This window comes from Sus scrofa, chromosome 1, assembly GCF_000003025.6.
Source record: "Sus scrofa isolate TJ Tabasco breed Duroc chromosome 1, Sscrofa11.1, whole genome shotgun sequence".
Taxonomy (NCBI): domain Eukaryota; kingdom Metazoa; phylum Chordata; class Mammalia; order Artiodactyla; family Suidae; genus Sus; species Sus scrofa.
Genome location: NC_010443.5, coordinates 103,361,375 through 103,433,463, shown reverse-complemented (window position 1 = coordinate 103,433,463; position 72,089 = coordinate 103,361,375). Strand labels below are relative to the sequence as shown.

The 72,089-nt window shown below is 38.6% G+C and overlaps 1 pseudogene; it reads right to left on the bottom strand.

Annotated features, from left to right (window-relative positions):
- Positions 38,316 to 38,797, bottom strand: LOC106508958 (annotated as a pseudogene).

The window sequence follows — 72,089 nt, the reverse complement described above, 5'->3', positions numbered from 1 at the left end:
TCAAATAATTTTACTTAGTATGCTGAGTAGATCTAGACACTCAAGATATTTGCATCATGGTCATTCTAGAAGATCGCCTGTCTCTCTAGCAGAGGTGGTTGTACCATGAAGCTCACGAAGCTTAAGCTTTAGAGACCCTGACTTTTTTCAGACAATTTGAAAGCCCAAAGGAGAGACCTAGTGCATACATGATTATATGCTTTGCAAAAGTAAGATACTTTATTTATTTTTTTGCTTTTTAGGGCCACACCTGTGGCATATGGAAGTTCCCAGGCTTGGGGTCAAATTGGAGCTACAGTGCTTGGCCTACATCACAGCCATGGTAATGCAGGATCTGAGCTGTGTCTGCAACCTACACCACAGCTCATGGCAACACCGGATCTTTAACCCACTGAGTGAGGCCAGGATTGAACCCACATCCTCATGGATCCTAGTCAGATTCGTTAACTGCTGAGTCATGAAAGGAACTCCAAGATATTTTAATTTCAGTGCGATAAGACCAAATTTATCTCCAGTCCAAATTCCCCTTTATTATACTTACCATTATATCAGATGGCTTTGGATGGCCATGGCTGCAAGTATTTTGAGATGAGGCTAAGTGGAGGTTGTGCTGGTAATACAGTCAGTCTGGATTTACTGGGATGTATCCCTGCAGTTTTCCAAGAATTCCATGCAACCAGTGAAATTATTTCTGTCCCAGTGAAAAAATGGCTTCTAGTAATACTCTACCAACTCTTGTTCACTCTACCAGTTCAGCCACTGCCATGGCAAAAATTGGAGGACCAGAGGTCATATCATGATATGCATAGGAATGTATGCACAGTAGAAGACAAAGCTTGGCATGTAGGAAGCTGGGTCATCAGGCATGTAGAATGATATTGTAGGTGGAGGATTAGGTTCTTATCAACACCTTGCCCATTCAGAAGTTCTCTTTGCTAGAAATATTTGATAGCAAGGTGTATTTAGTTACATGTGCCTTGGCTTCTGGGATCCTTCATACTGAAGAACTTTTCCTGAAATTTGCTAGGTCTTTCCTCAGTGAATTGGATGGGCTTTAGCCAGAATAGCAATTCATGCATGAAGATCCAAGTCCAGACCTGGTTGTGTTTTGGTTCCAGTTACTAGAAGCCTTTACTTTAAGAATTTGTGAGGGAGTTCCTGTTTTGGCTCAGGAGAAAAGAGCTTGACTAGTATCCATGAGGTTGTGGGTTCGATTCCTGGCATTGCTCAGTGGGCCAGCAATCTGGCGTTGCTGTGAGCTGTGGTTCAGGTTGCAGATGTGGCTTGGATCCTGTGTGGTTGTGGCTGTGGCTGTGGCTAGGTTGGCAGCTGCAGCACTGATTCGACCCCTAGCTGGGAACTTCAATATGCTGTGGGTGTAGCCCTAAAAAGTGCCCCCCCCAAAGAATTTGTGAATCTCCTTCTGGTGGGCAGGTCTGACCATGGCTGGCAATGCCATCTGTGTAGGTTACCCTGAGCCTGGCCCTAGACTCTTGTGCCTCTTGGTCTCTGTTTTCCCCATCCTCTACCCTATGGCTTGATGGGATCTTTGCAGCACTCTGTGGATGAGCCCCAGTTCAGGAGGAGAGTTTGGCAAGATGACTGCTCCTGGCCAGTGCAGAATTTCTTTCATGGAATCACATGAGACTGGACTCCCCAGGATGTTGCTGATATGCTGATTTTGGGAGATTCTCATTCACCCTTGGTTTGAGCCTTGGGTGTGTATGTATGTGTGTATATGTGTGTGCATGGGTGCGTTTGACTCCTAAGGCCATGGCATCTGAGGATGCCAGGAGGGGCAACAGCCATCCTTTATCCTGTAGAGTAGTGCCTCACTCCTATCAATTCTGTGCCAAGTCCTTCAGGGGACTGTCTTCTCCAAAGGCTTTCCAGACACTTGCTCCCCAAACAACAGGCCCTTTGGATAAATGTCCTCTCAGAGTTATCTCTGACTGATATTGTGACATCAAGCGTTCCTGACTCGATCTTAAACTGTGCTAGACAAGGAATAGACATTCCTATGTGAATGAGACCACTCTTCTCCTTCCATTCATGGGTCCCGTGGCAATATTTGGAGGATCAGAGGTGCAGTGAACTTGAAAGAGATTTGCATTCTAAGAATGCAATGAATATGGTTTGAAGAGTTCAAGAGAAGACAGAGTGGAAAATGGGTTGTTCTACATTCATACTCTAAAATTTCAAACTCTAAGTTCAATGTAACCAGACAGTGAATTATTCACACTTCTAATCTATTTGGATAAGAGTTGAATTTGCATCTATCATCAAATAGCACAGTAATAACCTGAGATTTAGATGAAGCCACTATTCATAGATAATGCAGCACCTTGAGTAATGATACAACCAGTGTTATGAAAAAATGAATATGGAACTGCCCAGGCAAGATCAATATTGTTCCCATACAGATGGTTCCAAAGAGCTATAGGATTTTGAGGAATAGCAACATTTGAATCTCTTCATTAAGGTGAGAGATAGAAATTAGCCAAGAATGACACACCTGACAGAACCTAAAAAGGAATAGGATCAGAAGAAGAAAAGGTGGTGTCTGGACACTGTAAAGGACCTTTCCATTAACTACTAGGCACTAAACCTCTTCTCTACCCACTATTCTACATCTTTATCATTAATATATCACTATCATACACAATATGTATGGACAATATCTCATGTATCAGAAAGGTTCACAACTTTTTAACACATTATTAAGTCAAATTGTTTATTTAGATAGGAACTCTGCAAAAATCGTTGTCCATGGCCCCACAGACTCTAGGGGTGGCCCTGGTGGAGGAAGGGTGCAAGATTATTACGACCTGTTTTCTGCTTATAGTTAGCTTCGAATCAGGTGACACATATGTAATCCAGACTTTTGCATTTCTTTCATCTTTCTGAGGAAATCTTCTCTTCTTAAATGAAATCTTAGCCTGCTTGATCATCCTCTTCTTAATGTCATTGTCATACACAATTAGAAGCTTATGAAATGTGATGACTAACTGCTTATAACTGCATTTTTACTATTTGTGAATATAACACTGTTTCATATATAATAGTGATTGCTTATTTATGAATTATTTCCTACATATTTACGTGCTTCCTCTGAATAAATAATCATATTCTTAAGATCAGATATTAGGTTTTAAGTCATTGTTTCTCAGTGTGAGGCAGATTCTTAATACTGTGAGACACTGATATTGTCAGAATCAAAATGTAAATAATAAGTTGACGTAAATGATAATGCCTGCTGTTAGAATAATTGTCAAGAGACATGACGTCTAACTCCAAAGAGAGTTTGAATGTGCTATTAGAAAACGGTATAAAGTGAGTCATTAAATGTTGATTCTAGTGAAAAAGCCTGCTGAAACTTTTTGCATTAAAAGATGGTAATTTCATCCTCTGCTCCTACTGACTTTGAAAGTCGTGATAGAAGGTAGAAAGCTCCCTGCCCCCTCCAGCTCAGGGAACCCATCGTCACTTATCATGCAGCTGGTTTCTATTCTGGTGCAATCAATCTAGTTAATGTCAAGTGCCACTGACAAGAGTGTTCGTGACTCAGTCACCTGGAGGCATTTGAAGGAATGGTGCACTGACTGGCATGAGACAGTAAACAGAAATAAAAATCCTTGGGTCTGAACTTTTCCAGCAACTAGAATGGCTTCCCTGGAGCCATGACTCAGAGACACAGTCAGTGAGGCCCTTTTCATTTGAAGATGACATCACAGGGACCAACTCATGGGGAGTGGGTAGGGGTGATCCAGGCCTGGTTGGAAATGGGTGCTTGACTTTCAGCTTTAGCCCCATGGGGTTAGTTGTTTGTTCAGTGTCTACCTCCCGTCTCTTGTCACCCCTCTCCCCTTGTCCCTCACCATTGACCTGCTGTTCTGAATTTCCCATGAGTGGCACTGGGTCTGTTCTCTTCATTGACAGTTGATGTTCCCCTCACATCTAGCTCAGGGGCATCTGCTTGCAGAGGACTTCACTACATATTTAATGATATTCTACTAACACGTGTCTAAATCCTTTAAGGGACATATTTGAATGTTATTGTTATCAGCTTTCATGGCCTCAAAAGTCCTCTCACGAAAATATGGTCCCTGGGGTGAAAATTGCTGTATTCCTTTTGTGTCCATGAGTCACTGGGAAAGTGAGATAGGCTCATTTAGAATGGTTTCCTGGCTTCAGATAGATAACTGAAGACTGCATAAAAGAACATAGTGTATAAAAAGACACAAGTTTCCTTTTATGTCATGGTCTCTTCTTGTGTTTCGGCTCCCTGAGCACCACTCCTGGACCTTCCATCCCTCCCACCTTAGCTCTTCCTGCTGGCTATGAAGTTCTTTCACCTGGGTCCCGCCATCTTCCAGATCGTGCCGTGTCTAAGTTTGTGCATTAATGCTTAGGTACACAAAGCAAAACCCAGAGTGAGGGGGGAAATCACAGGAGCTAATGCTGATGGCTCAGGGTTTATTTTAGTGCTTTCTCTGTCCCCATCACTAAAGTTTTCTTTCTCTGTCTTCATATATTCGTGCCTTTGGCAGGAGTACTCAAATCTCATTTTGGCATCAGTAAGCTCATTCCAAATCCCATAAATGCTCGCTGATTGAATGAGAGGATACATGAATTGAACAGAGTATATTATTTCCTCCGCTATCTCTTGGCTTCACATTCCCTTGGTATTCTATGAAGAACTTTTAGTAACACATTCATTGTTGTGTGAAATGGCATTTTCAGAGCCTTCTCTACTTGAAAGCCCGTGTACCTGCCACATTTTGACCAATTACTGATGCTTCTCTTCACTGGGCTGTGCTGAAGAATCTTTTAGACAGAGACCATCCTGTAATTAGGTAAATTTGAGTGGATTTGTCTGAAAGCAGCCTAATAAATGACACTCTGCTTGCTGTGGTAAACTCCCCTTCAAGCAAGGGGAGGCAAGGGTGTGTATTTACTTGTCCCGTTAATCAGAAGCATCATGGATATGCCTTATTTGACCTTTAAGCGGACATAGTGCAGGCTCAAATGTCTTCTTCTTCTTTCTTTTTTATTTATTTTTATTTATTTTTTTAAATTAAAAAAATTTTTTTTGCTATTTCTTGGGCTGCTCCCGCGGCATATGGAGGTTCCCAGGCTAGGGGTCGAATCGGAGTTGTAGCCACCGGCCTATGCCCGAGCTACAGCAACGCACGATCTGAGCTGCGTCTGCGACCCACACCACAGCTCACAGCAACGCCGGATCGTTAACCCACTGAGCAAGGGCAGGGACCGAACCTTTAACCATCATTTAACGGGAACTCCTTCTTTCTTTTTTAAATCTAACTATTGGGCAAACTTTTTCTTTTACACTAGCACAGATTTCTGATTTCCTTAGAGCTTCAGTCTTTAAATAATGGTGAAATTTCAGGATGTACAAGCTATGAAACACTTAATGAGGACAAATCAAATGGCAGGAACAGGGTTAATCAGAGTTACGATTTTCCTAACTCCAGGCCAGTCATTTCACAAGCAGGTTAAGCCACTGTGTGCATGGTGTGATTTCCTTCCCTTTCTGCAAGGCCCCTCACCTGCTGGCTGCTGGATGAAATTTCATTTTAGCTGTTGACCCAAGTATCCCAGAGAAGGATCATGCAAAGATATCCTCAAATTTTCTCTCTCAGAGAGCAAAGGGCAAAGAGGTAGAGAGCAGATATTAGGAGGTGTGGGAGGAAGAGTATAAGAGGTGATATGAGAGACATAAGCATGGTTTTCAACATGGTTAAAATGAGGTTGAAATGGAATCAGGGGGGCATTGTCTACTAGAACCAGTCCTAGGAAACACAAATTGGAATCTTGATGTTCTGTATGTCTCCATGGGAGAGTGATGACTGCTGCTATTAGCCGCAGAAAGTGACACCAGGCCTAGAGTATCCTCTGCATTCTGATCATTGGCCCACATTATGCAGATAGAATGAATATGCATGAGACCTAAACAGAAATGATCTCAGGTAACAGGATGTTCTGAGCAGTGCTGATAGCATGCTTTTGCCTCTCTTGGTCTCCAGAGTATTGAGTGTACTGAAATATTGAGGTAGTGCAATTTTTCTAAATATGCGCTAATAGCCATATCTGGGGAGTTGACCTACGCTATGATGTGGGATGCATTCTTCCCCTTTAGGTATAGCTTTCTGGGCAATGTTTGTGTTGGAGCAGTGTTTTACCCTTCCCACTCCTTGGAGAAAAGAGTGCCTTTTTAATAGCAATAATCAGATTGACACTACACTGAACAGAATGAATGAGGCAGTGACACTTTATGTGATATTAAACATCTCTTTCTAAGAGTAGTTTAGGGTGTTACTCATTAATCATTTACTGTTCAGAATCAGGCAGAGCTTTATAAATTTGGAATATCTCTATGATTTGAGCAATAAAGAATAGGAAAGTTATGAATTTCTCTCTAATATTGATGGAATGTTTGTGGATGTCAGAAGCAGGGCTCTTTTGATCCCAAATGGATCATGACAATTTGCAACAGTCTTTCCTTCTTCATACCTGGAATGATGGTTGAAATCTGTTTGCACAATTTTTTTTGAGTCTTGAGCAAATAACCAAATTATTCCCATAGTTTTTAATCTTTTTATTAATCACAAATAAAAAGTACTTGTGTGATACCAGCAGCTCTATTTGTCTGAACCTTGCAATATTTTATAACACATGTCTTGGATGATGGAGGGGTGTTTTCCTTAAATCTTTATGGAATTAGCCCTTAAGGAAGTAGCTGGAATTGATCACTTTTCCTAGAACCATCATTTAACTGCCTCATTGACATCACTGGGGCTGGAAATTACTCTTGGGATGATGTGAAGGAGGTGGGAGGAGAATGGAGGATATTTCTTTTTTTGAGCTTCTTCAGGGAAAAACCAAGATCTTTGTGAAGACAGTTTTGCAGAGACGTGAGATTGCTCAGCACAACAAGGCAAAAGGAGATCTCTAGGATCTTAAGAAGGAGACTTCCAAGTTATTGCTTTGAATTCTTTAGGGAAGTTGTTGATAAAAGACTGACAGTTTTAGGAAGAATTATCTGAGTCTTTTGCTACTTGACAAATCTAGTTATTATTTTATCCTGTTGACATGATTATCCTTTTTTTACTGTAACATTTGCATCCTATGGAGACAAAGCAGTATGCACATCAGAGCTCCTTTAACTGCACTTGTTGAAGACAAGTTTTTTTTCCTTTACTTTTGTAATTTTACCATATATAATTCAGCGTGGAGCACACAGTTAATACTTAGTAAATGGTAGTCAAAAGGATTAAGGTTAGGAAGAAGTTTTGATTTCATTGTGGAGCAAGTCAATGTGCATAAAATATTAAATTAACTCTTCAAAGAATATAGGCAAAGGCCTGATGAGATTGACTGAATGAAGTTAGAGGTTCAGAAGAGGGAAAGGTCTGGGTGACTTAAAGAGGAATCCCTGGAGGAAACATAACTTGAGCTGAGCCTTGAATCTAATTGGAATTTAAAGTAAGAGTGGGACTTATGATGGAACATGATGGACGATAATGTGAGAAAAAGAATATATATATATGATGGGGTCACTTGCTGTACACTAGAAAATTCACAGAACAGTGTAAACCAACTATAATGGAAAAATAGAAATCATTAAAAAAAGTAGTAGTGGGTGGAACAGTCTCTTTCTGTGTTTCTTTTTCTATGTTTGTAGTGTTCCCTTTTCTCAGGGGGCAGTAATGATCAGATTGAGAATCCAAGAGGAAAAATTATGGTTTTGGAGGAAGTAATGATGTTAAGAATGGTCAGAGAGTACAATGAGGTCAGTAAATTCATGGGAACATATACAAATCACCGATACATTTTTGGAGAGACTGAGGAGATGGAGAAGTTAGCGGTTTTTTTTGGTTTCCTTTTTCAGGGTCATACCTGCAGCATATGGAAGTTCCCAGGCTAGGGGTCAAATTGGAGCTACAGCTGCCAGCCTACGCCTCAGCACAGCAATGCCAGATCCGAGCCGTGTCTGTGACTTACAGCACAACTCACAGCAATGCCGGATCCTTAACACACTGAGTGAGGCCAGGGATCGAACCTGAGTCCTTATAGGTACTAGTCAAGTTCGTTATTGCTGAGCCATGACGGGAACTCCCAGAAGTTAGCATTATTTTGATGTTTGAGTCAGGGAACCAAGAACAGTTTCTTTTTTTTTCAAGAACAGTTTCATCTGAGCTGAGTGAGGGTTTCAATAAAGGTTGAATTGTATTTTCCCATTCAGGTTATCCTGGCAATAGGGTTCCTAAGCTTATGCATGCCAATTTAATGGGGAAACAATTCTACATGTTAATTAAAAATTTTCTAATTAGAGACCAGGCAGATGTGGCTTAAATAGCCCCACTTCTGGATATGGTCTAGGGAGGCTTTTGGGGGTGGTTCATGAGCTAGATGATTTGTGTAGGTACAATAAGGGTTAAATGAAACCTGCTTACCTGAGGTCACTTTTGAGGTATGGCAGTCCTGGTTTCACTTCACTGGTTTAATCACAAACAGTTAACTCATAAGTCGTATAGTTTTGCTTGCCCACCAGCATTGCTATCTGGAAGGAACTTCAGACTGGTGAAAGCTAATTTTCTGATGTCTAGAATAAATTGGTTTGGAATCAGTGCCCAGGGATGAGGATAAAAGGAGTCTCTGCACATCTTGGCTGTGGACAAATAAACAGAATGCCGGGAAGCCCACTAAACGTCAGTGTGAAGCATCTTGTGTGTCTCCTCTGAGAGTAGAAGCAAAATAGTGACAGCTGTCTCCTTTAAAATGTGAGCTAGATAGTTCCACGAAGAATATAAAGAAAAGAAATGGGTTCTGCTTCTTTCTCTATTCCCCAGAGGGAAAAGGATCATGAGGGTATGAAGACTACAAGACCCGGGAACTTGACCTCTCTGTCAATAAGTAATGGTCAGCCTTTACCTGCTTAGTCATCCACTTCAGTATGATTAACTGGGTACTTTGGGAACAGTAATAACCAGCTGCTCTGGAAGATATTTTCCTACCTGAAGATCAGAATCTGACACATTTTGTTTTGTCTCTTTTTTTTTTAAAAAAAAAGAATTTTTATGCACACATCCCAGACATATAGAATTTCCTGGGCTAGGGTTTGAACTGGAGCCTCATCTGCTACCTATGTCGCAGCTTGTGGCAATGCCAGATCCTTAACCTACTGAGTGAGGCCAGGGATGGAACCTGAATCCTCATGGACACTATGTCAAGTTCTGCTGAGCCACAGTGGGAACTCCTGACACATCATTTTGGTCAGCCAGGTTCCTGTGCCACCACCTCCTTCATTAGAGTGGTGAGGGAAGTAGAAGGGGTTTAACAGGACAGAGTGAAGGGAAAAGAGCTTGGTATTTTGCAAGGTCCTTTGCCCTCATGAGAAAATGAGAGGAATCTCTGACATGTCAGAGACACTGAGATAAAAAAAAAATAATCCTACAATTGCATAACTATCAAGGATTTATATAAATAAGCATGATACTTGGCTTGGCTTTGAAGTCAGCTATTATATAAGAAAATGCTATAAGGCGATGCCTTGGGCTTGTGACAAGTCTAGAGTTTTAATAATGAACTCATAGATTTCAAAGTAAACATTAAATCTCTTTTCTTACCTGTTCTCTCCCTGCTTCCAGGTGCCTGGAAGGCTGGGCATGCCCAAAGGGAGGTAGGGAAAGTAAAGTAGGGGTCAGAATCCATCCTCTCCTTTTATCCACAAAAATATACTCCAGGAAAAGGACCTGACATCATGCCTTATACTGCTCTATGTGATTTGAAGTCACTGCTATGATAGGCCCCATTAATTGCCAAGCACTCTACTAAAATCACTCATTTTGTAGTTCCTATTGTGGCTCATCAGGTTAAGAACCCAGCAGAGTATCAGTGAGGATGTGGGTTTGATTCCTGGCCTCATTTAGTGGGCTAAGCATCCAGTGCTGCCCCAAGCAGTGGCATGCATAGGTCAGAGATGTGGCTCAGATCTTGCATGGCTGTGGCTGTGACACAGACCTCAGCTGCAGCTCCAATCCAACCCCTGGCCTGGGAACTTCCATATGTCACAGGTGAGGCTGTAAAATAAAAAGATGGATAGATAGATGGATAAGTAAAATCACCTTACTTAATCTTTCCCAGTCCTTGAAAGAGTATTCTGTACTTACTCTTTCACTGACTCCTCACCTGTTTACGACAACCTGTTGTCGACCTCAAGCAGTGTGTTTAAGTTGTTCCCTCTGTGTCACCCACATCTGTCTCATTTCCAAATTCCAAGGATACCTTTTACTCTTTCTCTCATTTGACAACTGTTTCCTCCTTATCAATCTTTATTCTCCCATGACTTTGTACTAAGTGATTCTTCTTGTTCATTTTTTCCCCTCTTATTTCTCTCTTTTTTTAATGTTGTTTTCTATTCTACTACTCCTTCCTGAAACATTAGTATTATTTAGGATTCTGTCATCAACCAAGTTCAGTCTATTGCCACCAACTTCTCCTGGAGTACTTTCAACATTCTTGGGGTTTTGTCTTACACTACACCTTGAAATCATCATCTTCAGCACAGGTATCTCTTACCCACTTGAGAATTATACATCCAGAAGCTCTCTAGATATCTCCACCTGCATGATATATGAGCCCCTCAGCTTAATATGACCCCATTTATGATATTTCTTGAAGTAACCATATTTCTTCCCAAACTTTGCCATTTTAAAAGATTTTCACAGGTAGCATCAGCACCCAATTAGTTATCCTAGCCATAAACCTGAGTCATTTATAAACAGTGTGTTCCCGTGACTCTTGCTAGTTAGATCAAATACTTAGTAATAGTGGCGTGTAGTAATTCTCCAAGTAGGGAGATGTCTCCCATTTGCTCTAAGCAAGAAAGCCATTAATCCTAGTCCTTCACCTTTGCAGTTATTGCCTTGTGGATGCTGTGGGGTGCGTGTTGTGTTGTGATGTGTCCTCACTTACTAACTCTACAGACCCCATGGGTTTTTGTCCATCACTGTAGTCCTCTTTTGTTCCCTGGATTTTTCTTGCTCTGATGCTCATCCCTAAACCTTCTCTACTTATCTTCTGTCATCACTGGCCTCCTTCAGATCTCCAGTCTCCATGGACCACTCCCTGAATCTCTTCTATCCACCCTGACCCCATCCTGACAACTCACATTCTGTGTTCTTCTTCTTCTCTGGCCAGGATGACCATCTCACTGAGAGAGGTGTTCTTAATTGTTGTTGGAGTTGTCTGCTGGTAGTGGAGTCTGGCTGGAGAGATGGTCAGGCAGAGTCTCCCTCTTTACCTGGAGTTCATCTCTGAGGCAAGGTAGCCAGTGTAGAGTATGCTACTCGGTAAGGCTTATTCGGATAAATCTCTTACTGTCTCTTGGTGGTATTCTCTCAGAGACTCCATCCTCTCTTGCTCTCAGATGGACTCCTAGGTGACACACCTAGATCTTAGAAAATCTAAGCATGATTTCTTATTGAGCTCTTAAGCCCATGGCAGGCATTCACACTCCCACTTTGGTTCATGCAAGAAAAGAAGGTTCTCACATTTGGAGACAGAAATAGAGTGTAAACCTGCCTAAATCACCCAGAACCCAACCCTCTCATCTCTCTCCCAGCAAAATCGGAGCTTTGCATTTCTGAACTGGAAGAGCTCTGAAAACTGAGAGGTTTTTCATCATCTATTTGGCAATGAAACCTGACCTTGTCTCTATTCATTTGAATTGAAGCCTGACTGAACAGAAAGGAAGTTCTTTCACTTTTTAATTTATCCCACTTGTTATGAATATTCATATACTTCATATGAAAAAAGATATTAGCACATTGGAGGGTGGCACTGACCTGGCCTTCCTGCTTGTGTTCTGGAAACTGGTATAGACACTATATTACTTTTATTAAATCTAGGGCTTTCCACATTCTTAACCACTTCTATGGCAATGTGCTTAAATAACACTTTCTGATTTCTGACTTTGGGCACCTTCCAGCTCTCAGGTACTGAAAATTTTATCATTATTTCTAAAATCTATCTCTTGGCCTCTATTCCTGTTCTCACTAATCTAGCCAGAGATCAGGACTCCTGGTGACTGTCAGATCAGCCTCTTCTCTGTCTAGAGTAATTCATCCCTGCCCCAAACTTTGTGTCCCTACCTAGCAAAATAAAAGCCTCACATTTGACTGAACCTAATTCTTTATATAAAGTATGACCTTTTGGGAGTTGAACAGTTTTCCTTCCCACTGCAGTTCTCTTATCAAAGAGTTCCTTCTAAATGCATACACCTCTATTCCAAAAAGTAGATTGGAAAATACAAGATGGCCCAGTGTGTTCCATGTCCAGTGTTGTTTTATTGCTTGTAATAGTGTGTCTGATTGACTCACCTTTTTTCTTGAGTTGATCCTAAGTTAGCTTTTCACTGTCTCATTCCAGAGCTATTGAAAGTTTCCTAACTGGCCTCTCTGTTCATATTTTATCCCCCTTAAATCCACCCTCTTGTAGCCACTGAACATGACACGAATCTGACTGGACCGCATCTGGACCTAAGGCTCTTAAGTATCTCTCCTCTTCTAGGAGGTTGATGTCTGAACTTTTTAACAGGTTATACAATGGCTTTGCTAATCTGACCTCTCTCTCTCTCTTTTCTCATTTTCTTCCTTGAGTTTTATTCTCCAGAAATTTAAGACTACCTGTACTATTCTCTATCTCCAATACTGTTTTTGTGTGTTCTCTTGGACTTGCTTTTATTTTTTCCTGAATCAATGACTTCTCCTCATCCCCAGTCTTCTGCTACCAATTGCCTGGCTAAATCTACCCATGGCCTAAGATGCAGGTGGGTATCATCTCCTTTAGAAACCCTTTCCAGTCCTCCCAGAATGAATTACATATCTTCTCCTTCTTCTATGTCATATTATATGACCCTGTGCATAGAATTGACCCTAAAATGTTATTACCGTTAGCTGTTTAAATGTATGTTCATGCAGACTTTTGAAAGCTGAGACTGTACTTAAAACAAATCTTTATATCCACAGTTCTTAGATTAATACCCAGCATTCACTAGCATAACATTGAGTGGGCACTTGGAAAAATGAATATAGCATCACATCATTGTTTTCTTTATGGCAGAGAAAGCTGTGGCTCAGACAGTTTATGGAACCTGTTATAATGCATATTTCATGCCACTCTCTTCCCTTGTGTCAGAAGCTGGAAGCCTAGGAACTACATTTCCTAGACTCACTTGCCAGAAGTTTGGTTTAAGTTCTTTCAGCAGAAGGCCCTCACTTAGGATTGGAAACCGAAGGAGGGTAGACGGTATTCTTCTGGCTTTGGCATCAGCAGTGGCAGGACACTTGGGTGATGGTATGGGAAAGGTGGTACCTTAAGCAGGGGTGGGGTGGGGAGAGGGAGCACTCAATGAAAGCTTGGCTTGGAAAGCAGCAGTGACAGTGCAGAGGAGTGGGGGTGGAGCAATGGGGTTGGGCCTCCTACTGCTCCTGAGTGCTGCATAACACCATCTTCCCTCTTCCCTTCTTTTCTGAAAGCCTCATCCTTTCAATAATTTTTTAAAATTTAATTTTATTGGAGTAGAGTTGGTTTACAATGTTGTATTAGTTTCAGGTGTAAAGCAAAGTGAGTCAATCATTTTGTATATAAATATTCACTCTTTTCGTTTCCTATATAGGTTATTACGAACTATCGAGTAGACTTTCCTGTGCCCTATAGCAGTTTCTCGTTAATCATCTATTTTTTACAGTAGTGCGTATATGTTATTCCCACCCTCCCATTTCTTCTCTCCCCTAATGGTTTTTCCCTTTGTAAACATAAGATTGGTTTTGAAATCTGTGAGTTTGTTTCTGTTTTTCAAATAAGTTCATTTGTATGATTTAATTAGATTCTATGCATAAGTGATATCATACGATATTTATCTTTGACTTACTTCACTTAGTATGATATCTCTAGCTCCATCCGAGTTGCTGCAAATGGCATTAGTTCATTCTTTTTAATGGCTGAATAATATTCCATTGTATATATGTACCACATCTTCTTTATCCATTCCTCTGTCAGTGGGGCCTTTTGTTTGCTTCCATGTCTTGGCTATTTTAAACAGTACTCCTGGGCATATACCCAGAGAAACCTAATTTGATAAGATATATGTACCCCAATGTTCATTGTAGTCCTTTCAATAATTTTTAAAGTTAATTCCTTCTTGCTTGAAATGCTTAGAGTGTTTTGTTTTTTTGATTAAACTCTGATGATAGTTTTGCTTAAAGTCACGCACTAATTAAACAGCAAAGCTACGAGGGAACTTAAGTCAGCCTGAGTGTAAAGTCCATGCTCACAGCCTTTGAGTAGACCATCTTCCTCTAATTGCAAAAGAAAAGCTTTCTTGGGGAAAAACTCTTCCTTTGTGTTCTTTGTGAGGGACTTACATTTCAGCAAAGAGGTAGAGACATTTTGTTGAAGGCAGGACACATTGTTCTTGTGGATAGCAGCTTGATCTGTATGCACATAGGGGCAGGTTCTATGTAGAGAGTTCTCTCGAGTTTTTGGGATAGGAAAAGTTCACATGTTCTTTCAGGAAATCGGTACTGAGCTGCTCTCTCTGGCAAATGACCAGGTTCAGGTCTTCTCTGTTCAGCACGTGAATAATGGGAAAATGAATCAGGAAAATGAACAACTTGGACAATGGATGACAAAAAAGAATCGTATATGCCTGTGGAATGAGTTTTTCACACGTCTACTTGTGGCAAGACATTCATAGACACCAAGCCAAAGTCAGGGTCAAGGAAAAACTATGCTGTGCAACTTAAGAGACCTGCATTAATTTTTTTTTTCATTTTTTAAAGTCTTATTGATGTATAGTTGATAAACAAGGTTGTGATCATTTCTGCTGTAAAACAAAGTGATTCAGTTATACAAGTACAAAAATGCGTTCTCTTTCAGATTCTTTTCCCATGTAGATGATCACAGGTTATTGGGGAGAGTTCTCTGTGCTATACAGCAGGTCCTTGTTGGACAATCATTCCATATACCTCAGTGGATATATGCCAAACTCAAACCTCCAATCCATACCTCCCTGCCCCCAACCTGTCCCCTTTGGTAACAGTAAATTTGTTTTCAAAGTCTTTGAATCTGTTTCTGTTATGCAAATAAGTTCAGAGTGGAATGCTCCCCACTCACAGAGCAAGAAGGGAACTTGTGAAGGAATACTTAATAGAGTTAGTAGATGATACTAATTAGTGAGTGTCATCTGGGCTATTTCCAGTGAGGGAGAGTGTATAAATGTGGAGGGGAGGGTGGTGACCTGAATTTGTAATCTCACTTCCAGTTTCAACCTTCTTATCATATAACACCCACCTTCCAGGATTATGTTGGAGGACAGAATGCTTAATCTGTGTTGGCGTCTAGTAGATGCCTCACTAGTGTTTTTCTGCCTGGAGTTGTTCCCAGTATTTGTTGAATGTTTTCTAATGGCCAAGGATAGTTGTCAGTGCTGTGAGCAAGAGAGGGTGCCTGCCCTTTAGGAGCTGACATCTGGAGTACACTGCCCTCTGTTTTATTATTTATTTTTTAAAAGATTTTTATTTTTTCTATTATAGTTGATTTGCAGTGTTCTGTCAATTTCTTCTGTACAGCAAAGTGACCCAGTCATACGTATATATACACATACATTCTTTTTCTCACATTATCCTCCATTATGTTCCGTCACAAGTGACCAGATATAGTTCCCTGTGCTATACAGCAGGATCTCATTGCTTATCCACTCCAAATGCAATAGTTTGCATCTACTAACCCCAAAATCCCAGTCCATCCCATTCCCTCCCCCTCCCCCTTGGCAACCACAGGTGTGTTCTCTGAGGCCATGAGTTTGTTTCTTTTCTGTAGATGGGTTCATTTGTGCCATATATTAGATTCCAGATATAAGTGATATCATAGGGTATTTGTCTTTCTTTTTCCAACTTATTTCACTTATGAGAGTCTCTAGCTCCATCTATATTGCTGCAAATGGCATTATTTTGTTCTTTTTATGGCTTAGTAGTACTCCATTGTGTATATATACCACATCATCTTAATCTACTCATCTGTCGATGGGCATTTGGGTTGTTTCCGTGTTTTGGCTATTGTGAATAGTGTTGTAATGAACATAGGGGTGCATGTATTTTTTTCAATGAAAGTTTGTCTGGATATATGCTCAAAAGTGGGATTTCTGGGTCATGTAGTAGTTCTATTTTTAGTTTTCTAAGGTACTTCCACATTGTTCTCCATAGTGGTTGTACCAGTTTACATTCCCACCAACAGTGCAGGAGGGTTCCCTTTTCTCCATACCCTCTCCAGCATTTGTTATTTGTTGACTTGTTAATGATGGCCATTCTGACTGGTGTGAGGTGGTACCTCATAGAAGTTTTGATTTGCATTTCTCTAATAATTAGTGATGTTGAAGATTTTTTCATGAGCTTGTTGGCCACCTGTATATCTCTTTGGGGAAATGTCTTTTCAAGTCTTCTGCTCATTTCAGTTGGTTTTTTTTTTTTTTTTTTTTTTTTTTTTTTTTTTTTTTTTTTGCTGTTCAGTTGTATTTTAAAAAAATATTTCTCTATTTTCCCCAACCCTCTCAAGACCCTGAGTTGTCTTACAAATCCCATCAAATTAAAAGTCAGTAGAATGCAGGAAAATCAGATAAAGGGTTATAATACCTAATAAAAAGGTCCTTTAAAATACCTGAGCAAGAAGATCATATCAAGAGACCACTCGTGGCCTCTTCTCTAGAATTTGCAGGAAGCTGGCTGAATGAATTGCTAAATCTGGGGATATGAAGAAGAAGAAAAAAAAAATAAAAATTTTTGATTGTCTTGTGTGCGTTTGGACCTTGTACCTGGGATCATCTTAGGAAATCAAAGATTGATGTGCTCTTGTGATAGGTGAGAAGTCTCAGGGCGCCGCTGCCTGATCAGTGCAGTGAGAATTGTCCCACCTTCTGGTGCCTTTAGGCAGGAACCACAGGTGCTGTGTCTGTATTGAACATGTTTTGTTTGTTTGTTTGTTTTAAAGGGAAATAAAAATCCTGCTTAACTCTTCTAAGCAGGATTTTTTGGTTTTCATATTTTGGCAGTGCGAACAGCTATTTGCTAATGAACTGACATATTGGATTACATTTATCTCCAAGTTGTTTCTTCTCATTATTATCAAACAGTATTTACTATTTTTTTCCTTCATGTTTCCCGACCACAATATACCACACATCCAATTTAAGTTGATTCAGGGTAATGAGAGGCTGGGTTGGCACCCACTGTAACGGAGACTTCTACCGGCTCTTCATTTAAACTTGAACTACCCCAAATTAGGTAATTTCAAGGCTGATTACATAGAAATTTTTCAGATTTCTATGTGTTACAGAAAATGGAATGTTTCTATAGAGTTAAGGGTCTAGCCCATTCATTTGCTTTATATTTAAACTGGTTATGCATTTAAAGATTGGGATAGAGCTACCCTTTAAGTAGGCATAAGAAAACTGAATACTTTTATTCTCCATTAAACATTGGCTTTCAGTAAGTATACATGAAACCCACAAACTCTGTGCCTGTTGGATATAAGAACTAATGGTTAGGATAGACAAAATCACATATTTCCATGTTTTTAAAACAGTTGGTGATGAAGATCTTATTTCTAGCATCTCAAACTGATACTTTTGTGAAATTATTAACAAAAAAAATTAATGGAATGGAAATAAAAAAACACAAAGACATACAAAATATGAGTCCTTTTAAACACATTAAATTCAATAGGTGCAGAGTTAACTATGTCAAATTGTATGTAAGTTTCTAAAGATATACCTTCAATTTCTGTACTTGTCATGGACCAGTTTCAGTTTGGAGGCTGGTGTCATCCTATGAATCACACTGGGAATTACATTCTGCAACCAATTCTATCCTTTAGCTTTACCAGGTTGTACAGACCAGATCACCGGTTACATCTCCATAATTCTGTTCCTTCTTGGTTTACGCTCACCTCATAACTCCACCTATCCCCAGAATCCTATAGAGCAATTTTGTCCAATAGAAATGTAGCACGAGTCACCTATGTAATTTTAAATTTACTAGTAGGCACATTAAAAAGTAAAAACAGCTAAAATTAACTTTAATCCTATATTTTTTTACTTGATGTGTCCAAAATATTCAATATGTAATCAACATAAAATATTTTTTAACAAAAATATTATTAATGAGATGTTTTACATTCTTTTTCTCATTGTGAGTCTTTGAAATCTAGTGTTCAACTTTCACTTAATGACACATTTCTATTTGGACCAGCTGCATCCCAAGTGGTCAATAGTCACTTGTGACCATATTGGATGGTGCAACTATTGAACTTGATCTGAGCTGTCTCAGAGCAAGTAAGGTGCATCTATAACATCCTGTCTTGGAAGGAAACTACCTCCATGTAAAGGAAATTTCAAACTCTTTTGGGGGGAGAGCAAAGGATGCTTCATACATTTTAGGGAGATGCAACAAAGGAGCTGCATTCCTTTTCTTATCTATCGATGGTAAAGTCATCTTGCAGTAGTTTTAGCTCAGCTTTTTTGGCATCTCAGTTTCAAATATCCTTATTTCTTGTCCAGGATTCTTCAGCCTTGTTAGATTCAGCCTATCTAGGTTGTGCACTCTTACTATTGCAAGTAAAGAAAACAGTTGGTATCTTGAAATATCTCCCAGTTACTAGACAACCATAAAACAGATATGCAAAGTTATTGGTAAATTTCAAAAGTATTCTTGTTGGCTAGGTCATAGAGTTGGCCTTCTTCCTCTTTGGGCTTTGGTCTATAGAGATGATGTTCTCAAAACCTGCCACTTCCATAGTGATGGTTGTTGTTTTTCTGGGATAATGATGGCCACGTTTTCTGATCTGGGAGTGAATGATGCAGGAGGTCTCTGTTGCCAGACAGAGCTGCATTCATGTGCACTTAATCTCCTTAGTGACATTCACACCGACAGTTTCAGCTCCTTCTCCTCATCATCTGCACAGGCTCATCAATCCTTTCACCTCTCTTTCAAATTATGTCCGGGGGAAGGGAAGTAATTCTGGGCAAACATTCATAACATTTTGAATGGCCAGATACTTATAGTTAACCTCTTGCTAGCTTTTCCTTTACAGTAAGACACAAACATCCCCTGAATAGGCTCGTATTCTTCCAATTTAGTTACAGTCTAGAGAAAAGAAGACAGATCCTCTACACCTGATCAGAGAGAGGGATAACAGCGTAGTTGGACGAGCCACCTTGACTTCATGAGCTTTGAGAGGAGGGTGAAGCACTGAGTACCACAGCTGGATGTTATGTATCTTCTATCTGCAAGCTCATGAATATTTCTCTGGATCATATTGTCATAAGGATGCGGTTCTGTAGAAGATGATAAAGTTGGCCAAGCCTAAATCTAGGGCTACTTAATATTAGGATGCTTTTTTATAAGAACACATTTAAAGTGAGAGGTTCAGCCCAAGGCAGTTGAGAGCATGAAGGACTTAAGGTAAAATCAAGGCTCAGTCAGCTAAGGAAGGCCAAAGTGTGACCATGGGAGACCAAGCTCACAGACCAAGTGTAAAGGCCAGAAGTGGCTGGGGCCTGGTGTGGGTAATAAGGAAGGTAAAAGGATGCCTTGGGTGATGGTCATAGACACTTGATGGTGTTGTGGTTCACCTTTATGAAGTGTACTCTCTGGTACAAGGGCAGGGCTGCTGAGTTGAAGAGCCAAGAGCCTGAAGCAGGGATGTTATCACTGCTCTGTGCTCTTCTTATAGGCAAAGTGGACTCCAGTTCCCTGGGGCTCGCTGGTGGTGGGTTCTGGCTTGTTGTGGAGTCTTACTGAGGTTGGAGGGAAGATGGTAGAACTACGTCCCACCCAGCGCCAACCACTGTGTCAGAGATTGATACAGGCATGATGCTGTTTGACACCTGGTACTTCCAACTCCCTATTTCTGGGGAAATTCAGAGCAGAAGAAGATGTAGCAGGAAATATGAGAAGGTTCTCTGTATCTGTATGACTTTGGCTACTGAGAGGAGAAATTGTGTGGGATTCTTTTAAGAGTTTCATTTTATTAGATGATGGTCATTTTGCTCATGGGACAAAGTGGCCTTGGATCAAGGTGGCCATGGTGGCATGTGACTCAGCATGCTCTGCTGGGAAACAGCGAATAGTTTATTATGGCTGGAATATAGAGTGTAAGGCATGAGAATGATGATACACTACCTCCAAATTACTGTAAATCCACCTCTGTTTATCTCCAATGCCACCACTCTAAATGCAGATATTCTTTAGTATCACATGTGCTATTCCAATAGCTTCCTAGCTGGTGTTCAAGCTTCTACATTGTCTCTCCAGCAATTCTCCATGGAGAAGCCAGGATAATATTTTAAAATATACCTCCTACCCCACATCTCATTAAAATTTTTTTTTCTCTAAAAGCCTACTCTCAATTTATACCACTTTTCTGTTGATGGTCACACTGTCCTTCTCTCCGTTCCTCAAATACTTCAAACACCTTCCTGCCCCAGGACATTTGCATATGTTGTTCCTTTTCTCTGAACCGCTTTTTTCCTGTTGATCAAAAGAGAACCTTGATAGAGTGCCGAAAAAATTAGAAAATAGGGGGTGACATTTGTTTATCTATAACAGACAAAACCCTCATATCTAAAATATATAAAGAACTCTTCTAAATTAACCCACAGAAGAAATGGGCAAATAATTTGAATAGCCAGTTTACAAAAGAGAATAATTAAATGGCTGATAATATTATGGACTATCTTAAGACATCATACAGTACTCATTTCACTGATAAAGAAAATAGAGTCCAGCAATGCCAGGGCTGAATAGGCTGTGGACGCAGAGCCATGTGGCTAATGGAAGTGTGAATTTGTGCAGCCATCTTATGAAAAGTTTGCCATTTTCTTCTAAAGCCATATAGCCATATATCCTTTTAAACCCTATGATCCAGCAATTCCACTTTTGGGTATATCCCTAAAAGGCATTCTTGTACATGTACAGGAGAAGGCATTTTAAAGTATTTTATAGCAGCTCTTTTAGCAGCAAAAGCAAGGAACTAAGTCTGATGTCACCTATCAGGATATGGAAGAATATATAGTGGGTATGCTCACAGAGGAATATCATTGTATATCAGTGAACTATAATGATAGGCAGCAAGATAGATTTATGGTAGCAATACAATATTTGTTGCATCTTAGCTATATAACTTAGTTTACCAAGGAACCCCTGACATGCTGACACTTTTGCAAAAGTTTAAACACACACACAGTTTTTAGTTACAAGTGGAAGTTGTGATCAATATTTACAGTAAATTACCTAAAAATGAAATTATAGGCAAGGGAATTATGAACCCAGATTTCAGAAAAATGATTCCGTCTGGTGGTGGTTGTGAGCCAGGGGGCGATGGGATGTGGGGGAGCCTGTGTAGTAAATTTTTATTCATTGTGAATATTTTAACTTTGGTTTTGGCTCATGATGATTTTTACTTTATTAAAAATGACCAAATTACAAGCTAAATAAAACTCATTCACACATGGGAATGAAGCAAAGATTAAGTTTAATCCAGTTTTGTGCTCCTGAGGTCCAAAAGATAATAATATAATACAAGAAATGTACCACAAGAAAAAACTGTTTTTTCCATAATCTTGGAATAGGTACAAGTAAGAGAAATAATATAATAGAGGAAGATGTTAATAAACTTAACAAAATAAAATTTAAAACTTTTGTTCAGCAAAACAATGTGTTATACAATATCAAAAAACCCAACACAAATGTGAGAACATGTTTACAACACATTTAACAGAGAAGAGACAAATTTTCTTAATGATAAAAAAAATCCTTGAAAATCAGTAAAAAAGAACAGTGACTCAGTGGATAAACGGACTAAGTACATGAGGCAGGTCACAAAATATTCATGGCTTATAAACTTCTGCAGAGATTTTCATTTCATTGGTCCTCAGGGAAATACAAAATACCATATTTTTAGGTTATCCAACTGACTGAGATTAAAAAGTACGAAAATAAAGGGTGCAACATAAATCTTCTACCTTTGGAAGGCAGTTTGGCATCAAAAATCAAGGTATAAAATCTATATACTCTTACATCCAGAAATTCACACAAATCTATGTACTGACACATGCGAGAAATGATGTACTTTAAAGGATAATTATAGTAAAAGAAGGCAAACATCCAAAATGCAGCTGATAAAAACCAAGTCATCTCTTCATTTGCTGATATTGATATATTTGTATAATAGAGAAAAGTAGGATACAGAACAATGTGTAGAATTTGTTCCCATGTCTACATAAACCAGGCAGAGACAAACCTCTGTACTGCAGAAGCCGACCTGACAGTCAAAATCTGACTATTAAGTCTTTGAAATGTGGCTAGTCTGAACCGAAATGTGCTATAATGTGCAATACATACTGTGTTTAGAAGATTTAGAATAAAAATGTAAAATACCTCAGTATGTTACTATGTTGGTTACGTGTTAAAATGGCCCCATTTTGGATGTATTGCAGTAAATAGAACATGTCAGTGAAATTAATTTCACCTGTTTCTTTCAAATTTTACCTGCTGCTACCAAAACATTTAAAATTGCACATTTGGCTTACATGATACTTCAATGTGGACCGTGCTGATCTAACAAGAAACTTAAAGCAGTTACATGGAGGCATGGAATTGGAGATTTTTTTTTTTCTTTTTCCTTTCTTTTTAAGGATACCCTTGTGGCTTATGGAAGTTCCTAGGCTAGGGATCGAATCAGAGCTGCAGCTGAAGACATAGGCCACAGCCACGACCTGTGCTGCAGCTTGTGGCAACATCAAATCCTTAACCCACTGAGTGAGCCCAGGGATCAAACCTGCATCCACATGGATACTAGTTGGCTCCTTAACCTGCTGAGTCACAATGGGAATTCCTGGAGATTTAAGATGAGGCGAAGACTCACGTTTCATTGTTTATCCTTTTATTTCTTGTGACTTTTTTTTTAACTCTGCAAATGGACTATTTTTGTAATAAACAGGTATAAAAGATATCTTTTAAGTAATTGAACAAAGGAGTTAGTTGCTGCCTTGGAGCTGGGTTGGTTTCTATGGGTTAGACAGTCCCTAGTCTGCTAGTCCCTGGAAACAGAGTACCTGTGGCTTTTTAAATGGTCATCCCATGTTAGTCTGACATGCTGAGTAGGGTTTGCAACAGTGGTCATTAGGATTGGCCTGAGAGGCATCTGCTGTTCCTCAGATGCCTGAACTATTCTTACACTTCAGTTTATCCTGTCCAGACTGACCAGAAGAGAAGTTGCGAGAATGGCGGGGTGGGAAAGTACCATAAAAAAAGAAAATCAGTACATAGACTATTCTTGCCATGTTGAGAAGGTTAATAACCTAAGAGATGTAGTTACAGTCTCAAATTAAAAAAAAAAAAAGCTGAGCAGACTTCCACATCAATTCCCGTTAACCCAAAAATCTGGATGTAAGCTGTCTCTCTAAGCACGTGTTTATCTGAGAAAGTACCTAGAGAGTGCAGAAATAGAAAAAAATCCATCGTCTTCCCAGATCCCTCCTGGCCCACATAATAGATGTTTCTGAGATTTGAAAAATGCCATGCAGCTGCCATTTAAAAGTCACATCTAAATATACTTGCTACCTTCTAAGTAATCTTTTATTTTTAATTGTAATATTATTTATGAGTTTTCGCTCACTAGGAATTCTGTGTCACTTTAAAAGCGATGATATGAAACACAATCCATCAGGAGAAAGACACGGGCTGATGAATTATAGCCCTGAGTGTCATCGTTCTGGTGATGTATATTAGAATAGGGATGGAGGAGTGGAGCTGAGGGATGAGTCTGTGTGCCGTGCATTCCTGAGTGATCCCCACAAACACTGTGATGGAATTATTATCCATGTTTAAGCAGATAATCACAAAGCATTTGCCTGCAGAGGGAACCATTTTCCAAGGTAACTAGGCATATATAGCACCGACATGCTGGACCGTGGCCTTCCTAAGGGACTAAAATCAAACAAAGCATAAGAAAAAAATCAAATAAATTACATTTGAGTAAAAAGAATCCAAATCCCCTCTTTATAATTCCGATAACTTCTAGTGACCTAGGTTTGGTGGGCTGGTAAGGATATATATATGTAATATATATGAATATATGTAATAGTCATTTAGAAAGTTCTTCTAGTGAAGCTAAAGTCTTCTTAGTTCTGAAAATACTGGCTATGTGTAATTAGGCAGGAGATTTCTTGCACATCTTTGTATTCATAATTACCTGGTATTTAACTTTCAATAACGATGTTATTAAATCTGAGGTGACAGCCCTTCACTTGTGACATTTAATTTACTTTTCAATTTTCCTTCTTCTTTTGGTCCTTTAAATGGTTCTTAAAGGCAAACAGCTGAGGAGATACTGTCAATCCCACAGAACATCAGCCATGATGATTTTCCTTGAGAAATATCTTCAAAATAAATGTCCAAATCCAAGTTTCAGTTAATGTCTTCTCAGGCAGTATACAGGTATGTGTGTTTTGAAGTGATGTCCTCTGCGAACAAAGTAGCAGCGATCAGATGCTAAGTATCTTTTTATGAGTTGCTTAAGAAAGTATGCTTTAGGATATGGTTGTTTCTAGTCATGCCACAGGCCACTATTTACATAGCAAAATGTTCTTACTGTCTGGTTTCTCCTGATGATAAAGTCACAAAATTTACCTTTTCTTTACCTGAAGGTGAGCTGAAGAGCAAATCTCACTTTCCAGCAGATGTCTTATCTTCCAGTTCTTTTGCACACATTTAAGAATTGAAGACTCACAATTAGATTTCAAACAATGAAGAAAATGTTTTAAAAAGAAATGTACACAGTGGGTAAGGGAACATAATTAATGGGGCTTTGGGATTTTCAAATTGGGGCATTTTATTCAGGAAGTCATAAAATTTGAGTGACATTGAAGCTGGATAGAAAAACTAGTAATCATATTCATAGGATTTTATAACAGGTGTAATATACGCAGTGTAAACATTATGGATGGTTGCTCAGCTAATACCGTTTGCACAAGCAATAGCCCTCCATGGTGTCCTCGAAAAAGAAAGTTTTCTTTTTGCCACGAAGTTTATAAATGTTCCTGTGGTTGGCACTGCTCCTTTAATTAATGTATTGTTCAGTGTGTCTTTATAAGCCACTTATCTCCCATTGCACAGAACTCATTCGAAAGATGGAAGAAGGCGAATTTTACTTTGGGGACTCAGTGCCAATGATTTTTTTAGTTTTCTACTGGTTAATGTAATAGAAAACAGTTGCAGAAAGGACAATCAGAGGGCATGTCCCTAATAGCAAACCTAAGGCAGGGATCCATTTTCCATCAACTCATGCTTTACTTGGCTTCTGGGATCCCGCCCTCTTTGTTTTTTCCAAACTATCTGACCCTTCTGTCCTGTGGCAGCGTATGCTGCCTGGCCCAGCCCCCATCAGTTCAGTGTGCTCCAGCCAACTTTTGGCTGTCAGCTTTTGAGCTTGCTTTGCTTGCTGGAGCCCACTCAACCCATATACATGGCAAGCTCAACTTATCAAAGAATTAATGCCTCCTGGGAGCAGCTCCCAACTAAAGCTGATGGCAGTTCGTGCATATGTACCCTAGTTTCTTTTCTTTGGTGGTGGTGGGGTAACCTTAAGGCATGCATTCCATACGGGTTTACCAAGTGCTGCAGGGAAGTTCAGTTCCACTTGTGCACAGTGATAAACTTGCTTGATAATACACTGTATATTGGCTGCCTTCCCTTCCCTGTCTCTTGTTCTCATTCTGTGACTAGTGTTTCTTGGGGTCACCTCCCCAGTAAACGACTTGTACTCAGACACCCACTTCAGAGTCTCCTCTATCACTTTTTCTTCATCCTTACCTTCTAGATATTTAAATGTTAGTGTAGCCAAGGTCTTAGTCCTTGGACCACTTTTTTTTTCTTTCTTTTCTTTCTTTCTTTATTTTAATTGTTATTTCCCCAATACAATTTTTTTTTCCTACTGTACAGCATGGTGACCCAGTTACACATACATGTACACATTCTATTTTCTCACATTATCATGCTCCATTATAAGTGACTAGACATAGTTCCCAGGGCTACACAGCAGGATCTCATTGCTACTTAATTCCTAGGTGAATTCACACAAACCTGAGATTTCAAATATCATCAAAATTATACCTTCTTTTTATAATCTCAGCTACCAAATATACAAATATACATATATATATATATATCAAATGTGTATATAAACACATGCACATATATATATTTAAAATGTCTTCTAGGTGTCCCAAAATTAAATTTCCCAAACCTAACTCTTGAATGTCTTAAGTTATTGGGCACTGACTGTTCCACACAACGTTTAGGTTTTTATGTTGAATACATTGTTCCTAGCTTTGTCAAGAGGCATGTGAAACATGCCTCCTTCATGTTCATAGGAGAGATCTTCAAATATTTAAGGAAAATGGACACAGCTCTTTTCCTCTAAGATTCCTGGAATCCATGTTCAATAAACCCACTTTACTCAAATGTCCTCCTGTAACAATGCTCATAGGTTTATCACATTCTTTTCCGTAAATATCCCAGTTTTCATCGTTCCTCTCAAAATAGGACAACTAGAATTAAATGTGATACTTCTAATATGATCTGGCCATTGTGGGATATTTCTCTCTCTCTCTCTCTCTCTCTCACACACACACACACACACACACACACACCCACACACACACACACCCACAATTTATCAGCATATATACATTGTTTGCAGGTCCTTGTTTGGACATCTTTGCATGTGTCGGCGGCATTACTATTTTGTTGTTGTTTTAAATAAAACTGGACAATCATAACTAGAAAAAACACAAGACATCTTGACAGACTTTCACAGAATGGGCTTGTTATTTTAAATGCAATTTTAAGATGCTTTCTAAATTCAGGAAAGGGCATCGTGAGAGGATCAAAAACGCATATAAATCTGTATGAAGACAAAGAATACTGTGGTGTTTACTTTGAGTCTTTTTTCCTTGTGACATTTATCTCAATGGCCTATTGGCCTGTTCATCCTTTCTTTGGGGGAATTTGCAAGTCTGTGTGAGGTGTGAAATTTGAAAGAAAACATTCCATTTTTATAGAAAAGAAAAGCTTTTTATTTCCCTGTCACCTAGACTTAGGTAAGCAACCACTGTTCCTTTCGCTTAAGAAGATGGATTTGTTTTGGTGTAGGAATTGTCAGGCCTTAACAGGGGACAGTTAATTCAGTCCTACTTGAGAGAGCAAGACCCAGGTCCATGAGGAGGACATGTTTTAAGTACAGCTAATCACCTGATAAGATCGGCCACTTCCCTGGTGCTAATGAAAACAATAATAATATTGAGCTTCTATATGTGCATGGAATTTGTAGTTTCCAAAGCAATTTTGCTCGCTTCTTATCTCCCTCCCTTCCCCCCTCCTTTCATCCCTCCCTACAACCAACCAACCAAGCATCCATCCATCCATCCATCCATCTTCCTATCAGGTGCTTTATATATGCCAGGAATGGTGCTGGACATTAAATATTTCCTCTAACCCATCTCTATAAGAGCCCTGATCACAAGGTAGCGCAACCACTAGTTCATTCTTAATGTGATTGTTGTAAATGCCATGAGAACTCGCCACATTTGCACAAAAAGCTGATTTTCTTGACACCTCCCTCTGAGTCAGGAGACATATTAACAACTTAGTGTGTATTTTAGACATAAACCAATGGTTCCTCAGTTGTCTAGTAGAAGATTATCTAAAACAAAATTCTCATCAAAATTAAAATCAAACAATAGAACGACTAAATGAAACTCAAAGTACAGAAACGCATGTCAGTGTTCCAGAGACTGAAACTGACATTTTATCAAAATTCAGATCTCAATAAGAATTCAACTAAAAGAGACTTTATTTCAATGTTTAATAAGAAAATATTACCCAGTATGGAGTATGACAACCAATGAGAAATTGGTGTGTAAAATTAGCTTTATAAGGCCAAGAGTTTTAATATGGTGATATTGACAGAATATGAATGTTGGTTATAAGTTCAGAGGGGGCTAAAATGACTAGTGATGCCTGAACTTCTTAAAATCTTTGTAATTCATTGACTCTAACTCTGTGATGTGGCCAGTTGTAAATTGGGCTTTCACCATTATTAATTTTTAAACACTGCAGAAGAATAAGATAATAACTTTTTCATGTATATTTGAGGACTTTCCCATTGAGATGGCAAGAGCTGTTATAACTTAATTTCAGAATTAATGAATGAGGCCTCATTTAAATGAAGATTTTGGATTGAGCTGTGAACCCAGCTGTTTTTGAGAACTGTTAACTTTTGTCTCAGCTTGACAACAAAAGGGGGAGGGATGATATCAATAACCTAAGACCAGGGAGGAAGCCTCTACACTTAGTCTCTATTGGGATTGCATTTATTTGGACTTTATAGGTCAGTTGATGAGAAAAGAGAACCATTCTTTTCAATTCTAAGACTAATGGGAATCTTTGTGTCTCCAAGGCTCACTTTGTGGTATGAATATTTGTAGCCTTTAACTGCAGAAATATGAGATCTAACAGGATCAGTATCATTTTAAGGAAATCATTGCCAAGCATTAGTGCCAGGTTTCTTTTCCTCATCTAATGAGGTGAGAATCTAAATGGGTTTTAATATCCTGTTTTCAGGGCTATCATACTGAATTACCTGTTTCTGTGGGAGGCATAGCAGAGCCTGCCATGTCTCTTTGATAGACGATCACGATGATCACTGTCTCGGGAAGCTTGGTTTATTAATCACCTGATAGTGAGGATGTAGAAATAATTGGAATAGGATGGGCTGCAATGTTCTTTTCAGTGAGCAATCCCTGCTGAATCAGGTTTCCTGATGTCTTAAGCCTTAAAGAAATGGGAAGGATTTTGTTACATTTATTATGCCTTTTTTTGTTGTTTTTTAAAACTATCAGCCAGTTTGAATTTGCAGAGAGCAATGTTGTTGAAAGCGTCTAATATAATTTAACAAGTATTTTCTAAACCCCATTTTGTGACTATTGCCTGTATTAGCTATTAGAAGTGTGGAAACAAAGTCCTTGAATACTTACTTTGTATGTTCCACTGATTTGAGTTGGTAATGTGGAAATAGTTAAAAAATAAATTAAAAACTTACTACCAAATTCAAAATATAGAAAATGTTTTACTGGGACAAACACGTGTAATCAGAGAAGAACTGGTTTGTGTGTATGACTACTGCCTTGGTAAGGGGCCGTCTGGGGCAGTCTGGCATAGTTTTTAGAGCCCAGAACCTGGAGTTTGACCACCCATCTGGGTTTAAATCTGTGTATTTACTGGCTCTGTGGTCTTTGCCAAGTTAACAGTGGTTGGATTTTGTGTGTATGTATATATATATGTATGTATATGTATGTATGTATAAAATATATATAAAACACATTTTTTTGCAATCTTTTTATCCATCCATGGATTCTTAGGTTGTTTCCATTTTTCCTATAGCTCGACTATTGTAAGTAATGCTGCAGTGAACACTGTGGTGCCTATATCTTTTCAACTTAGTATTTTATTTTTCTTTGAATAAATACCCAGAATTGGAATTGCTGGATCATTTTCTAGATAATATTTTGGGGTGTTTCCATACTGTTTTCCACAGTGGGTGCACCAATTTATATTTCTACCAATAGTGCACAAGCCTCCCTTTCCTAATGTGACTGACTCTCAGGAGCCACAAATATTGCCTTCTGCTTCCCTGTAGCATTGAGTTACCATTCATGAAACTTAATTGATATTGTGCCCTTGTCTGCTTTCTTTCCCCCTGTCCCATTGTCCCACTCTGACCACAGTTTCCTGGGAATACTTTCAAGTAAATCCATTTCACCTGCATTCTCATTTCAACATCTCAGAAACCCAAACCCACCGGAGGATTTAAGCAAAAGACTGGCATGTCTGTTTTATCTGTTAGGATTAGTGGAACTGAGCCCCATTGATGTCTTTGTGTGTGTGTGTCTTTCAGAATGCTTCCAACAGGAATTTTCTCTTCTGCTTATCTTCTCTTTAAAAAATAAGACTTTATTTTTTTAGAGCAGTTTTAGGTTCACCATAGAATTGAAGAGGAAGTGTAGAGTTCCTATATACCCCCTACCCAACAGCCTCCCATGTCAGCATCCTTCACCAGAATAGTACATTTGTTATATTTGATAAATATACATTGATGCATCATTTTCACTGAAAGCTCATAGTTTACACTGAGAGTCACTCTTGGTGCTGTATGTTCTCTGGATTTGGACAAAGATATAATGACATATATCCACCATTATAGACAAAGTAATTTCATGCTCTAAAGCAGATCCTCTGTGCTCTGCCTATTCATCCTTCCACCTCTTCAACCCCCAGTAACCACTACTACTTTTATACTGCCTCCCTAATTTTGCCTTCTCCAGAAATCCATATAGTTGGAATCAGTTGATACATAGCCTTCTCAGACTGACTTCTTTCACCCAGTAATATGCACTTCAGTTTCCTCCATGACTTTTCATGGCTTGTTAGTTTATTTCTTTTAAACACTGAATAATATTCCATTGTCTATACCACCATTCATTTATCCTACTGAAGGATACCTAGGTTGCTTGGTTGCTTTTGGCAATTGCAAATAAAACTACTATACACATTTGCTTGCAGGTTTTGTGTGGATGTGTTTTCAACTCCTTTGCGTGAATACCGAGGAGCATGATTTCTGGATCTATGGTAAAATTAAACTCAAGTTTTGGAAGAAATCACTAGATTGTCTTTCAAAATGCCTATACCATTTTGCATTCCCATCAGCAATGAATGAGGGTTCCTGTTGCTTTCCTTTTTTGAGAGTGTTTGCTACTGGTAATGCTTTGGGATTTTGGCCATTCTAATAGTTGTGTAGTAGTAGTTCATTGATTTATTTTTCTCTTTATTTTTTCCCTTTTTGCTATTGTTGCTATCTCCAATAGCCCAGCCTGCATTTCTGCTTGAAAAAAAAAATGGTCCATTTTCGACAAACTGGAAACTTCCAATGGAATTTTCCTTAGCCAGAAATTCTGTAATTGTTTCTAGAAACTGGAAATGCTCTTTATACCATCTCTGAACTTTGTTTTCTCAGAGCTATTGTTTTGCCATTTGGATGTAAATCTCAACTGAAATAAGAGACATCTAGGTTGTGGTGTTACTTTGCCACCCAATGTGTGCTTCTCAGAGTATGGGGGTCCCATGGAAAGGATGTTTATGGAGTTTAGTAAGGGCTTATCTTGTGCTCCACATGAAAACCCCATTAGGGAGACATTTTATTATCTCTATTTTATGGGCGATAAAACCGATGCTTAGGGGTATTAAGGACAATGTTCAAGGTTACACGAATATTTAGTGGTAAACCTGGAATTTGAAACCAGCCAGTCAGTTGAATTCTAGCTCATGCCAGATTATATATTCTTGTAATACTTGTTTGGGGACAAGATTATTTTGGTGTTGATTAGTGGAGCTGGTGGGAAGTGTTGAGATTCAGGATAGACTTGATATTTGCTGCTTAGATCTGTTGTTTGGTGAGAGGAAACAGAAGGAATTATAGATGACCTGAGATTTTTTTTGTTGTTACACAGTTAAGGGGATACTGTTCTTGACTTGTGACAGAATGGATATGGAACAGGTATTAAGATAAAAAGATATATCAAGACATTTAGACTTGTCAAATTTGAGATGCCTCTTAAATATCCAAGAATGTAGGTCAAATAGGGGTTGGATCCTTAGGTTCCACAGGTGTGGAGGTGATCAGACCAGAGATAGAAATTTAGAAGTCATCAGTGTGCTAGTGTTTTTAGGCTACAGGAGATTATGAGATTATCTAGGGAGAGGTTGCACATAGAAAATCATATAGGGACAGAACTGAGTCTTAAATTCAGAGAGGAAAATGAGACTAGAATTTTGCAAATTGATGGTACAGAAATAATCAGGAGAAAATTTCCCAGAATTGAAAAAGAACAGAAATCTCAGAATGAAAAGGCTCAGGTAGTGCTATGCACCATGAATGTGTAGAGAGACACCTAGAGACGTAACTGAGACATTTTGGAACAACAAGGATAAGGAGAACATCTCAAAAAGTGGGTCATGGAGAGGTTAAACCAAAAGTTGCCTAAGAAATGAGTTTTGATTTCTTACCAATAGCACTGTATACTCAAAGATAAAAAAATAGCTAATAAATCCAAGGTGAAGGTAGGATGAACATTTTCAGACCAAGATGGCTGAGTAGCCCTTTTTTTGGAAAGTTCCTTGAGGGTATTCTCCAGAAAAAAGAAAAGACACGCACATCAAGAGAAAAGATAAAGAGTGCAGGAAGCAGAGGATCCAAGCCAGAGTGCAATGATGGGAAGTCTGTGTGCCAGGCCTAGAAAGCAACTAATCCATATTATGGAAGGAAAAGGGAGATTCCAAAGGGTGGCCTCTAGAAAGGAAGAATGAAAGGATAATATGATTGTGACTCTAGAAGTGTTTGAGAATATGCTAAGGGAACTTTGTAAACTGAGAAAACGAGAATCCAATTAGACTTTTTAAGTACATTCTCTTTTAACTCCAAAGCAGGATACTGAAAAAGGAAATGGAGTCATAGCTTATGACTGATGTGACCGTAGTAAATCAGATACCACTTACTGATTTTCATCTTTCAAAATCATTCCATAGACAAATTATGGAAAACTATCCAGATTATAGAACACATTGTCAATACTGTCAACTCTGCTATTATTAAAACTGTAGATATGGTTGATGGAGATGAGAGACAGAGGAAGGGAGGAGAGGAGGTGACAAGGATGAGAGTTTTGGGGCCCTGTGATCTTACAAAGTGGGGTGCCAAGATGTATTGCCTATAATTTACAGATGAAGGACTAGAGTTTTAACTAATTTTGTTGCAGAGATCTTCAGAGGAGACACTGTGTTGATAAAACTGTTTGTAGAGAAAAAGATTTGGGGAGGCAGAGAGCGATGTGAGTGAGCAAAATCTTTATCTACTGTAGCAGGAGGCTGATAGCCTATAAATTGTGGTATAAATGTGCTAATTAAGTGGTTGAAGGTGAGCCCCAGAAAAATGAAAAGGAAGCAGTTAAAAGTGTTCCCCTCTGGGGGCTAAGAATCTGTGGGTAGGGAGGCACAGAGAGGAGAATTATTGGTTTTCTTTATAAGCCCTTCTATTCTTTTTACTTCATAAATCATATGCATTTATGACTTTGAATAAAAATGAAGAAAATGAAATTAAAAATTAAATTATAAAATGGAACTTGTTCTAAAATAAGAACATTAATTAGGAAGATATTGAAAAGACAATTTAAAACAAACAGAAGGAAACGTACAGAAAGCCTGGGATCTGTGTTTAAAAATACCACAATTGGAAACGTAGACCTCAGCAAGCACTTTGAACTGAACTCCTATAGGAATCAATTGCAACAATGAAAGACAATTGTAAAGAAAAAAATGGTTTTTGAAAATGAAATGAAGAAGATGGAAATCCTACAGAGCTGCAGGCCAGAAATTAGGCATATGGACAGATTCTTCCCCACCCCACCTCAGGTCCTCTGCCAAAGTATATAAAACCTTTGGAAATGAGTTCAGAACCAATAATTGAAAACTAATTAAAACATGAAAGGCAAGAAAGCACCAAAGAATTAGTGGAACTAACGGAAGAGCATGGATGAAAAGAAGATAATACAGTAGGCAAAGAGTTCCTTGGGTCTTTATTGAGGAGGTGATTAAAGAGATTCACACTCTTTAATTATCTTTTGAAGTGGTTGGATGAAAAGGAATGGATCAAATAGTAGCAAACAAGGAGGGAGAATTCAGATCAAGGACAGGAATGTTTGGCACAAGTGCCATCAATCTCTCCTCTTGTGCCCATATGGAGGCGGCTTCAGAAACTTCTCTACAGCTTTCCATAATAACCATTGAAATTGGCATGTGGGATGCAAGCTATGATCTAGGTAAACCTAACTGAAAACTGGGCATAATTAAATCTCTTAGCTCCTATTGAATTTATTGAAAAATTGGACCAAACTGAACAGGTTTAAGAGAAAGAACATTTATTGTTTTGATTGACACAGAAGACATCTCTTCTAAAAGAGGCAAGGAGCAATCTGAGCATTAATGGAACTACTGAACGTTAGTCAGAAAGTCATCCAGTGACCTATATATAACCTTCAGCTTAGGTTACTAGACCATGGTAGTGGCTGAGGTCAGATGAAACCTGAGATAGATATGAAGTACATAAATACTCACTACATAGAATAAATAAATTGAGGTTAAAAGATGTTACATGATGTTTCCAAAATCAGGAATCAAAATAATAGAAAATCTAACCCTAGATCTCAGGTTCCTGGTATCCAAGTCTAAAGCCCTTGCACTAAATTACTCAGCATTCACATCACATCACGTGAAATACACTTAATACTAGAGGTATTAGTTTTAAGGATCTAGTTGTGATCATTAAAAATGTTCACTGTTTTTTTTCTACATACATCTTGGTCCCTAAAGAACTGATGGCCTTCATGTTATTCCCTCAGATGGCAGATACTACAAAATTAAAATACATGACAGAGACTCCTAGGTATCCACTAATGTTAAGATAAACACACATCCTGGTAAGTCCTTGCTTGTGCTGTCATCTCAGCATAATTAGTGATAGCATCCTGTGTCTATCTTAATAGTGTCCTCTGTTGGGAGACACCTTTCCATGGATATTTTTCATTTCTATGCAGCCTATGAGTGAGATAATAACTCCTTGTTACCTGGACTGTATTTTTAGGATGTTTGTAGTGAACAGCCTTGGAAGGTAAGAGAATATGACTCTCTCCAGAGCAAAAAGCAAGCATGTTCCTGCCATTATAAAAGATTTGAGTTCTATAAATTCAAAATTCTACTCCCTATAATACAGCCAACTATGTGTACATGTATGCATCCAGTTGCCCCACTGGGACTTGGGAGGGCAAGGCAAACTGATGCAAATATAGTGATGCACATGCTACCTGCAAGTTTCATGAGTAATAAAACTTTGTTCCTGACCAGAAGTCCCATTTGTTTTACCAGTATGCATGAGACTGTGCCAGGTAAACTTATTATTTTGCAAGTGGCATAAAATCCCTGACCCTTCAGAGTTCTTAACATTCTAAAAATTATATGGTCTCCTAAACTAATGATGAGCACTTGAGTTTTGGCTGGACACCCTGCTAGAGACTACATTTCCCAGCTTTCTTTCCATGGTCATGTGATTAAGTTCTGGCCAAGGAATATGATTCAAAGAGTTATTTCCAGATCACAATCATAAGAGTGATGGATATGCCTTGCCTTTAACCTTTCCTTCTTTCATCTGGCTGGGGTGCAGACCTAATGGTGGTAGCTTGAGAAGACACCTTAGACTCAGGATACATGTCATCTGTTGAGGATGACAGGACCATCCCATTAGCCTTGGACTGTAAGGGGATATACATTTTTTTTTCTTTGCTTTTAGGGCTGCACCTGTGGCATTAGTTCCCATGCTAGGGGTCAAATCAGAGCTACAGCTGCCGGCCTATACCACAGCCATAGCAATGCAGAATCTGAGCCACATCACGCACAGCCCATGGCTATGCCAGATCCCTGACCCAATAAGTGAGGCCAGGGGTTGAATCTGCAAGTTCATGGATACTAGTGGAATGTGATTCCATGGTGCCACAATGGGAACTCCCAAGATAGACATTTTTTAATCTTATTTAAATCAATGTATTTTTGGCTCCCTTTAAAGGCAGCTTGAATGTATTCTAAGAAATGTAGAAGCAAACTTCAAGATGTATTATTATTATTATTATTATTATTATTATTATTATTATTGTTAATTACTTTTAGGGCCACACCCATGGCATATGGAGGTTCCCAGGCCAGGGGTCAAATTGGAGTTGTAGCCGCTGGCCTATGCCACAGCCATAGCAATGCGGGATCTGAGCCATATCTTTGACCTACACCACAGCTCACGGCAATGCTGAATACTTAACCCACTGAGCGAGGCCGGGGGTTGAACCTGTGTCCTCATGGATAATAGATTAGTTTCTGCTGAACCATGATGGGAACTCCCTCTTATTATTTTGAATAGATGGAGAAATGGAGACCTAAAAATCTATAAGTGACTTGCTCATAATTACAGAGTTATTTATTATTATTTATTTATTTATTTATTTATTTATACTAAAACTCCCATGGATTCCTTCTCCCTGTTCTTCATATTGCCCATATCCAATATTACCAGGTAATATTGAATATACAAGCACAAGATGCCCAGAGAAATAGGAAGAAAGGGAAATCTTTACAGTGAGTATAAGTAAATGAATGATAACTGATAGCAGTTATGTAGCTCCAGATGAAAAAATGCATATAGAGACCTAATTTGAGCCTTGTGAGCTGGCAGTCAAGGTAAGATTGAGAAATTGCAAGGGTTAAAAATTACCCGGCGGAGGATGAATGATTTATACTAAAGTGACGTGGTCGGCGGTTTCTTTTCATTTTCATTGTTATGTCCCCGATGTTCAATTCACCGCCTTCTTGGAATGGCTTCATTAAGCAAAAGAAATTTGAAGAGGGACCTGAGAGAGTTGAAATAGTTGTCATGGCAAATGGGGGAGGGAAATACGGCCATACACTTACTTCATAAATCAAGCAGTATCTGTATGTAAGACACTTCATGAAGTGCTTTTGGGTGTGGTGAAGATACAGTGATTTTTAAGGCAAGGTTTATAACCAAAATAATATACAATTTTGTAAGGCTTACAATACTGGCATCAAAAAGAGTAATACAGTTTTGAAGGAAGGAAGGAAACATAGGTAGTTTCATAGAGATTATGAGGCTTCAGTGTACCTTGAAAAATAGCATGTGGGAAGGTGAAGTCTTGTTGATAGTTGAAAAATTGCCATTTAACTAGAATGTTTGAATAAGTGGTTTGTTATTGTTGCTTTGAAACCTTGATGAGCTTAGTAAAAACTCCTGCTTTATTTTTGTCTCCTTGAAATCTCATGGTTTTATAAATTGGTGCAGAAGTATTCTTAGGGCATGAAAGTATCTGAGGATGAAATGGAAAAACTCTGATACAGAGCATTGGATTTGAGATGGACATTATTTGGAATTCTCAGGTCTATATATAATTGTGGAAATGGGAAAGATTGCTGTAGACTGAGATTCATTATGTGTTCTCTTGGGGCAAACAAGGAGTTGGACAAGTGTTTGAAGGAATTGAGAATCACTGTGGCACAAAAAAGCCCTTAGGCTAGGCTCGCAGTGTTTTCTGCACCTCTGCTACTGTGCATTTAAAAAAAAAATAATTGTGGTACAACACATACTGGAAAATTTACCATCTTAACCACAATAAAACATACAGTTCAGCAGTGTTAAGTACATTCATATTGTTGTACAAACAATCTCCAAATTTTTTCATCTTGCAAACCTGAAATTCTATATCCACTGAACAGTAACTCATTTTCCCCTCCCACTATCTCCTGGCAACAACCATTGTACTTCATTTGTATAAATTTTATTACCCTAGATACATCATGTATATGAAATCCTACAGTATTTGTCTTTTTGAAACTGATTCATCTCACTTAGCAAAATGTCTTCAAAGTTCATCCATGTCATAGCATATGACAGAATTTTGTTGGCTGAATAATATCCCATAGCTTGTCTAGACCACGTTTGTTTATCCTTTCAACCATTGATAGACACTTGGGCAGCATCTCCGTCTTGGTTATGATAAATAAATACTGTTCTGAACATGGATATATAAACATCTCTTTGGGACCCTGCTTTCCATTGCTGGTATGATCCAGCAATACCACTCCAATCCAGGAGTGGTATTGCTGGATCATATGGTAATTCTATGTTTAATTTTTTTTATTTTGAGAAATTGATGTATTGTTTTCCACAGCAGCTGCACGATTTTACACTCTCATCACCAGTACACAAAGGTTCTAGTTTCTCCATGTCCTTGCCAACACTTGTTATTTTCTTTTTTAAATAGTAGCCATCCTAGTGGGTACAAAGTGGTATCTCGTGATTTTGATTTGCATTTTCCTATGATTAGTGATGTTGAGCATCTTTTTAAATGCCTATTGGCCGTTTGTGTATCTTCTTTGGAGAAATGTTTTTTCAAGTCCTTTATCCATTTTATACACGTATGACAGATTTGTTAACAGACAATGCCCATGAATTTATTTCTTCTTGGACATACCCATGGTGTAGCCATGGTGGCCTGTGGTCTTGGTATTCTGGCCTTGGAAATGAAGTCCTCAGAAGTGGTGCAACCCTATATGGGCCTGAATCTTCTTCAGTCACTCCAGGTTTTGTGGTGCTTGTTAGACTAATGGCCAGGACCTGGCTATTTTCCATTCTTCAAGTCTTTCTGTCTCTTCAGGAATCAGTCTGAGATTTTGCATAGGCATGGATTCTGCATAACGGTGATTGTACATTCTAGCTCATCCACAGTGAGCTCTCCTGCTCTTTTGATGAAATCAGTGTCTGCTTTCTTCAACACCACCGGAGCATACCTTTGCCCCACACACTTAATTGCAGTGATGGCAAAGGCAGTATTCCACTACCCATTGATATTGTTGCTGAGCATTCGCAAAATGTGCTAGAAGTCCTCAGGATTACTAGAGACATGGCAGCAACTCCAGCAGGCCCTTTTGTCCATTTTTAAAAAAATGGGTTGTATTTGTTGTTGAGTTTTAAGAATTCTCTTTGTATTCTGGATATTAACCACTCATGATACCCATGATTGTAAATATTTTTCCCATTCTATATATTGTCTTTTCACTGTTTATTGTGCCCTTTAATGGATGGACATTTTTGATTTTGATGTAATTCAGTTTTACTTTTGCTGCTTGTACTTTTGGGATCAAAAACAAGAAATCATCGCCAAGTCCATTATAAGGAAGTTTCCCCCCCATGTTTTAAGAGTTTTATCATTGAAGTCTTACATTTAGGTCTTTGATCCATTTTGAGTTAATTTTTCATGTGATGCTAGGTATGGCTTCCACTTTATTCTTTTGCATTTGGCTATCTAGTTTCCCAAGCACCATTCATTGAAGGTAATTATCCTTTTCCCACTGAAGGTTTTTGGCATCCTTGTCAAAAATTATTTTAACCTATATTCAAACATTTATTTCTATTCTCTCCATTCAGTTCTACTGGTCCATATGTAAGTCTTCAAGCCGGTAACATGCTATTACTGTACCTTTATATATATATATATATATATATATATATATATTATTTATTACTCAAATGAATTTATCACATCTGTAGTTGTATAATGCTCATAACAATCCAATTTCACAGGATTTCCATCCCATAACCCAAGCATATGCCCTCACACCCCAAACTGTCTCCTCTGGAGATCATAAGTTTTTCAATGTCTGTGAGACAGTATCTGTTCTGCAAAGAAGTTCAGTCTGTCCTTTTTTCAGATTCCACATGTCAGTGAAAGCATTTGATGTTGGTGTCTCATTGTATGGCTGACTTCACTTAGCATGATAATTTCTAGGTTCATCCACGTTGCTAAAAAATCTGGTATTTTGTCCCTTTTAACGGCTGAGTAATATTACATTGTGTATATGTACCACATTTTCTTGATCCACTCCTCTGTCCGTGGACATTTAGGTTGTTTCCATGTCTTGGAAATAGTAAATAGTAAATAGTGCTTCAATGAACATCAGTGTACATGTGTCTTTGCAAGTCATGGTTTCCTCTGGATAGATGCCCAGGAGTGGGATTGCTGGATCAAATGGTAGTTCTACGTTTAGTATTCTGAGGAGTCTCCATCCTGTTTTCCACAGTGGTTGCACCAATTTACAGTCCCATTGACAATGTACTAGGGTTCCTTTTTCTCCACACCCTCACTAGCACTTCTTGTTTGTAGACTTTTGGATGGTGGCCATTCTGGCTGGTGTAAGGTGGTACCTCATCGTGGTTTTGATTTGCATTTCTCTAATAATGAGTGATGCTGAACATCTTTTCATGTGTTTTTTGGCCATATGTATGTCTTCTTTGGAGAATGGTCTGTTTAGATCATCTGCCCATTTTTTGATGGGGTTGTTTGTTTTTTTTTTTGGTATGGAGCTTCAGAAGGTGTTTATAAATTTTTGAGATGAATCCCTTGTCAGTCTATTCACTTGCAAAGATTTTCTCCCATTCTGTGGGTTGTCTTTTTGTTTTGTTTAGGGTTTCCTTTGCTGTGCAGGAACTTTGAAGTTTGATTAGGTCCCATTTGTTGATTTTTATTTTTATTGTCAATACTCTAAGAGGTGGATCTGAGAAGATGTTGCTGTTGTTTATGTCAGAGACTGGCCTCTGTTTTCCTCTAAGAGTTTTAATAGTGTCTAGTCTTATATCTAGGTCTTTAATCCATTTTGAGCTTATTTTTGTGTATGGTGTTAGGGAGTGTTTTCATTTCATTCTTTTCCGTGTGGCTGCACAGTTTTCCCAGCATCACTTATTGAACAAGCTGTCTTTTCTCCATTATATATCCTTGCCTCCTTTGTCATAGATGAGTTGGCTGTAGGTGTGTGGGTTTAATTCTGGGCTTTCTATCCTGTTCCACTGATCTATCTTTCTGTCTTTGTGCCAGTACCATATGGTTTTGATGATTGTTGCTTTGTAGTATAGTCTGAAGTCAGGGAGGCTGATTCCTCCAGCTCCATTTTTCGTTTTCAGGATGTCTTTGGCTATTCTGGGTCTTTTGCGCTTCCAAATAAACTTTAAAATATTTTGCTCAAGTTCTGTGAAAAATGTCCTTGATAATTTGACAGAGATTGCATTGAATCTGTAGTTTGCCTTAGGTAGTATAGTCATTTTGATAATACTAACTCTTCCAATTCATGAGCATGGTATATCTTCCCATCTATTTGTGTCCTCTTTGATTTCTTTCATCAGTGTCTTATAGTTTTCAGAGTACAGGTCTTTTGTCTCTTTAGCTGAGTTTACTCCTAGGTATTTTATTCTTTTGGATGCAATGGTAAATGGGATTGCTTCCCTAATTTCTTTTTCAGCTCTTTCCTTGTTAGTGTATAGAAATGCCGTCAATTTCTGTGTATTAATTTTGTATCCTGCGACTTTGCCAAATTTGTGGATGAGCTCTAACAGTTTTCTGGTAGAGTCTTTAGGATTCTCTAGGTATAGTATTATGTCATCTGCAAATAGCAACAGTTTTACTTCTTCCTTTCCAATTTGGATTCCTTTTATTTCTTTTTCTTCTCTGATTGCTGTGGCTAGGACTTCCAGAATTATGTTGAAGAGTAGTGGTGAGAGCGGACATCCTTATCTTGTTCCTGGTCTCAGTGGGAATTCTTTGAGTTTTTCACGATTGAGAATGATGTTTGCTGTGGGTTTGTCATATATGGCCTTTATTATGTTGAGGTAGATTCCTGCTATGCCCACTTTCTGAAGGGTTTTTATCAGAAATGGGTGTTGAATTTTGTCAAAGGCTTTTTCCATGTCTATTGAGAGGATCATATGGTTTTTATTCTTCAGTTTGTTAATATGGATTTGTAGATATTGAAGAACCCTTGCATCCCTCGCATAAATCCCACTTGATGATGATGTACAATCCTTATATTGTATTGTTGGATGCAGGTTGGTAGGATTTTGTTGAGGATTTTTGCGTCGATGTTCATTAGTGAATTTGTCCTGTAGTTTTCTTTTTTTGTGGTATCTTTGGTCTTGGTATCAGGGTGATGGTGGCCTCATAGAATGAGTTTGGGAGTATCCCTTCTTCTGCAATTTTTTGAAATAGTTTCCGAAGGATAGGTGTTAGTTCTTCTCTAAATGTTTGATAGAATTTGCCCGTGAAGCCATCTGGTCCTGGACTTTTGTTGGAAGTTTTTAAATCACAGTTTCCATTTCAGTTCTTGTGATTGGTCCATTCATCTTTTCTATTTCATCTTGGTTTAGTCTTGGAAGATTGTAGTTTTCTAAGAATTTGTCCATTTCTTCTAGGTTTTCCATTTTATTGGCATATAATTGCATATAGTAGTCTCTTATGATCCTTTGTATTTCTGTGATGTCTGTTGTTACTTCTCCTTTTTCATTTCTAATTTTATTGATTTGAGTCCTCTCTCTTTTTTGCTTGATAATTCTGGCTAAGGGTTTATCAATTTTGTTGATCTTTTCAAAGAAGCAGCTTTTCGTTTCATTGATCTTTTCTATGGTTTTCTTTGTTTCCATTTCATTGATTTCTGCTCTGATATTTATAATTTCTTTCCTTCTGCTAACTTTAGGTCTTGTCTGTTCTCTCTCGAGATGCTTTAGATGTAAAGTTAGTTTGTTTACTTGAGCTTTTTCTTGTTTCCTGAGGTAGGCTTGTATTGCTATAAAGTTTCCTCTTAGAATGGCTTTTGCTGCATCCCACAGGTTTTGGAGTGTCATATCTTTGTTGTCATTTGCTTCTAGGTATTTTTAAATTTCCTCTTTGATTTCTTCATTGATCCATTGGTTGTTTAGTAGCATGTTGTTGAGTCTCCACGTGTTTGCGTTTTTGGCAGATTTTTTCTTGTCGATTTCCAGTTGTATAGCATTGTGTTTGGAAAAGATGTTGATATGATTTCAATTTTCTTAAAGTTACTGAGGTTGAATTTGTAGCCCAGGATATGATCAATCTTAAAGAATGTTCCGTGTGCACTTGAGAAGAATGTGTATTCTGTTGCTTTTGGACGAAATGTCCTATAAATATCTGTTAAGTCCATGTGGTTTAATGCATTATTCAGGGCCTGTGTTTCCTTATTGATTTTCTGTCTGGTTGATCTGTCCATTGCTTTAAGTGGGGTGTTAAAGTCCCCCACTATTATTGTGTTAATGTCAATTTGTCCTTTTAAGGTTGTTAGCAGTTGCCTTATATATTGTGGTGAACCTATGTTGGGTGCATATATATTTAAAATTGTTATATTTTCTTCTTGGATTGATCCTTTGATCATTATGTAATGACCTTCTTTGTCCTTTAAAATATTTTTCATTTTAAAGTCTATTTTGTCTGATATGAGTATTGCTACTCCAGCTTTCTTTTGACTCAGCTTCACATGGAATATTTTCTTCCATCCTCTCACTTTCAATTTGTATGTGTCCCTAGAAGTGAAGTGGGTCTCTTGAAGACAGCATATATATGGGCCTTGTTTTTGTGTCCACTCAGTGAGCCTATGTCTTTTGGTTGGAGCATTTAGTCCATTAACATTTAAGGTAATTATTGATATGTATGTTCTTACTGCCATTTTATTAATTGCTTTGGATTTGTTTTTGTTGCTCCTTTTGCTTCCCTTCTTCTGTTGTTCTCTCCTCTTCTGGTTTGATGACTGTCTTCAGTGTTGTATTTGAGTTGATTTTTCTTTGATCGTGTATCAAATGTATATTTTTGATTTGAAGTTATTCTGAAGTTTTGATATAAGAGTCTATATGTATATGAGATTGTTTTAGGTGTTTCATCTCTTAATTGCAAGTTCATCTCCAGTGTCCTGCATTTGTACCCACCTCTTCTCATGATTTCTGATTTTGGTGGTATAATTGTGCATGGATGATTTGGTATCTTTACTGTATATATACCTTTACTGGTGAGCCTTGTCATTTGTGCAATTTTTGTTTCCTGTTGCCGTCTTTTCTTTTCTGCCTAGAGAAGTTCCTTTAATATTTGTTGTAGGGCTGGTTTAGTGTTGCTGAATTCTCTTAGCTTATGATTAGCTGTGAAGGTTTTGATTTCTCCTTCAAATCTGAATGAGAGCCTTGTTGGGTACAGTAATCTTGGTTGGAGGTTTTTTTCCTTTCATCACGTTAAGTATATCATGCCACTCCCTTCTGGCCTGCAGAGTTTCAGCTGAAAAATCTGCGGATAACCTTATTGGGGTTCCCTTGTATGTTACGTGTTTCTTTTCCCTAACTGCTTTCAAGATTTTCTCTTTGTCTTTAATTTTGGTCAGTTTGATTAATATGTGTCTCTGTGTATTCCTCCTTGGGTTTATTTTATATGGTACTTGTTGTGCTTGCTGGATTTGAGTGCGTGGTTCCTTTCCCATGTTAGGGAAGTTTTCGGCTATTATCTCTTGGAATATTTTTTCTGTTCCCTTCTCTCTCTGTTCTCCTTCTGGCACCCCTATAATACGGATGTTGGTGTGTTTAACATTGTCCCAGAGTTCTCTGAGACTCTCTTCATTTGTTTTCAATGTTTTTTCTCTTTTGTGTTCTGCATCCGTAATTTCTTCTAATCTGGCCTCCACCTTGCTTATTCGTTCTTCTGCCTCCTGTATTCTGTTGTTAGCTGCTTCTAGTGAATTTTTTATTTCAGTTATTGTATTTTGCATCTCTTCTTTTTTAAGTTTATGTCTTGTATCTCTTTGCTCAGTGTTTGCTGTAAGTTATCCATCTTTGCCTCCAGTTTATTTCCAATGTCTTGCATCATCATCTTCAGCATCAGCAATCTAAGGTCTTTTTCCTGGAGGCTGAGAATTTCCTCATCGCTTAGCTGCTTTTCTGGGGTTTTTCCTTTCTCCCTCATCTGAGTTATAGTCCTCTGTCTTTTCACTTTTATAGGTTTTTGGTGTGGTGACCTTTTTACAGATAATAGAGTTGTAGCCTCTCTTAATTCTGGTGTCTGCCCCCTTATGGCTGAAGTCAGTATGGGGGCTTGCTGTAGGCTTCTTGATGGGAGGGGCTGATGCCTGCCCACTGGTAGGTGGAACTGATTCTAATCCCTCTGGTGGGTGGGGCTTAGTCTCTGGATGAGATTAGGGGCTGCTGTGTGCCTGGGGCTCTTTAGGTAGCCTGTTTACTGAGGCGTGGGTCTGTGATTGCCTTTGGTCTTCTCAGCCTGACTGATGGGTGGTGCCAGGTTTTCCCAAAATGGCCACCTCCAGAGAAAGGCAGGCTGCTGAATATTCCTGAGAACTTTGCTTTCGATGTCCTTCCCTCACAACAAGCCACATTCACCCCTGTTTTCCCAGGATGTCCTCCAAGAACTGCATTCAGGTTTGACCCAGATTCCTATGGAGACTTGCTTTGCCCTGGGACCCAATGCACTTGAAATTCTGTGTGTGCCTTTTAAGAATGGGGTGTCCATTTCCCCTAGTCCCTTTGAGCTCCTGCGCACAAGCCCCACTGGCCTTCAATGCCAGCTGCTCCAGGGGCTCTTTCTCCCAGTGCCATATCCCCACACATGAGAGTTTGATGTGGGACTCAGAACTCTCACTCCTGTAGGTGAGTCTTTGTGAACCAGTTAGTTTCCAGTCCGTGGAGCTTCCCACCCAGGAGGTATGGTGTTGTTTATTAGTGAAATTGCCCCTCCTACCTCTTGATGTGGTCTCCTCTTTGACTTCTGGAGTAGGATATCTTTTTGAATATTTCTGGTCCATTTGGTTGAAGATTGCTCAGCCTTTAGTTGTGAACTTTGTTGTTTTTAGGAGAGAAGTTGAGCTCCAGACCTTCTATTCTGCCATCTTAATCCCCTGTAATATATTTTGAAATCAAGAAGTGTGAGTCATTAATTTAATTCTTCTTTTCAAAGTTTGCTTTGGCTATTTGGAGACCTTTGAAATTCCATATTATTTTTAGAGTGGATATTTCTATTTATGCAAAAAATGCCATTGGGATTTTGATCAGGACTGCATTCAATCTATAGATCATTTTGGTTAATATTGACATCTGAACAATATTAAGTCTTCCAGTCTGAACACAGTCTATCTCCTTATTTATGTCTTCTTCAATTTATTTCAGCAGTAGTTTGAAATTTTCAATGTATAAGGCTTTCACCTCCTTGGTTAAGTTTATTCCCAAGTTTTTTTTTTTTAAATGTTATTATAAATATAATTTAAAAAATTCTTTTTCAGATTATTTATTTTTATTGTATACAAATGCAACTGAATTTTGCATTTTGATTTTTTATCCTAGAGTTTCAGGATTTGTTTCATTTCTAACAGTTTTTTTTTAATGCAGTCATTAGGGCTTTCTACATATAGGGTCATATTGTCTGCAACCAGAGACATTATACATATTTCTTTCCAGTATGGATTTCTTTTGTTTCCCTTTTTTTTTTTTTTTTTTTTTTTGGCTCTTTAGGCACACACCCATGGCATATATGGAGGTTTCCAGGCTAGGGGCTAGGGGTTTAATCAGAGGTACAGCTGCTGGCCTATGCCACAGCTACAGCAATGCCAGATCTGAGCCACATCTGCAACCTACACCACAGTTCATGGCAATGGCCAGATTCTTAACCCACTGAGCAAGGCCAGGGAGGGATCAAACCTGCAACCTCATAGTTCTTAGTTGGATTTGTTTCCGTCTCCTCTGTGACACAATGGGAACTCCCTGGATTCCTTGTTCCCTTTTCTTGTCTACTTATGCTGTCTAGGACTTCCAATACTATGTTGTAATAAAACTGGCAAAAGCAGGCATCCTTAACTTGTTCCTGATTTTAGAGGAAAAATCTTGCAATCTTTCACCATTGAGTATGATGTTAGCTATAGCTACTCCTCATTTTTCCACTTGGATTTATGATGAGATAGTCTGCTCTGATGAAAAGTAGTCTTATGTCTTGATACAGTTAAGAGCAATACTGTAATTTGTCAAGTAAAATTTTATATTTCTTCAATTTCATCTCCTCGTTTAACAGCTAAGGAAAGACTCTAAAAGTAGGCATGGCCATGTGATAGTTAATGACACTGATGACAGTGAGAAGAGGTCAGAATCTCTTAACTCTCAAGACAGTCCTATTTCGATGACTCTTGAGTGCTTCTTGAGTTCTAAGAGTTTGTTGCAGTTGTCAGTTGCATTTTGTTGTAAGCAGCTCTTAATGCTAGATCAATCAGACACAGCTATGCCCTTAACCTTCTGCAATAAATTCTCTTTTTCTATCCGAACACCCTGATACCTACTATTTGTTGCTTTCTCCCCTTTAAAGACTTTCCTGCCTCAGAATTCCAGTGGACGTATTTTCTAGAGCTAAAACTGTGCTGAATCATAAATATTCTTAACTGCAAAGGCAGCACTATTCATAGTTTCAAGAAATACATCTCTCACATGACTGTGCCCCTGTTTTTCAAATGGATAAAGTGCTGCTTTAATGAATAAAATATTAATTCACTTAACTGAGTCAAAACATTGGGTATTGTATTTTAATTTAGAACTTTTCACCAGGTGGATTATAAATCTGAAGCACAAAAAAGTCAAGAGAACAATATAGCAAATTAATCTGAAGTAGTATTTCCATATTACATGCCATTCTTGAGTAATGGTTTTGACAACATATTGGCAAGACTGTTTTCTTCATACTCTTGCATGTATGTATATAAAATATGTATATTCTGTAGTAGAAGTTATCATCTGTCTCAATGAACATAGGGTCTAAGTGATAATGATTTTTTGCTCATACTTTAATATCCATTAAGTTCTAACAGATGAAAAGAGTTATGGAGATGGATGGTGGTGATAGTTTCACAACAATGTAAAGGTATTTAAAACCACCTAGCTGTATACTTAAAAATGGTTAAGTCAGGAAATTTTATATTATGTGCATTTTATCACAGTTTTAAAAAGTGGGAAAAATGCATGCTGACTCTGACACTCTGTCTAACCTCCCTTCCAGCCAGCATTGGCGGTAAAGGCCCATGGTTCTTGGTTTTCAAAAAGTAAAGAATAAACGTCATTTGTCTTTTTAGAGTAAAATGCAAAATGCTTATGTACACACACACACCACATAAACACACGGGTAGGCACTTACGCATTACTTAAGGCAAGCTGGGATGTTGTGAGAAGTACATGCCCAAAATACTCTTTAATAAGTAGTATGCAAAAGAAAAATATACCATTCTCGTGCCCTAGGCTGCTTTTGATAAGGAAACAAGTAGCAGCTGTAACGAATTGCATGTATTTAGCACTCATTGCTTTAATAACACCGGGATCTCTGCCACAGGCTGGTTTGTGTTAAAGTTGTTCTGCTGGATGCAGACTTATGGAAATGTCAGGAACATCCTATGGAACTATTTCTAGCAAGTAGGATCTTCTCTAGGCCACTCCTTGAGAATTTTCTTATGCTTGAGAAGGGGAAATGATAGCAGCGGAGATTTCTCTTTGATAGATTTCAAATTTTTTAAGAATCTAAGACCATAAACAAGGAGCTCTCTCATGTTTCTCCTTGGAGGAACAAAGCTGAAATGTGGGGATTTATCAGCCAAGGGTCATATTTGGAGGGGCTGTTAGGGCTTTGGACACCCAAAGTTCCTTGCCCCCAAGATTCTCTCTGTGCTTTACATTCTCTAGTAAAATAGATGAGAGTGCGCTGTGGAAGGCACCTAATTTCCTGTCCATCTGTGCCAGGCTACCAGTCATTGCATATAAGCTCCAAGTGTGTCACCCTCAAAGACAGTGTTTCATCTGAGAAAGGCTGCTACTGCCCTGTGGCATGTGGTTACTTGAATAAGAACAGAGTGATAAAATTATAATTGGGAAAATTTTATGGACTCCAGAGGCAGAAAACAGAAGACAACCCTCTGGGAGTCCCAAACCATTTTAACCAGCTGCCCGATTTCATGTATTGAGCCTTCAGAGTGCCTAGGAATCACCCAGCCCTCTTTATTTTATAGGCCGTCTTTTCTGCCATTAGTGCAACTATATGTGCTTTGATATCATGTGGCCTAAGTTTCTAAAGTTTCCAAGAGGAATAAAGGGCATTGTACTCTTCCAAAATGTTGGAGAGGAATGACCTCAAGGAGTGGTGAGTGCACTGACAAAATTGAAGGGCATTAATTTACGGCAAAATCAAGGATCAGTGGAGATGTCACCTTGGGATTGTAATTGTATAGATTGGGATAAAGGCAATTTAGGTTCTTGGGCTGTACAAGTTGCCTGTGCTAATCTACAAAGGAACCATCTTTGTTCTTACCCTTTCCAATACTCATCTTTAAAAACCCCAAGGTCATGGGTATCTCTTGGATGAAGCTAAGGAATTGCGCATTCTACATGAACACATCCTTTCTCTGTAAGGCCTTGTCCAGAAGAAAACTGGGGTCAGGTGGACAGTCCTTTTTCTTACATAGCTTTCTCTACACTATATCACTGGATAGGAACTGCAGGTTTAAGACATCCTCAGAATAGATTTATAAGAATATTATTATTTATAACTTGTTACAATGTAACATCTTTTGTTTTGTTTTGCTTTTTAAGGCCACGCCTGTGGCATATGGAAGTTTCCAGACTAGGGGCTAAATCTGCCAGCCCATGCCACAGCCACAGCAGTACTGGATTTGAGCCACATCTTTGACCTACACCACAGCTGACCGCAACACAGGGTTCCCGACCCACTGAGAGAGGCCAGGGATCAAACCCATGTCCTCATGGACAGTAATCAGATTCGTTTCCACTGTACCACAGCGGAACTCCCCACAGTGTAACACCTTATAATTGAACTTGTTTATTGTTTGAAATTTCAGCTAATCTCAAATTTTTATTGTTTGGTAAAAGTGAAGCCTCTTCAAGACTGAGGTGTTCCTAAGAGGTCCTTCATGGATGCTCTTTCTTGGATTAATTAGCTCTTCTCTAGAAACATCTGTTTTCCAAATGTACTCTCTTTAAGTCAGTCAAATACCACTTCTCTCTCTCTAGAAAAGTCTAGCTGTGCATAGGAAGAGTTTCTAGGTTCTCCTCTAAATCCTTATGTCAAGTGCACCCTAGATTTTGGTTAGAGAAACGCTGAGCTCAGATCTAAACAATCAAAGGCTCTGGGTAGATGGTCCAGGAGAGATGGTCCAGGTAGACCCTCAAATTTTTCACATCTTCCTAATAGTTGTGGGGGTGATGCTGCTGTTTCTTTCCAGAGAACTGGACAAATAACCCTCTCTCTGGAAACATTAATTTTTCTCAAAAGCTACACAGCCTACTCCCATATGATTGAAAGAACTTTTCGCCTATTAGCAGAGCTATGATGCTGTCTTAATGCATAAGTATATTCATTATTGTCATAAGGACAGTTGGTTTGTTTCTGCTCCAGCTGAGGTCTAGTGGCAACAATAACAACAACAAAGAAAACCAAACAAAACAAACAAACAAACAAACAAACAAACAAACAAAAAATCTGCCTTTGACTGGGTTTTCTTTTTGTTTCTCAGAGCCTGACTCCAACTCCTGTCAGCTTATTTGGATTCAGAGTCTCCCTCTGGAGGGGGTTTTTGTCAGTAGCATCTGCTCCATGGAGTCTTCTCTTAACAATCAAACTGTCTGCTAAACGCTCAGTGTGTTATTTCTCTGTTGGAGGCAATCTGTTAAAGATCTCTTTAAAAGAGTTAATGGTATCCTGAAGTTTTAGAGACTCTCTGAGGCAATGTTTTGTACCTTGCATTGGAGGGGATTCTTGTCTCCTTAACTTTAAGTGGGAAACCTGGATAAAGGGCTTAGGTGGTCTGTCCTCAAAAGGAGTAAGAGCCTGCCTGCCAGAGGCCAAGCTGCTGACTGTGCATAGCAGTGCTCCCTCTGCTTGTGCCTCAGTGGTTTAACAGTAAGTTCATGAGTCTCACAGTGACTTTGGTGGTGGCAGCCAGGCTAAGCTCTGGGGAGCTGGAGACTCAGCTTCCAGGCAGCCCAGTCCTAAGACAGGGGTCAGCTCTCTCCCACCCTCATGTTCTTCCAACACCTTGGCACTGAGGAGTTAGCTAGGAGCCTCCAGGGCACCTGCCCATCTCCAGCAACCTGAAAGCGATGTCTTGTATCAGGCCAGATGTGGATGTGTGGATATTCCCCCTCAGGGTGAGCTGACTTTTGGGCCTGAATGTTCCACATGTTCTAGGATGAGACGTCAGAGATCCCTGATGTGGAATGTGACCCAGTCATCTGCTGATGACTGTAAATTTATTAACATTATGGAGGAGACGGAGGCTGAAGACTGGAAAGTTTTAACCTTTTCTGCCTTTCCCTCACCTAAAGGCTATTTAGGGGGCCTTTAAGGACACCAGTTGAGAGGCTTTTAGGAGTGCTTTTGTGCATCTTCTGCACTGGAGGGATGTAGGCTATGGTTTGACTCTTGCATATGAAATTTAAAGGGCCAGGCAGGCCATGGCCACAGTGCAGAATCTGAGGTTTAGGTCTACAGAATTATGGGTTGCAGATGTGTGTTTCCAAGGGACCAGTGGTCATGGAGAGCCAGCCTGCCCGGGGTCTAGAATCAACCTGCAAGGACTCTCCCAAGAGAACTTTCTGAAGGAGAATGGAGCCCCTAAAGGAAGAATGTATGAGGTGGAAAACCAGAGAACCAGGAGCCTAAGAGGGGTAAGAAGTGGGGGTTGTATTGCTTAGGTGGGGAATGGCAGGTGACAGCCCACAGCAATGAAGGTTCTGCAAAACTACACAAAGGAAAAAAAAACCACTGAAAGGTACCCATAGAGAGACAGTTGGAAAGCCACAGTCAGAGAGAAGCAACTCTAGATGATTCCAAGTAGAGAAGATTTTTTTTTTTTTTTTTTTTTTGCTTTTTAGGACTGCACATGTGGCATATGGAAGTTCCCAGGCTAGGGGTCAAATTGGAGCTGTAGCTGCCAGCCTCCACCATAGCCACAGCAACATGGGATCCCAACTGCATCTTTGACCTACACTACAGCTCACGGCAACACCAGATCCCTTACCCACTGAGTGAGGCCAGGGATTGAACCTGCAACTTCATGGATCTTAGGATCGTTAACCACTGAGCCACGAAGGGAACTTCCAAGAAGATGTTTTCTTTTTTTTTTTTTTAATTATATTTATTTATTTATTTATTTTCCACTGTACAGCATGGGGACCAAGTTACACATACATGTATATATACTTTTTCTTCCCATTGTTGTGTTGTGATGTGAGTATCTAGACATAGTTCTCAGTGCTACACAGCAGGATCTCATTGTAAATCTATTCCAAGAGCAATAGATTGCATCTGTTAACCCCAAGCTCCCAATCCCTCCCACTCCCTCCCTCTCCCCCCAGGCAGCCACCAGTCTATTCTCCAAGTCTATGATTTTATTTTCTGTAGAAACGTTCATTTGTGTTGTATATTAGATTCCAGTTATAAGTGATATCATATAGTATTTGTCTCTCTCTTTCTGATTTATTTCACTCAATATGAAAGTCTCTAGTTCTATCCATGTTGCTGCAAATGGCATTATGTCGTTCCTTTTTATGGCTGAGTGGTATTCCATTGTGTATATATACCACATCTCTCAATCCAATCATCTGTCGATGGACATTTGGGTTGTGTCCATCCAAGAAGATGTTTTCTATACTCTCATCCCTTCACCACCTTCTTCCCATTGTTGTTGTTGAGGAATTTTCAGCTATTTCCCTCAGAAAAAGCTCCAAACCCATTCCTTTTGCTTCCTGCTGGCAGTGATCTTGAGACGAACCTGGAATCAAGTTTGGAATTTTGGTATGGGATTGCATCAGAATTCTTTATTCAGCTGTGATGGTTTTAGGGACCAAACCAAAGGGCAACATTTAGTTATCAGAATGTATGCATGTATATTGGGGAACTTGCCTAGGCTTTCATGCAGGATTAGGGGAAGAGTTAAGCCTATATATTGGGTTTGAGAGAGTCATAAGGAAAAAGAATAAAGGGTTTTCTGATGTTAATGACATAAGGTGTGATTTAAGTATAAACTGTGAGGTTGCTATACAATCACAGGTTCAAGATTAGTCACCCAGCCCTGTTCTCCTGACACTACCGGATTCTGCCTTAAAGGTCTAAGCTCCTTCTGATTTCAAAGACCAGGTTGTCACAGGTGCCCTCCACGCTCTTCCTCATTGCAGTAAATACTTCAAAGGAAGAACTCTGACATCATACCAATGAAGGGACAGGAAGTAATGTTACTGTTACTGAGGACCTTGCCAAAAGGTTCCTGTTTAAACTTGTCTGCTTTTTTGGACCCCACCTTCCAGCTCTTATTCTGCTCACTGCTTGTTCTTTTAAGACCTGACCTTGCTGGTCAACGGATCCCTCACCCGAGCCCAACACCCCATCCTATTACCCATGGTACAAATCTCCTGAGAAGTGACATCCTCTCTTTTCTGGATTCTTAAGAATCACTGGCACCCACTCCTCATGGTAAAGAACGTTCCTTTCCAAGCCCAGTCCCTATGACCTTAAGCTCTTCCTTGGACCACTGGTTGCCAGCATTTGCCTGACCGTTATGGGAAATTGCATTCCTGCTTGGAGAAGATGCTTCAGTGGCTTGCTCGAAACTATTGTCAGTGAATTTGCCAGCCCTAGAACTTGTTCTGCCACTGGGAGAAGTTGCTGGCTTTCACTTGGGGATAAAATAAGCTTATGTAGAAAATTAAGTCTGGTGACTATCTTGGGATAGTATAAATTCAACCTAACCTTCTTTGTCATCTTCTCAATGATGATGGAATTAAAAATTAAGTCTTAAGATGGTCTTGAGCTGAAAGTGAGGGTTACCTGTTTTATAGATTTATTTGCTGATGTTAAAACAGCTACTCTTTTTTAAATAGCTAATTTGCTCCAGACACTTTACTAGTACTTCGTGTAGGTTACTTGGCAGCTACCTGCAAAAGTGTGTTTTACGATCTGCTTTTCCCAAGTGAGGAAACTGGAAAACCTCAGCAGGCTGATTCCTAACTGATGCAATCACCCTCACGTGTGTTCCCACTATGTCACACTGGCCTTCTTGGGAGCTGTGCAGTAGGAGAAGTGTTTCTTTCTATTAAAAATGAGGTGGTTCTTCTTGATCAGTGGTTCTCAACCAGGGATAATTTTCATTCCCTGGGGAACTTGGCAATGTCTAGAAATGGATTTGGTTGTTATGACAATGGGGAAGGTGCTAGTGGCCTTTAGTGAGTAGAGGCCAGTGATGCTGCTCAAGAGCCTGCGATGCCCAGGACACCCCCACCACACAAATTCATCCAGCCTCAGTGTCAGTAGCATCAAGGTGGAGAAACAAAGCAAAAAAAGCAGTTTGTATGACTAAAGACAACAGTTGCGTGTGCAGTTATAGCTAAATATGCTGCTAGATCAATATGTGTCTGGAAAAGAAAGTTATAAGACAATATAAAATTAATCTTATGTTGTGATGCTCCAAGTTATAGATTTTTCAATGTCAATAAATATGGGCTGCCTGAGCAGGAAAGGTCCTCCAGAAGTGCCTCCTGCCTGGAAAGGATCTAGTTAGGGATGGTCATTGTAGGTGGGCTCTGATGATTTGGGGCTTTTCCAGAATGCTGGTGAGTTAAAGAGTCTACTGTGAGGTGCCTGGCAGGTTACAAAGCAGAATAAGCAAATGCTTTACTAGCTTTACTAGTCATCAGGGGCTTCTGCATTATTTTCCAGAGTTTTTACCCTCTTGCCTTTCTTAATGTCTGTTAAAAATCCCAAAAAATCCTGCAAATAGTGTTCTGAAGAGCCAGGTGAGTACCTTATTTCATTTATTTTCATAATAGGAAAATCATGCAAGTTTGCTCCCTGGAACAAATTACCCACTTATTGAATCAGGAAAGTACAATATTACTTACAAACTGTTCTCTGCTGGTCCTCAGAGCAGAGGAAAGATTGTTCTAGCATAATGGAATGATATCCAAAACACTGCAGCATTGATTCCAGTAACCAGAGAGTAAGGAAAAAAAAAAAAATAGCAGGCCCTGAATAGCGATAGTGTTCTGCTCCTGGCGCTGATTAGCTGTTTGAAATACAAAACAGCAGAGAAACCCAGGGACCAGAAACTGAAAGCAAAAATACAATGAATGATTTAGGAAAAGAGCTTGGAAAGGGAGAGGTAGTCGCCTCTCAGCCAGCTTACCTCTTGACTTTGATAATGAATTGGAAGTGGAAGGAAACACATTTCTGTTTAATGTCACAGACTCCAAGTGTAACTCTTAATGGTGCTGTCCAAACTGCATTCATACTGTTGCTGCTGCCCTGAGAAGTATAAATGAATGCAAACATCTGTGCGTACCCTGTGCGTTTGTGCACAACATGGTCACGCCGTAAAGCTCCCCATAAAACAAAGCAGCCTGAATATCACTCAGGCTTATTTTATAATGCTGCCCGGATTTGCAAATGGATAGAGAGAGTTATTATCTACTCGTAAATTCAGGCCAATTAGGCAGCGAAACATTCCAAGCATAATGCCACATGTTCCCACATCCTGTTACCTCCTTTAGGTGCTATTCTTTCGGAGAAGAAAGCCTCAGCAGACCTTTACACACAACTTGTTTTTTTGGTAAGTAGAGAACACACGCCTGTAGGATTTTGGCAGGTATAAAATTGCTCTTTCACATGAGATGATGTCCACTAGCTCCTAGGCTTACTGTGCTTCAAAAGGATGGAAAGTAATGTAATCATAGCTTGGGGAGAAGTATTATGGAGACTGAATTAAAGGATGAGCAGTTGGTGAGGGGTAGATTGTCCAAAGGTAGAAAATAATATACTGAGAGCTAGGAGATGGGAAAACACCTAGGCATTTTAAGCTCCGTCTTTGAAGCTTTAAAAAGTTTCAAACTGAGTTTAGGAAATCAATTAGTGAGGAAGTTAGTAAACATTAATTCATCTGTCCTAAATTATTAAGAATAGAACTCAATTTATTGAGCACCTATTAGATGCCAAGTGTTATGTAAGTTATTTAGGACATAAGTAGATATGGTATTGATTTCATGGGACTTCAACTTAATGGGTGAAATAACAAACACAATAAATATCTTGATGGAAGATGGTAAGTACAACTAATTCAATCTAGGAAGGAGACGGCGATTAGAGAATTATTTAGGCAGTGGTTGAAAATCAGCTATTAACAGATTCAGAGTGGGCATCGAAGGAGAGGTACTCCTCAAGTGTGCCTGTTAGCCCACCAATACATGAACTTCGTAGACGCAGGTGCCATGAACCAAGATGGCAATGGGGCAGGAAAAGAAGTCAGCTTTAAAGGGAAGCTGGAGAGTTACATTTTTAAGAAATTGAATTTAAGTTTTCTGATTATTCTGGTAGATGTTTCCAGTAGCCAGGAAGAAATAGGAGTTTGGCTATTAGGAGACAGTTCTGAGTTGGAAAAATAGATTCAGTATACTTTTAAGTTAAATAAAGTCACTACATTTTGCTGCTTTTTGATGGGCACTGAGATGGTTCCTGGTTTTGTCTCATTTCTCTGCTGGGTACTTTTCATGCTATCTTGAAAAGTACCATGTCAAATGCATAGAATATATTTTCATTGTTAACTTAAAAAAATATCGACCATTAAAAATCAATTGAGGAGTTCCCGTTGTGGCTCAGTGATTAACGAATCTCAGTGAGGTTGAAGGTCCGATCCCTGACCTTGCTCATTGGGTTAAGGATCTGGCATTGCTGTGAGCTGTGGTGTAGGCTGGTGGCTACAGCTCCAATTAGACTCCTAGCCAGGGAACCTCCATATGCCATGGTGCGGCCCTGGAAAAGACAGAAAGACAAAAAAAAAAAAAAAAGAAAGAAAAAAAAAAATCAATGGGCATTCCTGTTGTGGCTCAACAGGTTAAGAACCTGACATAGTGTTCATGAGTATGCGGGTTCAATCCCTGGTCTCACTCAGTGGGTTAAGGATCCAATATCATCCCTAGCTGTGGTGTAGGTTGCAATCATGGCTCGAATCTGGTAGTGCTGTGGCTGTGGCATAGTCCACAGCTGCAACTCCAATTTGAATCCTAGCCTGGGAACTTCCATATGCCACAGATGTGGCTGTAAAAAGAAAAAATTGATTGATGAATGAGTGAACTGTACAATGTGTTAATGTATTTCAGTAGAGCAATTATAGAAAGGAAAAACATCAGTTGATGTGGTTTTCCTCTTCCAAAGTATTTCCCAGAGAAGGAAGGAAGAGAGAAAGGAAATAGAACAGTCACACAAATCGAATTCATGGAATGAATGAGCAGAAAGCAATTGATTCAAAAGAGATTATGCAGAATTTGATTTGATAAGATCATTTGAGTCAATCTCCTCCTTTTTGCCAATGAGGAAACATAGACGAGAAGAATGAAAATGTCACACGCAGTTGCCTCTATCACCCAAGCCTTCTTCCTCAGTTCTTTTTTGTTTGTTTGGTTTGTTGTTGCTTAAACATATTGCCATTAAAAACAAAACAGAATAAAGGAGTGACCTTTCAGAAAGAAGAGACTCAGAGTGAAACATAAGGAAAGAATAGCCTTGGCCTAGACTGTGAATTATATACCCACTGAGGCTGATTTTCTGTTTCTATTTTTAATAAAACCCTTGAGTTCTGGCAGCAAGTGTTAACAAGTCCACTTGGTATTTGTCAAAAAACTTAAGGTACTTAACTGATTAAACGTTCCTATCTTTTTTGCATTTGACATTTTCATCAACTAGAAACTTTCTAGGCTAAATTAGGAGTTTGAAAATTTTTTTTACATAATTAAACATTTAAAAATGAATACTTATGCATTTCAAATAGAGATCCAGCCCTAAGCAAAGCATAATTTCATGTTAAGGTGGACCAATTAACAATTGAGAGCTTCAAGAGCAACTTGTTTTTTGTGAAGCCTAAGATGAAATAAAACATTTTTAAGTGGCCAAGTTGTCAAATGGAGGGGCCCATGATTTCCATGAGCCACAAGGATTTCCTTTTTTTCCACAAAATAAATGTACTGGCCCTGTCTTCAAATTTGATTTCCTATGTATGCATCCATTGGCTGCTATATCGCTTACAACAGTTTTAGTTAGACCCCTGGGAAGAGGGTTAGTTTTGGGGAGTAATGTGGTAGACCAGTGGTGGCTTTAAGAACTAACAGGATAGTCTCCTCTTTTTTTGTCTTTTCCTCCTTTTTACTGAAGTGTACATTTCTGATTGATCTCATGTATGTATCATTTACTTTTTAAAAAACCATTCCTTTTTCTCGGTATGGTTAGGAAGATAGGTGATTTCAGGGGAGTAATTATGGGCCTGTTCCTTCTTTAGCTTACGTTACAAAATCTATTGTATGTACTTTTTAAAAAATGTTTTTTTAATTTAATTTACAATGTTCTGTCAATTTCCACTGTATGGCAAATGACCCAGTCCTACATGTGTGTGTATATATACATATATACACACACATTCTTTTTCTTATACTAACGTCCATCATATTCTATCACACATGATTGGGTATAGTTCCCTGTGCTATACTTTTAGCCACAGTGCTTGACACATAATCGTTGTTCAGTAACATCCAATGAATTAACAAATCAGTAAAATATTCTTGGATGTTGCTTTGGGAAATAATCACTTGTAGGCTAAGGGATTTTTTTTTTTCTTTCTTTTCCAGTTAAAATGCCTAGGTCGGGGGACATTCTCCTTTAGAATTTTGTAGTCTGTAGTGCCTGCAGAAGATAGCATAGGTCACTTGTTTGCCCACGTAGCAATTTAGTGGGTGAATCAGTCTGTTGCTAAGAGGACGGCTGTGAGCAAGCCGCAGGTTTAACTCCAAAGTGTTCCCTGTGTGTTCCAAATCTGTGCCTTTGAGAGACGGGGCAAAACAGTCTTACTGTGTTATACTGGGTATGAAATTGGTAAAGAGTAGTAAAATCCTTATTTTTATAACTGGAAAAAAATGATTAATACTACATAGAAAGGAGAAGTTTGTGATATTTCTGCTTAATGGAGGATTGCTTTTTAAGTTTGGACTTCAGATCTGGAAGTTATTCTTCCAGCCAAAATGAGGTTGGAAAATGGTTCACTGTAAAATCACATTATGAATGCAGGCAGGTATGGAGCAGGTAAGGTTTGACTGTAGAAGAGGACACCTGAATGTCATGGAAACACCTTTAGGCAGCACAGGTGGTATCACTGGAGGCTCCTGAAAACTCTAACTGATCCAATTCAGGCAGAGTAGGACAAACAGAAATCTGAATCTGCTGAAGCACAAGTCAAAGAAAAGCCTTTTCCGTATAACTCTTTTAGGGATAGTTGGAGCATTGATAAAAAACTGTACTTTAGGGGGAGGGAGAGAATTTTTGGTAATAACTGTTGAAGGCAAGTTCTGTATTTTCACTAGTAAAATTAATAAAGATCCTATCAAAAGACAGCTTTGTGCATGTGTGATGACTTCTGTCGGATATGAGAATGAAAACAATACAAAGGGAGCCTAGAAACAGTACTTAGATCGAGAGAAATGTAGACTGAATAAAATTCCTTCCTCTAGCATACCATTTGTTCCCTTTTTGGTGAAAAATTGCAAATTATTGTAGAGTTTGTTTTCTACAAATATGCTTGAATTGACTGCATCATAACTTAAAGTTCTCACTGTGTGTGTTTAGTCATTTCCTCTAGTTGGAAACATCTTGTCTGTATAAAGTCCCAACTTAAAGAACCATTGCCAGTATTGCTACCAATGCAATCTGACCTGGGCAGAGAGTCACTGATTTGTAGCCACATTACCAGTATAGAAGTGGGCATCGCTGGGGAAGAGTGTTACCATGAGAGGACTTGCTTCTTCCTGGCTGTGCTACAAATCCATATCCCTCCTTAAAAATAACCCAAAGCACATATCCTATCAACGACATTCCAGATGTACGACCTTTGCACAGGAAGCTTATGCCCAGCTGGTCCTAAGGCTCTATAACTCAGGCCCTGAGAATATTATGAATTCATACAGTTTGCACCATGACACACTGACTAGACCGAGAGTAGTATTCAGAGCTTTAAAAAATTCTCTATGAGACTTAAGCTTTAAAAAAAAAAAAAAATCCAGGTTTTCTTCATGTTACTTTGGCACTTAATAACCTACAGTGATTTTGCATTGTCATTATGCCAGGCCTGAACTAACTGTGAGCTTTCCATGACCCTCCATGATCTGACACCACTTTTGCTTCCTGAAGATGTTTGCATGAGAGACAGATATTCTCTCCTACAGGAGCTCTTAACTGCTCTGCCTGTTGCTGCAGGCGTTACCTGATCCACACTGACCTTCCCACCAGGAAGGCCCTCTTGCTTATCTCTGCCATGCAGATGGCAGACTCCACATCTTAAGGCACAACTGTACCAAAGATCTCCCCTGCTTTGAGCTTCTACCCTATGAGTGTTGAGTACTACATAGTTTATCACATAACTGTGTACTACCTTCCATTGTTTTCTCCTTTAATTTTGTTATTCTTATCTTTCCAATTAGAACTGTATTTCTTGAATTCAATTCTTAGCACCCAACTCAGCCATGAACAAATAACAGGCCTGAAACTGTTGGAAACCTAGCATTTTAAGTTTTATTTGAAAGGACTCTCTCTCTCTCTGATTGAAATATAGGTGATTTACACAGTTGTGATAATTTCTGTTGTACAAAGAGACTCAGTCATACACATACACGTATCCATTCTCTTTCTGATTCTTTTCCCACATAGATTATCACAGAATGCTAGGTAGGGTGCCTGTGCTATACTACAGGTCCCCATTGGCCTGTCATTCCATATACTTCAATGTGATGCCAATGCCAAACCCTCAGTCCATCCCTCCCACCTCCACACCTGTCTTTGGTAACCATAAGTTTTTCAAAGTCTATGAAAGTCTGTTTCTGTTCTGCAAATAAGTTCATTCTTTCACAGAGCTGTGATGCTCTATTGTTTGGTGATCCCGATGTCCATTTATTTGCTTGTTTCATAGCTGCCCCCTTTCCATTACTTATATTGCAATGATGGCCTGAAAATAGCATATGGTTTAGTTTTGAAAATTAAGATTAATTGTGTTTTGAGTACTTTGCAGTACCCCCTTACAATATAATTAGCATTTCTCCAAGTCATTGCACAGCTTGATCTGAGAAACATTCTAGAATATTACCAGCAGAGCTACTATGAAATATTAGTAACAACTAATGTTGATTAAAAGCTCTCAGCTGATGTGGTCACAAAGTACTACACACAAGGAGTATAAGGTCAGAATTTAGGAGGACAAGGACTCTGGGCAATGAGTGGTTTGAGACACCTGGATAAAACCAACATGAAATACCTGCATTTGACAATGGTAAGGCATCACAAGAATGTAAGATGATTCTATGTCATTAATATTATTTTAGGCATTCGATTTTTGTGTTGTTTGGCACTCAGTAACATTGTAAAAAAAAAACACAGCATTTTCCAACTTCTGGAAGCAAATTTTTCATGTCCTGCTACTTTTCATCAATGTGGTTGGAGAGTAGGCAATTCTTTTTTGCTGGATTTAATGAATTAACTGATGTTGAAAAATTACCTATTTCCCCATGCTGTCATGTGTGTAATGGTTTTTTATTGTGGTAAGAATGTCCAACATGTGATTAACCCTTGAGGTTTTTAAGCACACAATACAGGATTGTTAACTACTGGCACAATGTGGTATCGCAGATCTCTGCAATTTATTCGTCTTGCGTAGTTGAAACTGTATACCACTTGAACAGCAACTCCCATTTCCCCCTCCTTCTAAAGTACTGTTTCTATTAATGCTGCAACCATCCCCCAAGGAGTTATACTGGAATATCAATATCAATTTTATTTACTGTCTTTTTCTACTCTTTCAAGAAGTCATGTTGTTAAATCATTCATTGGCTTAAAATTTTATTTCTAAAATTTGTTAATAATCTAATCATGATTTGAGAAAATCTCTAAGTTCTGGCTCATCAAAGTCCAGTCCCTCTACCTTTTTTTTTTTAATGGCCGTTTGTATTTCTTTTGTTTTTTTTTTTAAAGTCTGCATTGCAGCATATGGAGGTTCCTATGGTAGGGGTTGAATCAGAGCTGTAGCCGCTGGCGTATGCCACAGCCACAGCAACACTAGATCCGAGCTGCATCTGTGACCTACGATTTGTATTTTTTAAAACAGTTGTATTGGACCCCAGTCACTATTCCTAGAGGCACAACCCTTATTTAACATTCTTCCTTCAAAAAATTTTAATTCACATGCTTAAAAGAATTTGCTTTGTCCTGAATGGCTTTCTACACTTTGTGTACTTTTTTATTTCTCTTTTGAAAATTACTTTAAAAATAGACTACATAATCTCAACATAATTATTAGGTATGTGGAGTCAGTGATATTTTTATTGATACTGCTTATCAAAGGCATTTGCATTTTAGGAAGGGGAGGAGGGCAACATTCAAGATTCATCTACCTCCACTGCAGTCTGAAAGAATCCTTATTTCTGTGATTGTGACTTAGTTTAAATGTTTCACATGATGGTTCACTTTGTTTCTTTGCTGTATTCTGTATGTTTTCAACCTTATTTGACCTTCATTGTATTGATTTCAGACAGTTTCTCCAATTTATCAACATGCTATTATATTATAGGCCAATCTTTTGTAGCTCTTAGAAATCTTTCTCAGCCATGAAATGCCTTCATACTCTAATAGTTGCATTAAAACAGCCTTTAGATAAAACCAGCGGGTTCTCTGTAGTTATCCTTCAGTTTAACACCATGTGATTCATAACTGTACCTTAAGTTCACGTTTTAATTAGGATGGCACTTTAGCGTAATTTATCATAGTTGAGTGTGTAACACATAATTTGCATTCTCTTTTTATGTCACTTAAATTTAGCACATGAAACTGAACTATCTGGGAAGGCAACATTTCTCCTAACATATTGTTGCAATGTCTGGAGGAGAAACAATTGTCTATTGGTATAACTTTTCAAAGGCTGGAGAGACTCTTTGGTCTAAAATATGTCTACCCAGGGGCTAACCACTGCTGGCAATTCCATCACTGCAGATTTGTGTTTTATTTTTAGCTCAAGTCTTTGATTCCTATTAAAATGCAAATTGCTCTGGAAGTGTTGGGCTCAAGCCTCTTTAGCCACTTGCCCTTTAGGGTCATCTAAGGTTGCAGAATCTTATTCTTAGGGAATTTCCTGTAGAAGTCAAGATCATGAGGGTACATGGCCCTTGGCAAAGAAGATGAAGTGCAAGAGGGACAAATAAGAAAAGACGGTATGAGGGACCCTAAAGATAAACATCATCTGTTTTATTTGTGGCAGAGTGATATTTTCATATTAAATAGAAGCTGCTTCTTCTCTTTCTTTTATCCATACTCAGGGCCACCATCCTTGGCAGAATGTTATTAGAGAAAATGCAAAGTGTGAGAAGCAAGAAAATGTTCAACTTGTTCAGAGACAATAGTCTGGAGTGTTGAGACCTCTGATTTGTACAAGTTGAGTATTTTAAGAGAGCTTTGTAATTTCTAAAAGCTCAGTTTGGAGGATCAAAGTCAAAACCCCAAATTCACAATATTTGTGATAAACGTATAGCAAAGACTTTGGAAGAAATCATAGGAATCTCACCCAGAAACACTCTCACAGACACCCAGAATAATGTTTGACCAAATGTCTGGACACCTCATTGACACATAAAATTAATCATCACAGGGAGGTTAAGTAAATGTTTGTGATCATATAGTGAGAAGCTGGTAGGAAATAGAGTTTAAGCCAGATCTGAAAGATAAAAAATACTTTGCTTTTAATAACTTTGTGACATTATAAATATTCCATTCATATCCAGTTGGGTATCAGAAGCTTCCTTTGTAGTGTTTCTTGCTTCCTTTACATTGTCAACAACCATTCCACTTTAGCATATCTTTGTCTCATACCCAAATCATTGAAATGATCTGGAAACTGGTAACCCTTCCTCCAGTCTACCCCAACTTCACCCTTCCAATATATCTTTTTCAAAGTCCTTAAGGCTAATGTTCTTAAGAACATTTTGGTGTCATTTGCTTGTTCAGGAATCTTCATGACTCTGCAACATTTTGGACAAAATGTGAAATATTGAGACTTTGTTTTGTGGCCCCACATGTCCAGATGTACCTGCATGGGTGATGGAAATGCACTGTACTTGAAGCAGAGATTTCAGAATCAATGGTGCAAGGCGAAATTGCACATGGTCAAAATTGCCCTTCAAAATTAATTGGTTTTATGTAAAGTATGGTATACATAGTTTCACACATGTAATACAATTTCAATTTTATAACAAATAGTGCTTGTGTGTGCTAACATTTGACACCCACTGGTCTAGGCTGAGAGGATGAACTAAAGGAGAGCCCATGGCAGAATTTTGGAATGCCCACAAATGTGCTTTAAAGTCATTGACAAGTCTCTCTGCTAATGAATTCAGTATTGGTGGAGAATTGTGAAATATTTCTGCTTGCTTCCTGGATGTATTCAATCTGTTTTATTGTTCAGTCTCTCTAACATTAATATATAGTAAAAGGTACATAGTTAAAGATTTGTTATGGTGAAGATTAAATGAGAAAGCGGGTGTGTGTGTGTGTGTGTGTGTGTGTGTGTGTGTGTGTGTGTGTGAGAGTGACAGAGTGAGTGAGTGATAGGGAGGGAGGGCCTTCTAAAGTCATCCATAAGTGAAATGTACTTAGGACCTGACCTTATTCTGCTGCTTTATTTTAGCTATATTTGTGTACAGATAGTGTATATCCTTTCCCAAATGCTCAAGGGTGCAGAGCTGTAACTTACACTTCTGCCTCATGACCCTCCTGATTCCAATGAATTTCTCTGCCCAGAACAGTGTTCTCATTGTGACATGGACTAACTACCTCAAAGGAGACGTGAATAGTGGGGTTTCTACTTCACTAGACAGGCTGGTCCAGAGGCAGTGGCCTGGGCATCTCTGAGCCTCAGCCTGCCCTTGCTCACCTTCCTTTCCCATCAGAAGTCACTGATGACGTTTCATCTTTCCTCCTTATCAACAAATAAGTATTAGTGCACCTCATCATTTCTTTATTGATGATAACAATTTATTGGTAAATCCAAATAGTGTGACAAAATATTTTAAGGATTAATTGAGTAGGGGAGGAGGATATTTTTGAATCATATTAACATGACTCCAAGAAGGAAGATAGGGCATGATTTTAATTTTGACTAGAAACTAGTTAGACAATATATTGCTATACCAAGAGCCAGGGATTAGAGAGATTTTCCTCCTGACTGTGCCCCTCTTCCCTTCCTGGGGAGACCTTGGGAAAGTCACCCACACTCATTTACCTTTCATTTTCTAACCTTTAACAGAGGAATGATATGCTTCCCATGTTTCCTTTCCAGTGTCATGTTCCATGATGGCAGCACATTCATTAGCAAGTACAGCAGGTGGTAGGGTGTGTTCTTGGGCACATCTCACATTCAGAGCATTAGCAGAATTGTTCTTGCTAGAGAAGGCAGTGGAAGAGGATGCTGTGTCCTTAGATACCTTTTCAGAGCATTGGAATGCCTGTATCAAGTATTGGTGGGCTTGACGATAGTAGCACAGAGCTACAGGGAGTTATTTGTGTGAATAATCTTGTGCATATGCACAAAGTGGGGTGTGTGTGTAAGTGCATGTATAAAATGAATTTCTGGGTTTTGAACTGTCTCTCTGATGGCCTCCAGATGGGAAAGATAATCCTGTATTTCACTGCTTTAGTTCATCCAAAACACACAGAACACAGTAAAGTCAGAGTAAGACCCTTTGCTCCTGTCCTCGGCTCTGGGCTAAAAACAATTCAATAAGAATCAATAAATTATCATTCTACATTTGTCTTAGAGTATCAGAATGAAGCCTTTTTCTTGTTCAATATTAACAGCTAATTTGCTCAAACTCTTGTCTTTTTTGAAGTCTTCCATCTTTGAATTTAATAAAGGGTAAGAAAAGAGAATAAGAGGGTGGAAGGTCCAGAGATATCCTGACAGATGATCCATTTACCAAAAAAGACATTTGGGAAATTAAAAAAAAAAAGTATCAGACACAAGGGGGATATATGAAAAATACAACTATCAATTTAAAGCAGGATGATACAAGCAAAATATAATTTTATTTTTAAAATTGGGGAGTTTTCATGCTCAGAGGACTTAAATTGTGGAGACTTTCCATTTAACTTATATACTACTTTTAAATAAATAAATAATGAAGAAACTCTTTTAAAAAGTAACCTAATAGTTTAGAATGCCTTACAAAGTCATTCAGTTGAAGTTTAAATATATTACATTCTGATCTGCATATACAAGGGAAAACTAAAATCTAAATAGAATAGAAAGTGATTTTTGGATGTGAATTCACCTGTGCTAATCCTCTCTTTCTCTTTAAAGCCATGAATATGCCCATTGCATTTTTGAGTTAGAAATGAAAATTATTTTACTTTTAATTTTCACATTTACTTGTCAATGTTAAAACAATACAACCTTCAAAATGCTAAGCTTACAAGGAAATGGTGCATCAACATAGTTAGAATGTGTATGAGATACTAAAGCATTGGATTGAAAAAAAAGTAAACATTAAATCAACATCAGACAACTGTTTTGTTTCTCCAATGTTAAACATCTGGGTTTTTTGAAACATCTGAATGTTTATTGTCATGCTACAAAAAACTTCCTAGTGGTAAAAGGATCTTTTTTGTTGTATCTGAATGCATCAGGATGGTTTCTGTCTAAGATCAAGAGTAAAAGACATTAACAATTCTGATAATGTGGGTTCATCTCCCAAAATAGAAGTCCAGAGAGAACAGCTTTCTATATGGCTTACAATCATTTAGAAACAACTTGAAAATTGTGCATATATATATATATATATATATATATATATATATCCCTTCATTAACTTATTTTTCACCCCAGTCAATCCATTTTTCTCCTTATTCTCCAACCCCAACCCCACATGCACCTTTAACTGTGCTTTCCTTGATGGGCCTTATCTGATTAAGTCTCTCAGGTTTTCCCTCTTGGTATATGAGATCTATTTTAATCCTAGAGAATTGTCAGGAGTTCTTTGGTGGTCTAGTGATTAGGACTTGGTACTTTCACTGCTACACCAGGGTTCAATCACTGGTCTGGGGACTGGGATTCCACATCAAGCCACTGTAGGCCATGGCCAAAAAAGAAATAAATAATAAATAAAAGAAAAAGGAAGAGAGCTGTCTGCAGGAGCAGGAAAAATAAAGGCACACTAGGACTTAGAGAAATGCTTCCTTCTCCTATTCTTTACTGACAAAGATTAACATTTTGGGGAGGGAGTGGGATGGACTGGGAGTTTGGGGTTAGTAGATGCAAATTAGTACATTTAGAATGGAGAAGCAATGAAATTCTACCTTACAGCACAGGGAGTATATCCAGTCTCTTGGATAGATCATAATGGAAGATAATATAAGAAAGGGAATGTATATATATGTAAGGCTGGCTCACTTTGCTGTATAGCAGAAATTAGGACAACATTGTAGATCAACTATGCTTTAACAAATAAAAACAAATTGAAAAAACAAGATTAACATTGTGGCAAGGGAGAAATATTTCAGTATCAGGCAGGCAATGAAGGGTGAATTTGGAGCTGAGAGGTAATAAGCTGATAACTTTCCTTCTTGTTGGAGAGGACAAAATCATGTTCTAATGTGATGGAATCTTACAGGAAATGACAAACCAGGATAATGTAGCCTTACAGTGTTATTTAAAGGATCAGCCCAATCTTGACTCTTTCTGAGATTTAGGTTATAAGATAATTATATATTCTTTACATCTTTGAGTATAAAATATCATCAACAGAAGAACATACCACTACGTACCATCATGATAGAAAATCAATTTCAGTTAGACTCTGACATACTATTGACTATAATTTGCACCCTTGTTTCTGAGACGTTAAAATGTGAAAAAAATTATAGAAATTTTAAGTCTTTATTGTTTTAGAATCAATGCAATATAATAAACAGAAGGACCATAGTTTTAGTTAGCATCCCCAGCAAATTCTCTCTCTTCTCCCTCTTATGTGACCTTCTACTTACTCGAACCTTAATAATCTTTCCGTATGTGTATTTCTCACACCTCCATGAAGACTTTGATGCTTTGCCTTCCACTCTTCTCATCACCTCGAAAGTTGTCCTGATTATATATGCTCATATTATTCTCTGATTGCTGCATGTGTATTTGTCTCCCTACCTCCCTTGTCATTTCTTGAGAAACTTTATTTGCAATTTTAATACATTTGTATGAAAAGTTTGGGTATTTTGATCAATAGTTCCACTGAGCAAAGTAAAATCATTCTTAATCTGGAGATTGAAAATAAGTAGCCTAGGAGGCTCAGTGGGTTACGAACCCAACGTGATGTCTGTGAGGATGCGGGTTCAATTCCTGGCCTTGCTCAATGGGTTGAGGATCAGGTGGTGCAGCAAGTTGTGGTATAGGTCCCAGCTGCAGCTCTGATTCAACCCCTAGCCTGAGAATTTCCACATGTCTCAGGTGCGGCTGTAAAAAAGAAAAAAAGAAAGTAGCTGCATCACATCTGTGCTTGTGAAAACTCCTATTCCTATTTGACTTCATACATCAAAATATGGTTGGTTGAGAAATGTTGGTAATCGTAAATAATTACATTTAATTTGCAAAGGGATTGAACTTTGCTTCATATTTTCTAAGTAAAAATACAAGATGAATGTATATTTGAACTTAGGCTGAACTGAGTGGCTCTGTTAGATCTCTCACCACTGCATTTGCCCGTCTCTGGAATATGTGTATTGTTACCATTAAAATCAATTCAGGCTCATTGCAGCTTCCTTTCCTGAAGATCTAGGTCAAAGGTAATCTTCACTGGCCAGCAGGTACTACTTGAAACCAAAGTCATTTCAAGCATCTCTATTAGAAAAGACATTCCAAAAGGCAGGAAAAGGAACTGATAAGCCCAGTGGCTTTTTTCACCAGGGAAATTATTCACAATTAGTCACATTGGAAGAAAATGTACTTTAAAAAGAACATTTTCTAAGAACCAGTTTTAAACATTTGCAGTTGTGACAGGGGAAGGTTGTTTTGCAGTTCAGTTTTCAACTATAAGATTGCAAATTAAAATCTGATGATACTTAAACCTTGTTAAAGGTCTTTTGGACAGCAAAGGGTAGTGAGAGAGAGAACAAGGGAGAAAAGAAATCAACAAGTTTTTTGCCTCAGGAGTAAATTAATCTCTTCAATTACTTTCTTAACAGAGGCAGACCATAAGTCTAGGGTGAAGTTTGTATTGCTCTGTAGCTCTCCTATTTGCATCCCCCACCCCCACCACCATGTGTTGTTGATAAGAGTGGTCAGTTTGAAGAATTGACAGTAGCCCCTGTATTGCATCCATTATTTCAGTAGGTCTTCCTTTTGTCTGATTATTCTATTGGCAGACTTAGCTATATCCTGAGAAAACAGGGCTAGAATTTATAAATATTTCTAACTCTCCAACTCTATTTCTCTATTTCTTTAGCCTGGATGTTTCTCGTTTTTAAAATGTATTTTGAAGAAGCCTTTTTTTTTTTTCTTTTCTTTTAGTATCATATGGAGGTTCCCAGGCTAGGGGTCAAATTGGAATTACAGCCCACACCACAACCACAGCAACCACAGCAACCACAGCAACGCAGGATCCAAGCTGTATCTGCGACCTACACTACAGCTCATGGCAACGCTGGATGCTTAACCCACTGAGAGAGGCCAGGGATTGAACATGCAACCTCATGGTTACTGCACCACAACGGGAACTCCTGAAGAAGCTTTACTTGAATTTAATTTGGGGGATAGAAGATTAAGGATGGTGAGATACTACCAAAGCTAAAATGATTGCATTCATTTCATTCAGGCTTAAATCATGTGAAAACTGTAATTCTTAAAATTTAAGAAAAAATAATTGGAAGAAGGCTTTGGATTATGAGATAAAGTTCACTCAAGCTTGGATTCAGTGGCCCAGAACTTCCGTATGCTGCGGGTGCAGCTGTATTTTTTTTTTTTTTAATTCTTTTGTTTGTGGTTACATGGCCAGAAGTGAAAATTCTTGGTAAATGTGAGAGGTCTTGAGTGATTATTGACATTTTAGTAAATATCTTGAATGAAAGGGACAGCCTGACCATGTATGCCTGAGGGCCAGAATCTGACAACTTTGTGATCATTCTCAACTCATGATGTCTTTACATAATAGATTTCTTGTTTTTTCCCTTAGAGCCTGGGTAAACACAGATGGGACTGCACTTAAGGAAACCATTCTCTAAAAGAAGTACGAATGAATAGCTGAAATGTATAAACTTGGTTTAAGTTTACTGAAACCCAGGACTTGAAAAAAATAAAGTTTTTATACATTTCTTTGATACTTTTGGAAACAGAGGGAGCAGGTCTTTCCAGGAGGTATATTTTAAGGCTCCTCCATATTAGATTAGGGAAAGAAGGGGAGAGTCCTAAAAATTGAGCCCCCAACATGTTTTTGACTGTGACTAAAGGAATCTTGTTTGAACATTATACAACCTGGCAAAAAGATCACTGAACAAACTGGTAGGATGTGGAAATGCCAGGACATATTGGAGACTTTGAAAAGCTGAGGGCTGAGAACTATTTGCCTCTTTCCATTTCTTTGAATGTACAGAGGCAGCAGCTGTGATCTTTGGCAAGAAAGAAAGAGCCAGAATCAGATCAGATCAGAAGTTCTGAATCTCAGGTTCATCAGTAAGCTTCATCCCTTACTGACCCTTTCTGAGAACCAGTAAAGTGGGTTTCTCATTGTAAAGTGGAAGCAGTTGTATTTCCTGAATTACATTATCCAATGAGAATATCGGGTAAATAGAAACTTCTGTGTAAGCTCTCAATTGCTGTGAAAATGTTAATTATGGTTATTTCTTTGCGGTATCTTTGGCAACATCAGTAAATTATGATTCTCTGCTTTCTTGTAAAGGCACCTCTTTCTCTTCATCTCTTGTAAGTAAGTCTCAAAACACAATAAAAATACTACTATTGCCACAAGATGCAGCATCAGTTCAAATACAGTATAACTTAAATTTATAGGGAAAAAAGATTTTTTCCTATTGACTTCTCATTTTAAAAGAAACAAACAATTCCCTTCCTTAGCCTACCCTCTCCTAATAAGACAAAACAAAGCAAACAACAAAAAGTTTTCTAAATACAGTGATTTACAAATAGTGGCCCCAAACATCTACATTCGGATTAATGGTATCTTGGGTGTTTTTCCAAGAATATGGTGGGTATTTAATCTATTTGGCTAAGGGGCTAGCTTATAGGAAACAAATAGCAAGTTTTAATGACGTCTCCATTCTAGAATATGGAAAACTCTGCTGCTTCAAATGACAGGCTTTAAAAATAAAAATCAATTCCTGGATATTTTTGTTTTAAGTAGAAAACAAATGACATTCAGGCTCCTTTCTTTGTTCTGCTTTCATATCAACTCCTTTAACTAGGCTAAAACATTGATATTAATTTACATGCATTGATGTAAGCAAACTCCATTGTAACGAGCACAAAGCTTAAAATAAAAAGACCCGCATTTCAATCTCAGTTTTATCACTTAGGAGGAGTTTGTTGAGAGAAATGACTAGGCTGCATGAAACAGTTTTCTTTAAATGTTAAAACTCCTTGTAATTCTTAGTTATTATTTGTGACAGGTAGATGGGACAGTTACTTTAAGAGAAAAATGAAGGAGGGCTTTCAAAGTAAGGCCTTTTCAAAAATTCGCTTTACCTCACTTAGCTTTTATGAAAGATCTACATTAGTACCTCTCCTTGCTAACTGAATTCGAAGAGCATTTTCACTTTGACTAAAAATGGTGAAAGGTGAGAAAACCATTCAGCATTTGTTGAGCTGGGAGCAGTCACAGAGGCATCATGAATCCAGAGGAGTGAGAGTGGTACCTCTAAGCTCCTTCCCAAGGAACTGCCTGCAGCATCTCAGCATCAAGATGCCTTATCTTTGAACAGTGTGTGAGCATTTGTGCTTTGTCCCCATTTACTGTGTGCCTTCCTTAGCAAGATGGGTTCTAAGGTAATTGTGTCTTCACTTTATAGCATTTTGGTTTAAGGTTTCATAGAACTGCCATATTTTGGTAGCTGGGAAACTTACATAAGAAGACTACATATTTTCCACCACCCATACAGGAAGCTCAGTTCTGAACTTGTAAGGACAACTGTCAAAGTGAGCAGTTTTGCCCTTAACCTTTAAAGATGTAACACGTTCTCACAGAGAAGTTGGGGCATTAAAATATCCAACCCTGACATAGGAAATTTACGTGGGTGAAGATACTCAACTACGATC